This window comes from Ambystoma mexicanum, chromosome 5q (assembly GCF_040938575.1).
Source record: "Ambystoma mexicanum isolate Mex_15411 chromosome 5q, UKY_AmexF1_1, whole genome shotgun sequence".
Classification (NCBI taxonomy): Eukaryota; Metazoa; Chordata; class Amphibia; order Caudata; family Ambystomatidae; genus Ambystoma; species Ambystoma mexicanum.
In genome coordinates, this window is record NC_090933.1 from 251,131,241 (window position 1) to 251,203,329 (window position 72,089).

Consider the following 72,089-nt stretch of genomic DNA (forward strand, 5'->3'; position numbering starts at 1 on the left):
TTGTGTCACCCAATTTTAATGGCCAAATCTGCAGTCCCCTTGACAGGAATTTCCTTACCGTCGAAGTTCTGAAGTTGTCCAGGAAGAGGGGTGAGAGGAATTTGGTATTTCTCCCCTCCTCCGGAATTCGTTTGATCGAAGGCCCTTTTTGACAGAAGGGTAGCTTGGGATCCAGTGTCCACCAGTGCCAAAATTGTACATTGCCCCTATATTTGGACCGGGGCATAAAATCTTCCTGCCTTTTCCTCAAGGGGGCAAAGATAATGCACATTTTTGGTCAACTGGTGGGTTAATTTCCTTGCTGGATACTGATAGAGAGGTGATTTGGGCAGGATTTTGTTTGGGATCTTGGAAAACTGTAAGAAAAAGGTGACAGCTAGATATGGGGGAGTGTTGGCTTTCCCTGGTTCTAATTCTGGGCTGCCCCTCCCCCCTTTTTTTGAGGCAGTCACCAGGATGGGTCTGAACCAGGGGATTTTCGTGCTGGTCATTCTGGGTACTGATGATGGGTGGTTCTAACTCGGTCCCCACATCTACTGAGTCTGGATTTAGATCTTTTGGGACCCATTTTTCTTTGGGAGGAGTTCCCCCATCCCTGAAGGAGAATATCCTTTTCCCAGGATCCTCTGAGGACCCCTCTCCTTCAAACTGGAAGATTTGTACCGCCTCCTCAAAATGGGTCTTTTTGGGCTCTTTATTTCTCCTACCCGCTCTCTGCTCCTTGGGTTGCAGACTTTCAGGGGCAGGAGATTTTGGTTCTGGTTCGTGGGTTTCCAGGGGCTTTTCACAAGTGGAGAAGGAAGCTTCCTCCAAGGCTTTACACCCCCCTACCCCTTGTGCCTCCTCCCTGGGAACCGGTGGTTTGTCTGGGTTCTTCCCCCGTCATTGTTCTGGAGCACCAGACCCTGGATTTGAGGAGTTCTGAGCCGCCATGCTCATCTGAGGGTTCTGTTGAGCCCTCAGCATGTGACCCAGATCCTGTGCCATGTTCTGGACCTGGCGCTCTAGTTGGGACACCCACTCTGGCTGGTACGGGGTCCTAATGTCTCCCCTGGGTTGATCCCGGGAAGTGTAACTATCCCTTCTCGCAAAATACCCCAGGATTGGAAAGTTTGGGTACCCCTCCACCCTTGGTCTCCCCTCTCCCGGATTGAACTGTCTGGGCTCAGGATAGTGGGGAAAGAAGGATGGGTTGTTTTGGGGGTTCAAATTTGGCGGGTACCTTGGAAAGAAATTTTGTCTGGCATTTGGGGAATTACTGTCCTCCTGGGGAAAGTGAGGAGGAAGTTCCCTGGGTTTCCTGCTGTCTGGTTGGGTCCCCCCCCTTGGGCTGGAGGAGTACACATATAGCCCAGGATGGGTCTACTTCCCTTGTAGCGTGGGCTGATGTAGTCAGGGGAGTTAAGGGTCCCATTGGTGGGTTAACTCCCTGGCTCCCTGTTTGTGATTGGCGCAAGGGCCTTCTGGGTTTGGGGTTGTTTGGATTCTGTGCGGGAAGGCTTTTAGGCCCCCCCATCTCTAGATCTAAAATGGGGTCATCCTTCACCTCTGCCACCTTAGCAGCAGCAGGGGTGTTGGTTGTTTTGGGGCTTTTGCTACTATTTTTATTTTCCAACCGCTTCTGCACCTCATAGATGTGCGTTGCTTGTTCAATGACCCAGTCTAGTGATCTTTTCTCATGAATGTCCCTCAGTAGCTGGGTCATAATATACTTAGGGAGAACATGAAAGAAGGTGTTCACAAATACTTTACTGTCAGTGCGCACCCTTCTAGTTGTCTGCGCAAAGGCGCGTTTCAACTCCTGAACAAATTCTTGTGGGGCGTGGTCTTCCCCACATTGTAAGTTGTAGGCTGCCTTGCGAGCCTCTTGAGGGTCCCTATGAATGGAAAAATGTTTTAGGATGGCCACCCTATAGGTGGACCATCTGGAGTGGTTCTGATCCTCCAGCCCCGCAAAGAAGCTGGAGTACTCAGGAGAACATGTCCACTTTACAAACTGAATTCAGCTTTGGTTGTCCTTCAGCTGGAAAGTCTGCATCATTTGTTCAAATAACTCAAGGTGCTCCCAAACCGAATATTTAGCATTCTTGTGGTAGGGCGTTATGACACTCCTAATAGCTTTTATTTGTTTCAGGGGATCCTTGAGTACAGCCCTCTTGACTTTGTTGGCTTTTGTAGTTCGGGTCACCCTGGTCCACTCAGCCTCTGACTCAGAGGCACTGCTACCGAGACAGAGGTGGCTGTCTGGTCTTTTAGGCTCTCCCGGAGTTTGCGAGCTTGGGAATGGCTGGCAGAATGTGGGGGCCTAGTTTCTAGGGGCCTGTGGCACTCAGAAGAGTCTTCTGACACCTCCTGGCTCCCAGGATTGGCTGAGTACCCCCCCACTGTCCTAGCTGGGAAGAGGTTTTTAGTATGCTCTTAGTGGGCCTACTCTCATGGAATTCCCCACTAAATTTTACCGTCTGATCTCTGGGTAATTTATATTTCTGAGGATCCATTTCTCTGATTCTCCCCTCACTGGAGTCTCCCTGATCAGAGAAGATGGCCCTAGCACATGGGAACCCAAACACAGATGTCCGCCCATCCATTTCTGAGAGGCGCTGACCTATGAGCCCCATATTCCTCATTGGGTTGAAGTCTACCATCCCCATGGCCCTTGGCTCATGTGAGCCAGTGGACATGGGTGTGGCAGAGTCCATTGAATTGAAGAGATTGAAGTTTCTGGTGCTAGGGTTCCTGAGGTTATGCTCAGGGGTTTCCCTCTCCCATCTGACCTCATCTCTCTCTCAGCCCCTACTCCCTGTTGCCATGCAAGAACCTGAACCTTTTGTTCTTCTATTAAGGCCTTACTGGTCTCTATTAGTTGTTCCTGCATGGCTACCTGTCTATGGAGCCTCTCATTTTTCTCACAGAGAGCCTCATTGTCTCTCTGTGCTTCCTGCCTAATTTTGGAGCATTGGGCCAATTTTTGCTGCAGGAGGGTATATTGCTCTCCCCAGAGTGCACGGAAAAACATAAATCACCAATGCAATTACAGAGCAAATACTTTGAACGCAGACAGACGCAATAACTCACAACCACACACTCTTAGAAGATAATCAGCTCTTATACGTCTATTTATTCAAAGCTTAGAGGCAACCAATAATAACATAGAAATAACTCACATAAGTAATATAGACATAAATCACAAAAGAAGCAAAGAATTCAAAAGGAAATACATCACCGTGAGCGTAACAGGATTCCTCATCTCGCCCAGAAGCGGCTGGAAGACCCTGGGAACAGGCAGGCCAAGAGCACCACAGCTCACAGGAGTGTCGGACGTAAGTGTCCTTCTCCGGCTGAAGTCTCACCTGACCACCTCCGGGTTTCCGCATATATACACACTCCACAAAGGGAAGTCAATTCTCGAACCTTATGGAAATTGCACTTGCGCAGTTGATGAGCAGCCGTCGGTTGCCAGCTGGGTCAATCGAGAGCTACCCTCAAGGAGCAGAGTGCCTCCCTTCTCTAAAAACACGCTCCGCGGAGAACAGTACCAAACCATAACAACGTTAGCTTTCCCAGCAGAAATGTCCTTGACCGCATACCAGGTTTGGAAAGCATGTTTTTCTCAGCACACTGAATCTAACACTCAGCAAAATGTGTGCAGCTTTTCACTGCGGCATGAAATAAATATCCATCATGGCTCTGAGCGCTCCCAGAATGCATTGCGCACCAGCGCCATTTTAGTTCAAGCATAACAATTCCACCCTTGGATATTTACCTTCCATAGCCCGGTGGCAAAGGAGCCGGTCTCTGAAACCTACGAAACATTAACACTAAATTGGGAATACATTGATTACAACAACAACAAGCTATTATGATAGAAAATATAATAAAAATGCAAGCAAAAGCGTAACGTAGTGTACCCCCAATATCAGGTATCCATGAAAATAACCAATCCCACCAATTCCCAGTACGATCTTGAGACACTTGAGAAATGAGATCCCTCAAACCTCGAATATGACTTTCAATAGATCGTGAATGGTCACTTAAATTGAAACAACACATACCTTCAAATGCGTTACACCCTAAATTATGCTTTAGCAATAGATAATCAACAGCAGCTCTGTTCTGCAAAGTTGCTTTTCTAATAACTTGACTATCAAGGAGTAATTCTTCTAATGCCTGAGAAGTATGATTAAGGCTTTTGACTACTAGACATGCTAATTTCATCAAAGATTTGTAACCTCCAGCAGATAAACTCCAAACTCCCACTAATAAAAGGGTTAATGCTAGAACCTCAGCTTCTGATAACAAGTGTACATGTGAATCACAATCAGGAGATAGACCCACAGATTCGAAAGTTGACCTTTTACCTCAAATTATTCCCGGAGTGTAATGGAAACATCATTAGTCCTAATCGAGTCAAAGCACATGGACCTCCGGAAATGTTAGCTGGAATATAAGTATATGTGATGTTACCACATGAAAAGAGTCATCCTGTTGGAAGTTTCACATGATTCAAATGACTGGCAGCTATCACTGTATGATTACAAGACATAGTATTATTTACACTGGTGCATTTGCGTAGCACCCGCAAACATAGTCGTCTCTCAAACATTGTATGATTGTGCTGGTTGGTCAAATCGATCTGTCAGCATTTGCCAATTTCTTGTGCATTGCAGGTCATAAAATAACATACATCACCTTGGGTTATATTATAAGTAATAACACATGTCAAATTTCTCCATTTACGATCGGTCTCTTGGCATAACCTACAATATTCATAAACGGAAAAAGATTGCCTAATATCCGAGTCTTGAACCAAAGAATCATTGTGTGTGATGCCGAAGATATGCTTTAAAACTGGAACAGGCATCGGCACTGCTACTAAACATGTAGTCAATAAAGTTTCAGCATTGGGCACATCAGTAAGACAAAAGTGTGATATGTTGAGTACTTGCTGTGCCAGATATATCCACATATTCTCTGCCTGGGTGATCATAGGAGAATGTTTTTGCCTTCCTGAAAACACGTCTTGCATCACTGGCATCAAGGTTGTTTTCACTTGCTCCTGATGTGTTCGCCGCATTTCACGAATCCATGTCTTCGGTCTAGCTGGCTTTTCGGCATCGGCATAAGGCTGCTTGGGGACAACATAATTCATCACTATCAGTATCCCCTTGATCACTGGCACAGATGTGACATTTTTCGTTGGTAACAGCAGACTGTTTAACTCTCCCAAATGGAGTCCATTTAGTACCACAATTACACCAGCCAGACACAATATCTACAAGGCAAACCCAGAAAAGAGATATCAGTGTTGCACATCACTCTCTCAGGTAACATTTGTCTGCGGGTACATATTGCCATTTCTTTCTACCAGGCTCCATAACTAAAACTACTTGATCTTTGCCTGATGCAATGACATATGCGGGTACTGGTGGGCCACTTGGCTTTTCCACCACACCTTTGCACTCGGTACCATACTGCCTGAAGAGCCAAAACCGCGGTCCCCACGGGTAGTTAACACTGTAGGAGGCTCCCCTTTCTTAATCATGGACAATTTAATGGGAATAATGATCAATTGGGACACTCGATCACCCTTGTGGATTGATAACAATTGGTCCCCACTATTCATTAGGATGACTTTAATCTCGCCTTGGTAATAAGCATCAATTACCCCTCCCAACACTTGAACTCCCTTCAATGCTAGGCCAGATCTAGGGGCAATCCATCCCATATGCTCTGGGGGAATTTGTACTCCAATCCCTGTTTCAATTACAACTATCCCTCTTGGGTCTAATCTGATTTCTTCAAGGAATGCAAGTCTACCCCTGGTGACTGTGGAGTTGCTCGATAGGGAGCTAAAGAACCTGGAGTAATTTCCCAGTACAATAGTGTTTCTCTGACTGAATTGGGTTGAACCTGTAAAGTAGGAGTCATTAATCGCATCAAAGGAGGTTGATGTTCATACACAGGGCTATTGTTTAATACTTGCACTGCATCAAACACACGATCACGCCAGCCTGCCAAACTGCCGTCTCCAGATTTGTGCAACTGTTCTTTCAATAACCCATTCATTCAATTAACCCTGAAGCAGCTGGGTAATAGGGCACGTGGTACAGCCACTCACTGCTCTTTTCCTGACAAAACTCCTGGATGAATTTGCCTTTGAAATGTGACCCATTGTCACTTTGAATCTGAAAAGGCACTCCATAATGTAGTATGATCTGATCTAACAACTTGATGGTGTTCAGTTGTGTTGCACGTTTGCACGGCAAAACCATTAAATATCCTGAGTATGTATCCACAATAGTGCATGCATACTGACAACCTCTGCGGATTGGCATGGGACCAATATAATCAATCTGCCAAATCTGACCTGGTAATTTTCCTCTTCTCAATGTGCCTCGAACAATTTGAGGGATAGGTCTATGCAGTTGGTGTTGGCACACTGGACATTGCAAAATGATTGTTTTCACTATTTCTAAAGGAAGACTGATTCCTCGAGCTTGTGCCCACCTGATAGTAGCCTTTTCTCCAAGGTGCCCACATTTCTGATGGGCCCATTTGGCCAAACCCTCCAAATTGTCTTCCTGAGCCTCTGCATACACAGATGAAATCTTGGTGTGCTCGCAGACGAGCCAGAATTAAACCAATGTTCTAATGAGTCTGTGGCACAATGTACGTCCACATGATGTACAATGACTTCACTTTGTAATAACATTTCCACAATATCTTGCCACAGTTCTTTTCCCCACAACTCTTTTGAATGAATCTTCCATCCATTCTTTTGCCAAGTTGGCAACCACACTGCCAATCCATTCGCCACTGACCATGAGTCTGTGTACACATAACATTGACTAGGGGTCTCCTGTTTCAATGCTTGGTAACCTGCGTAAAGCTCTGCAAACTGACTGCTCTTCCCTTTCCCTGTCGTTGTCAACATCTTTTTTGTTTTGGGATTGTATGACACTGCTTTCCAGTACCGCTCAGTTCCCACATATCGAGCTGAACCATCCGTGAACCAAGCATGCTCTGTTTGCTCCACGGTCAAATCGCTGTAAGGTACTCCCCATTTCACGGGAGATTCACGTTTTTCAGGCACTTCCGGTGGTATGTAATCTGAGGGCGGTATGTTGGCTACTTGCTCATGTAATTTTGCCACTCCACCCTTTCCTGATTTGGCTCTGTCTTGAATATGCCATTTCCACTTAATTATGCTGGCTTCTTGTGCATGGCCTATTCTATGCGTTTTAGGAGAGCTCAGTACTAATTGCATGATTGGTATTTCTGGTCTCATGATTACATCATCGCCCACCGTCATCTGCTCGGTATCAACAAGGGCCCAATAACACGCCAGCAATTGCTTCTCAAACGGAGTGTATGAGTTACCAACGTTGGGTAACTTACGACTCCAAAACCCCAATGGAACACGTTTCCTGTATTGTTTCTGCCACACACTCCAGTTAGCATAATTGTCTTGTACAGACACATTTAATTCCGCTTCGCCTTCCTTCAAGGGCCATAAATCAAGCACCTGCTGCACTTTGTCTTTCGCCATCTCAAAGGCTTTCTGCTGTTCCTCTCCCCACTGAAACTCATATTTCTTTCGTGTCAGCTTGTAGACGGGGGCCTATATCTGCCCTAAATGGGGAATGTGCTGTCTCCAAAACCCAAACAGCCCTATAAACTGCTGAGCTTGCTTTTTGTTCATTGGAGTGGTGAATTCAAGTATTTTCTGTCGGGCTTTTGGCAGCATTTCTCGAGGCCCATGATGCCACTGAATCACTAGGAATATCACTGTTTCAGCTGGACCTTGAATTTTACACGGGTTAATCTCCCACCCTTCCTTCTTCAATCCTTCCATAATGACATCTAACTGGCTTTGCACACTGTGCTCATCCTTGCCCTGGATCAAAATATCATCAATGTAATGAGAGATTTGTATGTTAGGTTTACACGGTATCTTGTCTAAGTGCTCTGCCACCAGCCGGTGACAGATAGTCGGGCTGTGTATGTACCCCATAGGTAGCCTCGTGAAAGTGTACTGACGTCCACTCCATGAAAATGCACACTGCTCTTGACACTCTTCAGCAATTGGCACAGAGAAAAATGCATTGGCTAAATCGATCACGGCATACCAAGTCCGCTCAAACTTTTGGACATTCTCAATCAAGGTAATGGCATCTGGGACTGCAGGCACTAAGGGAGGAGTGTGTTTATTCAACTCCCTGTAATCCACCATCATCCTCCACGACCCATCTCCCTTTTTAATAGGCCAGAGAGGATTGATCCATGCAGTGATAATAGGGCGTAATACACCCGCCTCCACATACTCTTTGATGGTGTCTGAAATTTCCTTGTGCCCCCCAGGAATACGGTATTGTTTCATTTTTACCCGCTTGGTTGCCACAGGCACTTGCACTGGGTGCATCTTCAATTTGCCTACGGTAATGGGTGTACAGATCAATGCACTTACCCCAAACTGGTACGTTTTACCGCCAAGTCCCAAGGTTAACCCTTCCAAAATGTCAAAGCCAATTATATATTCAGGTATCGGGACAATCAACACTTGGTATTTTTGCCTATTTTCATCTCCACTTTCGTTTGTACTGTGGGGGTCTCCTTTCCCCTTAGACCTGTAATAGTAAACTGTTTGCCTTTAAATCGTGTTGGATCACCATGAATCAAAGAGGCCTCCGCCCCGGTGTCTATCAATGCTTGCACCCCTTGTGTATTTCCTGGCCCCCAAAAAATCTTAACATCAACATGAGGCCGCCTATCCACTTTTATGCGGGCAGACGCTGCCGGAGCTTGGCCGAAGCCCTAGTCAAACTTCGAATGAGTGTGACTCGACTCTGCCTCTAACATCGCACTCACCACCTTTCTCAAATCAGCGTATATTGGCTGGTACGGGGAAGATGTCCCCATAGACCCTTCATCTTGTTCTTCCGCAGGGGGAGCAGAAGGTGAGGGGTCCCCCTGTGGCCTGGTGACTACTTGTTTCTTAACCTGTTTATAATGCTCTTTGGCTGCAAGTCCTCGTTTTTTGTATAATTCATACATTACTCTGGTTTCAATGCCATCAATTTTTTCGTGTGGCACACCATCTTTTAACAAAGCCAAAAACATGTCTTTTCGGGACACTCGGGAATCTCTACTATCTTGCCGCCTGCCTTTGGTTCTTCTCTCACTACGCCCCTCTCTCTCCCATGGCTTGTTATCACTCTTATCCCACTCCCCCAAATCTGCAAGTTGCCGAATGGCATCTGCTACCTCATCAGTCTCTTTGCCCGTTCATACCTATGAGAAAAGTCATAATGACACTTTTGTATGCGGGTGGCGCAGTTCTAATCACCATGTTTCGAGTTGAAACTGAGAGCGGCACGGCTCCCATGTGATCAGGAGCATCTATGTAAATAGCCTCTTTCATAGCATGCTCTCTGACTTTCTGAATTGCTTCTCTCAACGTATACCACTTCGTTTCTTCACTAGGCCAATCTGTGGTAATAGGGTACTTACGGTTACATGCTTGGGCTACCAGGTGCAACAAAGACACCTGAGTATCTTGACCATTTGCATCAGGGGGCGGTCCTGCCCTTAAGACCTCCTGTACATTGATGTCAATTTACAGTGCTAAAAAATGCGGTGAATCTGTAGAATCTACAACAACCCAGCAGCACCCCCATCGATTAATCTCACCATCCATGTCAATAAAGCTTCCCCTGATTTTAACCTCAAACGGGTAATAATTTCCTCAACCTCCTGTTGTGTGTAATCCTCCAGCGTGTTAAATCCACCATTCCGCCAGCGGGATTCTGCGGGCGGGGCCCGGCTCGCCGTTTTCTAACTGGCTTAGCCGCCACTGTTTTCTGTTTCACTTCCATTTTGGGGTCAGACTCATCGGCGGAACTACTTTCTAGACTGGTTGAATCAAAAATATCACCATCCCACTTATCCGGATCCCAGTCCACACCAGCTGTAACGATTACAGTTGCCCCCTTTCTTTTGTTGACCCCTCCCCGTCTTTTCCTATACTTATACCGGGCACTCTGACTGCTGCCCTCTCGGCCACCGCCTGATATGTGTCAGCCTTATCTTTAAACAGTTTCATTTGAATCTGCTGCATTCACACAGTCTGCCGTTCTGCAGCTAGCTCTCTTTCTAATCGCAAAACCTAATTTTTCATTTCCACCTTTATTTGATGTATTTTCCTATAAGCATGCAAAAGAACCCAACCTCGCCTACCTAATGCCGCACATTCTTTGCCACGTTCTACTAGGACTTGTTGCAAGCTTGCCATTACATCAGCTGGATCGGCATCTCCCAATCCTTGATCCCATGTTTCACTTAGACCTGCACCACATGCCCACACCTGGGCAAACTTATCATATGGACTCTTAGTCCAGCCTGGAATAACAACATCAGAACAGTCACCGCCAGCGGTAACGCTCTTCTTCCTGAACAAACTACTCATTATCGCAAACAAAACAAAACCTCGTTGTATCTATATATTTTTTCTCTCCACGCTGCAATCACTCCCACAGGCACTCACACACTGACAAAGGAAAAAACTTCACTACTCAAAAACTTCACTTGCAAGACAACCAAATCCTATCTACGTTCCAACAGATTCTTTTTTTTTTTTTTTTTTAACTTTTATTTTTGGCGGCAGAGGTAGCATGGTACACACATCAAGGCAACAATCACAATTTAGACAGTATAAGGTGAAGCAATACATGAAGCATAGTACATTGGTGGTAATAGCGTCAGACAACAGACATAAGGGAATCATGTAGGTATGGGTTCATGTAGTAAGGATGGTCACTGAAGGAGTGGGGGACGAAACAAAGCTGGAGGTGCCCTCCCCTTGACAGTTCAGGTATGAGTTGAACTCCGTCCAGATGTTTCTGGGGCGAGAGGTGACAGGGAGCATAGATATAAATTCCTCCTCACAGTTGCGCGACCAAGTTAGCATGTGAAGCCATTTCTGGTGGGTCGGGGGGAAGGGACTTTTCCAGCTCTGAAGAATGCATTTCTTGGCTATCATACAACCAATATTAAGGAATCTAGCCGAGCCCCTGGTGTCATCTGTTTTCCAGGCACCAAATAGGACAGCCAGCGGGTCGGGGTCAATTACAGTGTCAGTGATGGCCGTGAGTGTTTCTAGAATACTTTCCCAAAATCTAAGCAATTTGTCACAGGACCAGAACATGTGCAAGTGATCAGCCTCTATGGCCCCGCAGCGGGGGCAGGGGTGCACCGCAGCCCGGGCGAATCTCGAGGTCCTGTGCGGAGTGTAGTATAGTCTATTTAGGAGTTTGTACTGCATGGCGCGGAAACGGAAATTGAGGGAGACTTTTTGGGTGTGTAGGCACATAGCCCACCAGGTCCCGTCTGATATCTCCAGGCCTAGTTCGCCGGCCCATTCAACTCGTGCCTTGAGGGTGGGTGTAGGGGTAGTGGCCTGAAGAATCTTGTAAAGTGCTGAGACTATTCCACGGGCACCACCAGAGTTAGCGATGTATGCAATGGCCGAGTTGTCAGGGGGCTCTTCAGGAAATGAGGGCCATTTGGTACGGAACGCAGCCCTTAATCTAAAGTATTGAAGGGTCTCCAAGGCGGACCCTGTGTGGCCCGATTTCCAAGTTTGGGGGTCAATAAACCTGCCATTGGGGTAGAAGTCCGTCAGTGCCCGGTATCCCAGCTCCCCCCAGTGTCGAGCCAATGACGCATCATGAGTGGGTTCTAGGCCGGGAAAGTCCCAAACTGGAAGCCATTTGTAGTACGGGGAGGCCTCCGGTGTCTGAAACAGAAGGCGAGCCCAGGCTAATAGGGTCGTGTTGAGTGGGTCAATGGGAGAGTCGGGTGTGTATTGCCGATTTAGTATGATGGACATTAGATCAGTGCCAGTCGCCGCCAGCCGTTCCAGTTTGACATGGGGACGCACTGGGGTACCGGGGTACCAGTGAGTGGCAAACTGTGCCTGGGCCGCGTACCAGTAGAGTGATAGCTCCGGAGCCGTGAGTCCCCCTAGTCTATATGGGAGTGTCATGTCCGTCCACTTTTTGCGCACTGCGCCAGAGTGCCAGAGGAACTGTGCACAAATTGTGTGTAGTCTAGCAAAGTAGCCCTTCCCGGGCCACACAGGTATATTGCCAAAAGTGTAAAGAAGTTTGGGGAGAAGGATCATTTTAATAAGGGAAAGCCGACCCGCGATGGATAACGGAAGGGCGCGCCACCGTTGGACTTTAGTCTCGACTATCTGTGCTACCGCAGAGTAATTATCAGCAAGGAGGGTGGATTTAGTTAAGGATATTTGCACACCCAGATATCTAACGCCCTTCGGTGACCAACGGAGGGGGTATTCAGTGGTGGGTTGTTGGGTGGATTGAGTGAGCGGAAAGATCTCAGATTTTGAGTAGTTGATGGTGAAGCCGGAGTGGGTGCCAATACGGGTGATATCTCTCAATATTGGGTCGAGATGTAACGTGGGGTCTCGGATGTATAGCAAAACATCATCCGCATATAGAGATATAATCTCGGGGCTGTCTTTCAGTCTTATCCCCTTGCGGGCATGATGAGCACGGACATAGTCCGCCATCGGTTCAATTGCTAGAGCGAACAGTATTGGGGAAAAGGGGCAACCCTGTCGGGTACCCCTAAAGAGTGTGAAAAGGTCGGACGTCAACGCATTGGTCCTCACCCTCGCCACGGGAGAGGTGTATAGTAATTTAATGAACCTGATCATGTTTGGGCCAATGCCCATAGTCTCCAGAACAAGCCATGTGTATTTCCAGGAGACCATGTCGAAGGCCTTCTGGGCGTCCAGTGTGACCGCCACCGCTTGCGTATTCTGATCGATGCGGGACATCACATTAAAGAGTCTCCTAATATTATGGGAGGTAGACCTACCAGGTACAAAGCCGGCCTGATCTTCATGGACCAAATACGTCATAATGGGCAAAAAACGATTCGCAATGATTTTCGCAAAGATCTTCGTGTCTATATTCATAAGGGAGAGGGGTCGGTAGGACCCGCACTCATCCTCCGGTTTACCGGGCTTGAGCAGCACAGTGATAGCTGCCTCGCGCATGGAGGGAGGGAGGATAGATAATCGGAGCGATTCATTCCAGACCTCAAGAAGCCTGGGGGCTACTATGGCGACGTGTTCTTGGTAGAAGGCGGCAGTTAGGCCGTCAGGTCCCGGGGCTTTGCCTTTGGGCAAGTCGGAAATGGCTGTCACTATCTCATCAAGTGTAATAGGGGAGTCTAACCCGTCCCGAGTAGTGGAGGAAATCTCTGTGGTGGGGATCTGGTTGAGAAGTTCTCGCATATATTGTTCAGTGTGTTCAGCGGGTTGGGAGTAGAGGGACCTATAGAAATCAGTGAATGTGTCCAGGATTTGTTGGTCAGCCCATTGAGCATTGCCCAGATTGTCTTTAATGGAGGTGATTTGCTTTCGGCCAGATTCCCATTTAATCAGTGACGCCAACGTTCTCCCGGGCCTGTCCCCCTCCCCATATTTCCTGGCTGCTTGAGGGCGGCCAAGGTATTGTATTTCGCTGACGGCAAGCGTGTTGAACACCCGGAGTTCATCGGAGACTTGGGTAAGCGTGACAGGGTCAGCCCTGGTGGCACACTGCAGTTCCAGCTGTTTCAGTTTGGCTTCAGATCGACCCAGTGCGGTTCTGATCGTTTTCAGCACTCCAGCCTCACGGGAGATGGACATACCCCTAATATACACTTTGAAGGCGTCCCATCTGACTGCAGCCGAGGTATCTCGGAGAGTGTTGTGTTCAAAGAAGGACTGGATATCAGCAAGTATTTCAGCCTTAAACACCACGTCCCTAAGGGCATCCGATTTGAAACGCCAGGTGCTAAATGTCGGGGCAGGCACACCCAGCCTCACCGAGAGTGTAATAGGGGAATGATCAGACAGTGTGCGGGGTAGGATCTGGGAGTCCACCACTCCACCCATGATACCCCTTGACACAAGAAATAGGTCTATCCTGGAGGAGCTATCATGCACTGATGAGTAGTAAGTGTAGTCCCTAGATTGGGGGTGTAGCGATCTCCAGGCGTCACAGATGTCTAGATTCTTGGTGTGGGAGTTCAGTCTGCGTGCGGCACTAGAGAGGGGACGGGGGGCAGCACCAGTTCTGTCCAGGACCGTATCCAGAATAAGATTCAAGTCCCCACCCCAGAGGATCGGTATACCCACATATCCCAACAGGATGGAGGCAATAGTATCGAAAAATCCAGGAGAGTCCACATTGGGGCAATAGGTGTTGACAAGTAAATATTCTCTGTTAACTAGAGTGCAGTGCAGTATAACATAGCGTCCCTCAGGGTCAATGTAACTTTTGTGCAGTGTAAACTTAATGGACTTATGAATCATAGTTAGAGCCCCCCTGGATTGAGTGGAATAGGAGGTGAAGAATCTTGCCGGCCCCCAGGTCGGAGCCATGGATCTAGGGATGTGGCCATCGGAGTGGGTCTCCTGTAGGAACACCACTCCACACCCATGCCTGTTGGCATAGGCCATTATTTTACGGGCCTTAGTATGGTTACTTAACCCCCGGACATTCCATGACATTATGACGGTAGACATTGCGGTGACGGATATTCCATTACATGACATATATTCTCAATGGACATCACGGACCCACCAATAGTGCGTTCTCCAAAATTCGGAATCAATCTTGCAGTCGTGGCCTTTTAGTGCGCGCCTCATGCAACCTCGTGTGCCTTTTGTAAATAACACCCCGTTCCCTCCCCCCACCCTCACCACCAACCCAAGTTTAGCAGTGTGAACCCAACCCATCCCAACCAGTGCACAGTCGGGTCGACCCCAACATGATCCAATCTGTGCAAGAGCCCAACAGGGGCTAACCCAAAACAAAATTATGAAGAACAGTGCAATCGCAGTGGGGTACGCCATTGCCGTGTGCCAGCGTGCTTGGAACCAAAGGAATTCGAGAGAAAACAAGCAGTGTGTGCGGTTTGGTAATGTAGGATGCTGCAACTATAGGTGGCCGTGTCGAGCCTGCATGCGAATCCAAGAAGCATGCCACTCAGCAATAATTGGAAGTCAACATGGGCAGAATGAGTAGTTCAGCATATCAACTTACAGGAGCTTATTTGAGAAAGTAGGTGCAGCGAGTGTAGCCCAGAACATGTGAAAAACATAAACGTAACAGCAGAATAGTTGTGAAAAAAGGCCAATGTGCAGTGGAACCATCTAAAGGCCAGAGGCCGATCAACAGGGGCAGGCCACAAGCAAAATCTAGACGTTCCCCATCATGTCAGCGGGCGGAAGAGGGGGAATATGTGCTTCTATGAATTTCACTGCTTCCGAGGGCACGGTGAAGAAGTAAAGTTTATTGTTAAATGTGAACTTTAGACGCGCAGGGAATAGGATGGCATAGGGAACACTTCTTTCCCTGAGCAGCTTTTTAACGCCAATGAATTGGCGACGCTCCTGCTGAACTCCGATCGAGAAATCAGGGAAAATTCGAATCACTTGTGAGTCCAATCTGAGCTCGCCTTTTTCACGTGCAAGGCGGAGGATCTGGTCACGGTCTCTGAAGCTCAGAATTTTCGCAATAATGGGCCTCGGGAAGTCCCCAGGCTTGGGGCGCGGAGCCAGTGCTCTATGAGCCCTTTCAACAGTGAAGAAGGGGGACAAATCAGGATTGTCTAAAAGTTCCTTCAAGAGGATCTCAACAGCCAGTTCAAGTCGACCCTTCAGTGCATTTTCCGGGACACCAATAATGCGTATATTGTTCCTACGAGATCTGGATTCGAGGTCATCACATTTGGCCTTTACCGACTTCATGTCTGCGACAAGGGTAGATACCGTACTCTGCAGTGTGACTATATTGTCCTCATTAGAGCTGATCCTGTGTTCAGTTTCGGTGATTCGCACCCCCTGCTGATCTAGTTTAGCCTTCAGGGACGCCACATTTGCATTAATGTCGTCCAGTTTTTCATGAAAGGCTGCAAAATTTCTAGCCATTGACTCCATCATGATCGTCAGGTCTGCAGGGGGCCCTTCCGCAGGGGGTGGTGATTCGTCCTGGACGCGTGATGCATGGGGCGATTCAGACCTCGGGGTGGCTTTTGCGAATTTGTCCATGGCCCCGGTCTTGCTGGTGTTTCTGGACCTGCTGGACATCGTGTGGCGCGAAGCCTGAGGGCTCAAGTGCCGTGGTAGGACTAGTGTGGGTGCAGTAGCTCCGCGCGGTCACAGGGACGTGGTGGAGGCCGCCATCTTGTCGGCGGGCAGAGCAATCGGGGGAGGGTCACCCCGAGCCGGGATTGACCAGGCAGTCGGCTCCTGTGGGTCTCAGGAGGTGTAGTGGGCATACGCCGGGCCGCGGGGCCCAGTCCTAGCGAGGAAACGGGGGCCAGCAGCCGGGTCGGGCCAGGGAATCGTAACTCCTCACCTCATGAGCGGCCGCCCGGCTGCGCGCAGGAACAGGATTGCGGATGGCGAGTCCCAGCGAGACCACGCAGGGCCCCCGCGGCCGTCACATGCGGCCAACGACCCAGCTCCAGCGACGTCCAGCGAGGTCTCCGGGCTGCCGGGTGATATCCTCCAGGTGGGCCGCGGCGCCCCAGCGGCCGCGGCGTAGAGCGAGGCGAGGCAGAGGCACTGCAAGAGCGTAAGGCGGCGGGCAGGGAGATCCAGGCAGCAGGCGCCGGTACCCCACGTCGGATCAGCGCGGCCGGCGTGGGTCACACATACAGCCCCCTCGCATCAGCCCAGGACAGCCGGCCGCGGCGGTCCTGATAGAGGGCCAGTCAGGCAAACGAGCCGCGGAGCCGCCAGTAACAGCAGGGGTATCTCGGCGCCGTCGGAAGTGCGAGGGCCCAGAGCGGCCCAGCGCGGGGGGCAGAGCCCGCGGCCGAATCCAGAGTCAGAAGGTCCGAATCAGGGCCAAATTTCACAGGCAGGTGGCTCAGGGTATCAGCAGGGTGGGAGCCAGGTCTCAGATCGGGGGAGAACAGCAAACCGCAGATGGAGCCAGATTCGTAGCAGCGGCACACGGAGCTGAAAGGCTAGGCAGCCATTTTGTCGGCTGCTCAACAGCGCCCCCCCGTTCCAACAGATTCTTGAATACTCGGAACAACTCATCACAAGTATCCTGTTCGTGACGCCAAAAATGTATTTCTCTCCCCAGAGTGCACGGAAAAACATAAATCACCAATGCAATTACAGAGCAAATACTTTGAACGCAGACAGACGCAATAACTCACAACCACACACTCTTAGAAGATAATCCGCTCTTATACGGCTTTTTATTCAACGCTTAGAAGCAAACAATATTAACATAGAAATAACTCACATAAGTAATATAGACATAAATCACAAAAGAAGCAAAGAATTCAAAAGGAAATACATTGCTGTGAGCGTAACAGGATTCCTCATCTCGCCCAGAAGCGGCTGGAAGACCCAGGGAACAGCCAGGCCAAGAGCACCACAGCTCACAGGAGTGCCGGACGTAAGCGTCCTTCTCCGGCTGAAGTCTCACCTGACCACCTCCGGGTTTCCGCATATATACACACTCCACAAAGGGGAGTCAATTCTCGAACCTTCTGGAAATTGCACTTGTGCAGTTGATTAGCAGCCGTCGGTTGCCAGCTGGGTCAATCGAGAGCTACCCTCAAGGAGCAGAGTGCCTCCCTTCTCTTAAAACACGCTCGGCGGAGAACAGTACCAAACCATAACAACGTTAGCTTTCCCAGCAGAAATGTCCTTCACCGCATACCAGGTTTGGAAAGCATGTTTTTCTCAGCACCCTGAATCTAACACTCAGCAAAATGTGTGCAGCTTTTCACTGCGGAATGAAGGAAATATCCATCATGGCTCCGAGCACTCCCAAAATGCATTGCGCACCAGCGCCATTTCAGTTCAAGCATAACAGACGGTCACCTCCTCAGTCCTGTCCTTACTGGCTTGGTCATTCTTTGCCAGAGCATCTTCCATCCTCCTGGTGTGCTCTAACAGCTTTTCATATTCCATTTTGAGTTCACCCAGTCCCTGAAGGGCCAGGTGATTTTCTTCCTCCTTGGTTTTCAAATAGTTGACTTCCTGGCCTAAGGCGTCCCTTTCCTGAATTAGAGTACCCCTCTGTGCAGCCAGGTCGTACCTTTGTTTTTTGAATCCACCAGCTTTCTGGCGCTCTTCATCCAATTCTGTTTGGGATTCAAGGTCTTTAAGAATTAAATTATTATTTTCTTTTTTTACTTGGTCTATCTGGTCTTGTAAAATGACCATCTGTTCTGCGCAAACTCTATTAAAAGTTAATTGTTGCGCCAGTTTTTGTTGGCTCTGTTGTATAGAGTCCAATCTTTCCTGACACTCGTTTTGCAGTGTCAGTAATTTGGTGTCTTGCTCTACCATCTCTTGCTGCAGCAGATCCAAATCTTCTTTTACTTTTGTCAGGTACTGTCTGGTTTCACTCTCTGACTCCTGGCTCTTTTGTAGCCTTTGCTCTGCAGAGTCTAGATCAGTTTGGGCCTTCTCTAGGGATTGTACTTGCCTTTTTGCCAGGTCTAGGTTTTCGGCATATTTTTCCTGTAATACTCCAATGTGGATGTACAGGTACGCCGCTATTTTGGCAATTTTTATTTTGCTCTTCTTTTACCCTTGGGGCCATTTACAGTTCACTAAGTGCTTGGTGTAATGGACGCTGGTCCTGCCGTGTATCTAATTCTATGGCAGTGATTTGTTGTTTGATTCCCTGCAGCCAAAGATTCTCATCCTGCTCAATCCATTCACCCCTGACAAACAATTTGTGCAGTAGGTGTTCTTTTGCCATATTAATTTCCACTGGGGTCGCCATTCCGGAAATATTAATTTCCTTCTGACTTATATCAGGATTATTTTTACCTTTGCAAACAGGCTCAACTACTTTGAGTATTTCTATTGAAGGGTGTTTTTACAGTGTAGCACAGTGTGGTAACCCAACAAGGTGTCTGTACCCCGTCAGATTGCACGCTGTGTTATACTGTCACAAGTGGTATGTCTAATTCAGGATCTCGTGACAAGCCCCCTATCTGTAAGTGACTTCAAACCGGCACTTCACCGAAGTCAACACCCAGCGTGTAATGCAAAACTGAAATCCTTATTTATTTGTTTCTAAAAGTTATTTTATTCTGAACGATGTACCACTCATATCACGCCCCTCTCCTGGAACCCTCCCCCCGGTCACGCTGAACCAGGAATCAGGCTGGTTTGCAAAGTTAAAATATTTTTTATGTAGTTACAAATTAATCACACTATGTTTAATGGGTATACAATAATCACCAATGGGGTGATGTAACACTAAGCAATCTCTTTAATCACAAGGAGCAATAGTGAGCAAAACAGTTCAGCGCAGAACTTTTGTGTGTGTGTTCAAATCAAATAGCAGTGTGGTTACTATTTCACCCTGCACACCACTCAACCCCCCAATGGACAATGCAAAGAGATAGGAGGAGAGAACAGGTTTCAGGAATGGCAAAATTCAAACAAAATATCAATCCCACTTTCCCCCCAGCAACGCAAGAGAAAAACAGATTTGATTGGCAAGCTGTCAAAATGGTTTCAAAATTATCTGAAGAATGGATTGGGTGAAAACACTAAATATGGTCTAAATTGCTGAAATTGTTTAAATTCTTATGGGAGCCGCTTTAGATAGTTACACACCAACACTAGCAATGATTTAATACTAAGCAGCAATGTGAAATCTTAAAACTGAGGTCGGAAGCAATCAAAAGCTGTTTTTACACATCTCAGAATTTCCTTAAAACGAAATTTGCGGCAAATTTTTCTGTGCGCGATAATCAAGATTACGGGAGAACTATATGGATCTAGTGGAGGTAGTTTTTCTGAGATAGGCGCAAGAATGGGAAAACAGGAATGCACTTTTAAAAGACAATTAAAAATACTCCTAACACTACCGGTTCTGAATAGAAAAGAGGATGGGTTTAAGATAATTATTAACTATGGACAGTACATATGCTAGTGACACAGTCCTATCTATAGATACTCACTAGTCATGTTTCAAACGGAACCGTCAGGATTGTGGTCCGTCAAGATTTCTGGTCAGGGAAGGGAACCTGGTTCTGGGATAGACAGCTGGGGACACCGGACTGGACTGGGTCTGTTCACAGCATGGCACAGGACTGGATCGGGTCTGCAATGGCTCTGGTCACAGCTCGGCACAGGATTGGATCGGGTCTCTTGGTTCTGATGATAATTATTTCAGCAGGCAGCAGTTTGTTTGATGTTCCCCTTAGTTTGGGGGATTCAGGTTCTGGAATTTAAGGCCTAGCTGAAAATGGTTCAGCTAATGGAATGGGCCTTTCTGCTTTGCCAAGTTTCTGGAGTCTGGAGCAAGAGAGATGGATGGTTCTCTAGCAGGGTGCCCCGCCAGCAATCGGTTAGTGGGTGAATCTGTGTGTCCTTTTCTAGTGCTGAGCTGTCTCTATTTATGCTTATGATAAAAGGGTGTGGGTGCTGGTTCAGCCTAAGCTCGCCCCTTGGGAAGGCGATTGGCCAGAGTCTCCTCTCTACCTTGATAGGAGGAGAGAAACAGGGTGTCACCTTAATGGTGTGAGTTTATGAGGCCTAGAGTCCACCCCTAGCCTCTTGAACACAAAATCTACTTTTGACACAATACATATTTACACATATGCAACCTCTATTACAATCACCTATATAGATCACATATTTTGAGTAGAAGCTACTCCACAAAACCCCGTCGCTGTAGGATCTTGTGTCTGCTTTCCACCGAATTTCACCCTTTTTATCAGGAACACAATATCCAGTTTATCAAAAAATGTGTACAAATGTGCACGTTGAACATGGGCATAAGTGTATGAAGTTTCATGCTTCTATCAAAAATACATTTTGTGTAATATCAAATTTTCCGCTGTTTCTTCCTAGAACATGTCACAGAGTTCTGGCGCCTTTTTAAAATGTGCAGCCAATATTTACATTAACAATGCTGTTGTTTTTGTGTTTTTAACAATTTTACACAGTAAGTTATCAGTCTTGTTAAAATGTGTCTTTTGTTCTTGTTAAGCAACAAATGGTTGTTTGTCTCTGCTTCCTTCTGTCTCTCTGCAGTTCAGAAGCAGTCTCCTCCCAGTTCCTCCTAGGCCCAGGCCATTTACGACCCTTCACACTTGGCACTCCTTTGAGCTGGAGGAAGTCCATTGTCTCCTTCCCCCTGCATAATCATCACTTAGGTGTGATTTCCTGGTGGAGAGAAGCAGAAGGGAGAGGTCTACCCTCTCTGGGGGAAGCTGCTATACTGGTTTGGGTGGCTTTACTCAGGCCTAAATTAAATGTTATTTCTGTTGCATTTTTCTTAGTTTAAAAACAACTTGTGATTTCAAACTAGCAGCTAGAACACTTATTTCCGATTCTAAACCATGGGATTAACAATTATAACATAGGTTACTCTCAGTAACAGGCCATTTACACTGCAAACATTTGCTTTCAGCTCATACATTTTTAAGGTTAATCAGGCAGGCTTCTGACAGCTGTCTATCAGGCAGCCAAGGGTACAGCGCCCAGATTTTGACAGATTCCGCAGGCAGGCAACTTTTGCTGACAAATTCAGCTTTCCAGGACATTGTAATATCACAATGATTTCCTGGACAAAATGAATCGTAGCACCCAGCATGAATATTGGATGTTTGAGGGTGTCTTGTACCGGCATTCGGCAGTTTCAGCAACCAAGAAAAAAAGGATTTAAAAGCAAGATTTTGGCTTTCTTTCAGAAAAGCACTGCTTTTCCCTCTGTGCTCCATTTGTACTCATTGTGAAGCCCAGTGACATGTTTCAGGAGTGAGATCTCTGTTCCACCACTGACAACATGCATGGCAGATTGGGCCACCATCTTTTTGTGTTGCAAAGTGTGATTTTCAGCAATTTTGGCGCACACAAGGGTTTTGCTGCTATTTTAGGATTTCTGGCACCATCAGAACACAGGGATGGGCATGGCAGAGAAAAAGTGGGTTAAGACATGCCACAAGATTATATCAAGCACTTTCGAGGTGTATAATTGTCAAGCAATGTCTGACCCTGTGTATGGTTAGGTATTGTGGGGCATTTTTGTATAAGAACATTGGAACAAAGAGAAATCAAAATCCTAACATGCGTTACTCATGAGGCTCTGAAATTGAGGGGAACATCCAGAGATGGGTACCGGGTGGCACTGTGGCATGTGTGGCTTGGCTCAAATTTCAGGTGAAAGGTTTTTTTCCAAGGCTTTTTCAAGCCTTCACAACAGATATATATATTACAAAGCCTGCAGTAGCAGGCGTGTAGTTATGGTTAAGTTGCTCAACCCATAGGAAGAGCACATTTTGGAAGGATTATAACGTTGCCCGTCCCTGGACGACTGCTCACAACACTTTACAGTAAAAGTATATGGCCCTGTCAGATTGTTTTTCCTAAATTCTGTATTGTTTCGTGGAGGAGCGGCAAAGTGTGTGTTTTGTCCCACAGACGCAATGGAAAACAAATGGTGCTCATGCCTTCAGCCCAAACCGCTGGACAGATTTTTTGTAAATTTGGAGTAAATTCGTCCAGTAGTTTCTTTTTAGATGGCCAAAATATAGGCAAAAAATTAGTTTTATCTGGGTTTGGTCCGCACACTCACTTTCTGTTCTGTCCATGGGCGGGCCCCTAATTTGCTTAGAGGGTGACATGATGTCCGCAGACATCGGAAGCACCCGCTGATTGGATGGTGAAAAGCGTGAGGTGCGTCAGATATTTGGAAAAGCCTGCCATGTTGGATTCATGGACAGCGCTCGCTGTCCACGAACATTGTGATGAAAACATATTAGAAAACACAACATTTCACTTGTCAACCTAATTAAACAATCTCTGGGGAGGTGAGGGGGATGGTCATGGGATATGGTTTTACAAAGCTAAAAAAATTGGTGTTTTTTCAACTCTGACGTCCGTGAATAGTCTGGATGTCCGAGGCAGTCCTTTGATGGTCGCGAACATCTATGCCCATTTCTGCATTACAGGGTTGGTGACAAGTCGTTTTTTTATTGCTGATAACCTTGGCACCACTCAATGAAACTGCATGAAATTTGGGAATTCCATTATGGACCTGACTCTGAATGGTTCTGCAAAGGTTGGTGTTGCTTTGCCAAGGGGGAACAAAATTAGAGGGAGGGTCTCAAAATATTTTAAAGGCTTATACATATGGTGCCATTGATTGTTTGCCTGAATGGATTTTGTCAAGCGGGGGCTAAGTTATATGACTATTATATGAACATTCGTTTTGTCAAGGACCTGAAAGCATGGTTTTGCAAATGTGTCCATGTTTTATTTTTTGAAAAGTGTCATAATGTAGGTCCAAAGAATAGTGATACACCTTTGGTGAATGAGGTATAGCCTGTGGCCATGGGCAGTGGCCAGATTGTCCGGCGCCAAAGGCCATGACACGGACAATCTGGCTACTGGCCATGACCACGAGGGACCAGCAATGGGGTTAAAGTGGGCATGGCCACCAGGGACCGGCTATGTGCTCATGGGTACAGGTTGAAGTGCTGGATGGGATTGCAGCAAATATGCATGAGGAGGGTCATCAAGAACTTGAAAGCATGACTTTGCAAATATGTCCTGTGTTTTATTTATTTGAAAATATGAAACTGTAAGTACACAACACAATGATATAACATAGGTGTCGGGTCAATGGGCCTTGCCGTCAGCAAGGATAGATGTGTACTGTAATTTGCTTATTGTGGTAAGCAGCATGGCGGAAGCGGTAGGCTTCAATGGGAACAAATATTCTGCTTGCGATTACAGCCTGAAGTGGTGGACTAGATCACAACACACTTGCCCGACGAGCATTAGCAAGGACCTGAAAGCATGTTTTTGGAAATATGTCTTGTGTTTCATTTTTCAAAAGTGTAAGCATGTAAGTAGAAAAACTGGCCATTGGTTTCATTATTAGGGTATAGTGGACACTGAGCTAGGATGCTGGGTAGGAGCAGTGAATAATAGGGGGGTTTGGTTCAGCTGGGGTCATGCTTGAGCCTTATGTCGAAAGCAATTGAACGTTGATTTGCATCCCCAGCATGCACTGCTGATAACAACAGACATAAGTATGTGTTGCAAAAAATATGTTTTTTATAGTTCTTTCATATATATGAAAAAAGGAATTATTAATAACGTATATACAGTGATGTTACAGCATGAAACATTTCCGCTTATAAAAACCTATTAAATTGACAGAAAAAGCTATGTTAAAGGGATGTTACGGTTAGATGCATCCCGCCTTTCGGACTCCGCTGCTCCAGTGGTTAGACAGTGGCATCTCACCTTGGCATCCCTTGGCATTTCCCTCCTGGGTTCTCATGAGCACTTGCCCATCCATATGGCCCCTTCTATTTATGCACTTTTCTCACTTGACAATGCATATGTGTATTTATAGGAGCACTGTGTACAATGTTTTTGTATAAGTAAAGGAAATGCAGATGCAAAATATGTGTAGAAGATTGTTGGTGTGTGGAAGCTTAATATGGTCATAGTGTTATATGTACAGTTTTTGGAAGTGATTGGTGCATGGATGTGTGACTGTTTGAAAGCAGGCATTGATGAAGTGTTACAAATATAAAATTAAAAAGGGTAGAAGGGCTGCCTATTTTATCGCTTGCAAAGTAGCTGGTGGGATTTTGTGTCCCACAGAAGTAGGCTGTCTGGTTACTGCATTGGTTGAGGAAGATGAGGTGGAGGAAGACAGCCCACTACTTGTTAAGAAAGGAACAACATTTCTGAGACCATTGCAGTGGTTGGATTTATGTGGTGACCTATGGAGGTGGTCGCATAGAAGTACTGTCCAGGTAGTCCGCGACTGAATACAACATTGCACTCAGTGCATTTCACTTTGGTAGCTTTAGCATTTGGTACATTCCCAACAGTGGTAAAGAACTGCCACACCCGTGATTTTCTCTGGGTGCCAGAGGCAGGCACCTCCTCTACCTCATCTTCTTGGTCCTCTTCATTGTCTTTTGAAGTACTGCACTTTTTTGTTGTGTAGGTCTTCCAACTGGTGGTGGCTCTTGGATGGAGGGATGGCAATAGCTGATGGCATTTTTAAGATAAAAAGCAGTTTTGCTAGTATTCTTCCAAGTATGTGCTGTGTGTAAGATTGTTAATGGATAATGAGTCAGAACAGGTGTAGGAGCTGTGCATGCGTACATTTTGAGCTTTAAAGTTCCTAGATCAGCTGCAAATGCAGTTCCGAACTGTTCGCAGAGCACAGGCCCATTTCTGGAAGTGCAGATGCGTTCGCGGACACGTCTTTATGCTGCAGGCGTGGTCATATGACACTGCCTGAAAAGTGTGTGATGACATCAGACATTCGCGAACGACGACAAACACAAAAACTGTTTCAAAAAGTGAATAGAAGTGTTAAAAATTATGCTAGAAGGTGGGAAATGGCATAGTTTTAAGGTGAAACTTTTGTAAATTGGACAGAAATGTTGCTATATTGGGGTATGTATGATATTAGTAAGCTGTAGGAAATTAGCATGCACTGGTAAAAAACACATGAAATCCACTGAAAAATCGTTGTTAAAGGGACGTTATAGTTAAGTTGCACTAATAAAAACCAATGAAATTCAATGAAAAAATCTTGTTAAAGGGACGTTATGTTTACAATTAAAACCGGAAAAACTGCAGAAATTCACCAGTTATGGTAAGCTAAGCAATCATAACTCGCACCACCACTGTGCACTGCTAAGACTAACACCCGGGACATGAAAGATGACATCAGAAATGTCATTGAAGATATCACTGATGACATCACATATTACATTAATAAACAGTCCCTACAAGGGGTTGAGTTCATAATATTGGAATCAAGATGTTAAGGGTGATTGGAAGAACTATCATGAACTACTTAATGTATTAAAGAATGTTCCTATGTAAACAAATCATTATATTCTAGTGTTGTTGTTAGTAGAGGAACCTAATCATACATACATATAGTCAATGGTTGCAGCATGCACCATAGAAGTACAATATTTTTAATCTCGTAATTTCTAATAGTAAAATAATAAATGCTACCTTATGAGAGTTTTGAGTAGTAATGTAAGTAATGAGATGTAAATTGCTTATATGAACAAAATGTAAACTGTATAGCTCAAACGGAATATGCTCATATGTTGATACACTCACATGGCAACTACTCATACTACATACAGGTATATGGCATTTACTCATATGCTATACAGCATAATCCCTGCAAAAAATCCGGCTGGAATTATATGTAAAAAACATTTTTAAACAAGAGTTGAGGGTCATCTAACAAAAGTCTACAGAGAGTGAAAATAGCAATGTTAAGGTACGCCACTCATTGTATATGACTGCATATTTAACCATGAAACCCTAAATATAAACACTCACTTCATACTACTACAAATCCAACTTCATCACTCACTTGAAGTATTAAGTAGGTCACATCCATAGTTGAAGTGAGTGTTGAGGTTGGATATGTAGTGGTATGCAGTGGGTGTTTGTATGTTTGTCCTTAAAATTTTTATTCTCAAGCTTTCTAGACTCTATTTTGTTAGATTAACCTTAACACTTTAAAAAAAACTTGTTTTACATAAAATATACATATGTGTAAAATTATCTAACAATGTCTGTGGTTTGGGTACTTAGTGTGTGCACAGCGCTATACTCACTGACATCCCTACTCTGAGGTCCAGCCCATCAAGTTCTGACCTTCTTCAAGGTTCCCACACCCAGTTGAGCTCTCCTCGTATGGGAGTGAAAACATTGGAAAGTAGGACTGTCATGGGACTTCATTGGAGCCATGGTTTTGCAGACATTTTACCCTCCTATCGAAATCCTGCCTTCATTCGAATGAGTATAAATGGTTCATGGTTACAAACACTTCAAAGTTAGAAAAAGTGTTGTCAAAAATGAAATGAGGGCCAATTCCAGTGTGCTTTATGTACTTAGTGATTGAAGCATGCAGCCCTTTTATCACAGACAGGTTTATCAAATGTGAACACCTGCTGTCATTCTTTTGTTTACTAAATGCTGTTCAATTTTATGACAAAAAGCCAGGAACCCGGATGGTAATATTTGTCCTCTTCCCCATTGCAATAGGCGTATTTTGAAAGAATTCAATAGAAGTGCCCCTGCCTGTCAATCTTGGAATTAAAACCTTTAGCAAAGGATACTTCATATGACTTATCTAGGTTGTGAGGATGTGCTTTGCTCGTTAAAGCAAGTGTAACTTGCTTTCTTATCATGACACAATATATACTGAGAGTGTTCATCAGAAATGAACATTGAACAGTTTAAAGAAAGCCAGTTTACAATATTTGTACAGAGTGGGCAGAGTGTCTGGTATGGTGCAGAGCATACGTGTGCAGCGACTTGGTTTTTTGCTTCACTGAGGCTGCCTGCAGGATATTCTTGGAACTTTACTCAGCAGCTAACTTTGCCGTTGGAAATTGGAAAATGGAACTTAGTCCACTGTTACTTTCTACCACCAGTTCACCAGTGCCCCGCCTCCAGCTACGCTCGCTTGGCTACAAGATCTGCCCTCCTAGCGAAGCGAAGCACAGTGTGGCAGAGTGTCTGGTGTGCTGCAGAGGACACGTGTGCAGCAACCTGCTTTTTTGCTTCACTGTGGCTGCCTGCGGGATATTCTTGGAACTTTACTCAGCAGCGGCCCTTGCCATTGGAAATTGGAAACTGGAACTTAGTCCAATGTTACTTTCTACCACCAGTGCACCAGTGCCCCTCCTCCAGCTACGCTCGCTTGGCTCCAAGATCTACCCCCTAGCGAAGCGTAGCAGAGTGTGGGCAGAGTGTCTTGTGTCCGGTGGATGGTCAAAATGGTGAAAGATCTCACTAACTCAAGACCTGTGTGATAAGAAGGTAAGTGAGAGTGAACAATCACTAATCATTAACAACACCGAGAAATACTGCAGTAAGGGGACAATGCCGGGCCCAACAAGCCCAATAAATCATATGGACCCGATGGGTGAAATTCTGCCACTGGAACTACAAGCCCTAAAGGATGAGCAGATAGGGGGGTGCTCAACCCCACTGGAGCTTCAGTTAGATGCTAACACGGAAACAACAAAGAGGGTGAACGTGCCTAAATCAGAGCTGGAAACCAACAATACTGCCTTCCCCTTCAACTTGGAGGTAAGAATCGGCACAAGCACTGCCTCGTATATCAACAGTATGGCCCTCATTACGACCCTGGCGGAAAGCGACTGACCGGAGCGCCACAGCGTAAATAGCGTTTCCGCCATTGCACGAAGGAGCAAAGTGCGGCCCATTCCGACCCATCGGGCACGAGCACCACGGCATGGCGGAAGTGCAAAGTCCGCGATGGCGGAAATGACCCCAAAACGGCCCACACCGCCGCCGTACGGCGCCCCAGGTGCAATACCGCCACCCCTCTTAGCGGTCACCGCAGTGTGCGCCTACCGGAAAGTACGGTGCCCGGAAATATACGGAAACGGAAGTTAAAACATGGGCCCGGAACGGGAAACATCCCGGCGTACACCTATAAATACACTAAAACCACACAACCACTAAAATCACTACCCTGAAACACACCCCAACCCGTCAACCACCCTAGCGAAACCAAGAATAATGGGAAAAGCAGCGAAGAAAGCGTGCGACCGCAAGCGGCAGGTCCACTTCTCCCGTGAGGAACTCACCGTGCTAACAGAGACCCTCCAGGAGAATGCTGCCGTCGTCTTCTGCACGCAAATGACCAGGACGGCACTTGCAAACAAGAAGGCCATATGGGCTCTGGTGGCACAGCGGGTAAGTGCGGTGGGGACCGCACCCCGCACCCCACAGCAATGCCGCAAGCGATGGGACGACCTGCGGATACGCGTCCGCAGCATACTCTCGGCCAACCGCAACATTGCCACAGCCACCGGGGGAGGTCCTGAATCACCCATCAAGTTGACCCCCTGGGAAGAAATCTGTGCCTCCACCATCGGAATGGAGAGCATAGAGGGAGTCGGAGGGATGGAGAAAGGAGTGCAGACATCCGAAGATACAGGTAGGTGGGCCAGAAAAAACAATGCCAAATCCACACAGTCCATCCATGTGAAGTACCATGCGTCCACATAGTGCAACAGAAACACATGTCCAGGAGAACGTCCACACACATCGGCCTGATAGCGCACGTTAAAACCCACAATAAATACATAAATAATTAAAAACCCCTAATACACGCACTACACGTGCAGCAGGCACACCCTAACTGCAGGCTGCCAAACAACTGCACCCTCACTCCACACACAAATCAAAGCACCTCCAAGGCCCCGGCCCAAATCACCCTCAGGTACCACCCCAATGCATGTGATACAATGCCATTCCAATTCCCACAGACCCACCAATAACCCTCGCCCTCCTCTACTCCACCACAGGGTCCGATCCAAACGACGAGCTACAGGACACCCCTACCAGCACACCTGCAAAGAGGGCCAAGACCAACGGCCAGAGACCCTCCACCTCAGCTGCACGCATCAAGACACGGCAGCAGCACAAATCAGGTGGCAGCACAGAGGAGGGAACATCAACAGGCACCCCAGCAGCCAGCATGCCCACAACACCACCACCACAGGTCCCCCCAATGGATGCCACAGAAGGCACTGCCTCCGGTGGCAGCAGCACCATAGGTGACACCCCATTGATGGCAGCATGCTCCGACACAGAAAACGGGGATGCCGAAGTCAGATCCATCCATGACCTGTCCCAATCCCCCTGTCTGTCCCATCCCGTACAACATGAGGATACCACGCAGGGGCACCCACAAGACGACGACTGGCCATCCCCCACAAGCCCTGTGGCAAGGCAACATGAGGACAACAGCCCCTCTGTGACACCCCCGCAAATGGCCTTGGCCCAGCAGAGGCAACAGTCCCTCGACCAGTTGATCGAACAACAGCAGCAACTGGCCACGCTCCTCAAGGACCATGCTGATGAATGTGGGGGCATTAAGGCAGACATAGAAACATCAACTGAGACACTTAGGGCACAAATCGAGAGTAGCACCGAGAGCCTGAGAGTCCAAATGGAGAGAAGCACCGAGAGCCTGAGAGTCCAAATGGAGAGAAGCACCGAGAGCCTCAGGGGGGAACTGCATGCGACGGCCAAGGACGTATGTGCCGAACTTGCCGCAGTGCGCCGTGTGCTCACTGAGCTCTCGCAAACCCTTAGGGACATGCATGGACGTGAGCAGGCAGACACATCATCCGTTGCAAGCTCCGTCCAGGGCAGCCCCCAACGTAGATCTGGAAGGAACCTGCGCTCCACAGGCAGGGGTGCTCCTGATACCCGCAGAGGGGGCTTGCAATAGCGACAGCCCACTGACAATGAGCATCTTTGGACACTGGTGTTCGGGGGGGAGGTAGGGGGGTGGAGGGGGTGTGTTGGGCTCACTTGGGTGGCGGGTCGATAGGGTGTTCAACATGACATCACATATGCCATAAAAAGTGCACGATCAACCAATGAGATGTGTGGACATTGATCTTTGTGTACTAGGCCATCATAGGCGTACAGTCCATATTGTGCATGTCCCAGACACACGCAGTGCCACGAGTCCCGTGTCCATGTATCAGCCACCAGGCGTGAGTGCTAGAAGCATACATCAATGAGATGCTGACGAATGTCACGGGCCTCCGGTGCCTCGCAGACTCCATGAGGTGCTGCCACATCCCCACCCTCATCATGACCATCTTCAGGTGCTTGCAGTTCTGCGTCAGGGGGCATGGGCACATTTCTACGTACGCACATGTTGTGGAGCATGACACATGCCATCACCATCTTTGCAACCTTCTCATGGCGGTACAGGAGTGCCCCGCCAGACCTGCTGAGGCAGCGGAAACGGCCCTTCAGTAGGCCGAATGCCTGTTCTATGACTACACGGGTACGTGAGTGGGCATGGTTGTAGTCCTCCTCATGCTGGTCCCGTGGGTTCCGGACTGGTGTGAGGAGCCATCTCTTCAGTGGATATCCAGCATCACCTGTATGTGGACGAGAAACGTATGATGTGGAATGCCATTGATACGTACGCACACCCCCCCCCTTCCTGCCAGGTCATTGCCAATTCACATACCCCACATCATCATGCATGTAATGAGACTCACCGAGTAGCCAGGATCTGTTCCCTGCGTGTCGCTCCATGTAGCGTGGTATTGTAGAGTTCCTCAAGACCATAGAATCATGGGTTGATCCAGGGAATCGGGCGCAACAATGTGTAATGATCCTGTTGGAGTCACACACCATTTGTACATTCAGGGAATGGAATTGTTTTCGGTTGCGGTACTGGGCCTCCATGGCATGTGGGACGACCAATTCCACATGGGTGCAGTCGATGGCACCAATGCAACCCGGTATGCCGGCAAGTGCATGGAATCCCACTTTCGTGTTTGTAATTTCCTGCTCCGAGCGTGGTAGGGAGATGTAGTCGTCTGCGTGCTGCAGGAGGGCATCGAGCACTTGCAATAGTGTCCGTGAGAACAGTGGCTGAGAAATGCCATGCAACTGTCCGACTGTGTGCTGGTAGGTGCCTGTGGCCAGGAAGTGGAGTACAGACACCACCTTCAGTAGGGGTGGGATGGCGGTTGGGCTATCTATCATGCTGACAAGGTCAGCCTGTGTCATGTCCACAATGGCGGCTATGGTGTCCCGGTCCAAACGGTAGAGGGTGTGGATCTGCTCATCAGTGAGGTTGAACGGATGTGCTCGGAGGCGTGGGATTGCGGGCTGCCTGCGTGGTGGTAGTGGCTGTGCTGGTGGGCCTTGCTGGCCCTGCCTTGCCCTCCTCCTCCTCCTGCGTCTCCTCCGTGCGGCCGGTTGTAGTTGGTGTTCGTCTTCCTCTTGGAGTTGGAGCACTTGCAGTGCTATCAGGTCCCCCAGGGCCAACATCGCGAGTCCTGCCGGTAGCATTTCGGTGTGGTTGTGGGAGGAGACTGGCTGTGCAATTTATGTGTTTTCAGGCTGTATGGCCTCCACCTGTGGTGATTCATTCCACCTGTGCAAACTGCCCTCCCCTTTGGCCGAGCACGTCACGCGCACAACGCTGCAATTCGGGGAATGGTAGCTTGCTATTGCTATCATGTATTTGTACCCGATGGCCGTGTTGGATTGGTTGTTATGTTCATTCGGCTATGGTCCCATTGTTTCCCATTCTATCTGTGCAGTCGCGAACAGACTTGTGAAGAAGGGTCAGTGGAACGTAGTACTCGAGTAACGGTGGGCCCTCATGCATCACTGTACCGAGTTGCAACGACGGGCGGGGCGTCCCATTCGTGGGTGAAGGCAGTTGCCTTTTTCACACACAGCCGCACTCGATGGAATAATTAGTGATTTCAAACGGCCACAGATGCCTTTCCGACGTGGTGTTGCAAATGAGGAATTCGAAGGGCGGCGCTTTCGGTCTTCAGCTGGCGGCGAGGAGATGCCCACAGGTCTGACTGCAAATATAACGTTCTATTGTTCAATGTCCTTGAGACAGGGCCCATGGCGAGGGAGCAATGGTTGATATGAATAGTTTGGGATGCGCATTAGCTACGTGGGCGATGAGGCCGGCCGTTCCCAAATACATGTTACTTCACAACACTGGAATTACGGGCTGGGGCACTGTGGATTTTGCAGGCTGCATAACGCACAGACTCAATGGATGTTTCTAATGTCATGTGAGTAATTATTCAGGCGTTTTGATCCCGGGATGAGGGAATGATGAATGGATGCATGGGCAGGTGATTTGATACAGAGTTTGCCATGTACAGGGCTTCTTGGGATCTATCCGCCTCCCCTACGCTATGTGATGCAGGGCTGCCATAGTGGGACCATCGTCTATCTGGCCTTGTTGAGCCCTCCCTGTCTCGAGGCGCCCTCAGACACTTGTGTCCATGCACGTTGACATTCCCATCTGATGGATTCTGTTTTGACAGACGCATGCACAGGTACACTCGTTTGTGATGGTGTTTGCACCTCGATATAGATGGTTATGAGTCGCAAGTGGTTTTGGGGTGGTGATGATCCTTTTGAGTGGGCTAGCATGCATATGGCTGTGGATTTCGTGTGATCATTGAAGTGAGTTGTTCGAATGTAGTTCTGATGGCCATTCTGTTCTTTTTCTTTTCTTTTGGTTGACAGGTATCTCCTCCCCTTTTGCCACTGCCATCTGTATGCCACTCCTGCAGATGGATTTTACTCCCGACACCTGCTGCTTCGTGTTAATCGGTGGAGCAGCATTACGATCTTATGGGACGATCGCCAATGGCCCACATGCCCTTACGCAGTACTGGTGTCTCGGAGCAACATTTCGGCCTTTCAGCTGGACTAGTGCCTCCCCATTGGGACAGCCCTGCGGTTCTGTGCGCTTCCATGTTGCCTTTTCGTACGTGAATGTGGCTCTGTGTACCATGGGGGTACAGGGCGACACACAAGTAGTGGCTGGTCATTTCTTGCGGATGCAGCCCACAATGGTGATTAGTGTTTTGGAGTTCATGGCCTGATGGCTGTATGGGCTTGGTGTCTTTGATGTGCATAAATTGCTATTCTGATTTGGCCCGTGTAGCGTTTTTCTTTGCAAGTGATGTGGCATATGCCTATTTGGGGGGCGATGTATTGTGAGGAGATCTGCATTGGGTTCCAGCTTCGGGGTTTAGTTGCGTGGTACTGTACTGGGCGCGTTTGCCTACTGAGCCCGTGAGGTCAGGGATGGGGGCTGCCTATATGACAGTTTGAATGTTGTCATGCTCAGGGGCGGGGGATTGGGTTTTGTGTAACAGATGCCGGTCAGCCAGGTGGACTGGTGGAATGATGTGATTTTCGGAATATTGCTGGGCACAGGTGCCTGTGTTTGCGTGCGTTTCTTGGTGGGGGACTGTGGTCATGTCCATTGGGATGGCTTCTGTATTCGTGCCTTCTGTGACCTGCAGCTCCCATTGGCCCCTCTTGTGTTGCTTTTGTTCGTTGGCATGCTTGGGTGCTTTGTACATTTCAATGGTTGCATTGTGACTTCATTGAACCTACCGGGAGTTGTACTTTGTGGGCAGGGAGCGGTGTACAGGCACTCAGTGGGGCCGTTTACGGTTGATTCGCGATGCCGTACTTCTCGCCATGGCGGAATGGTACATTCCGCCATGCCTGATGGCGTTAGGTACATGTCCGCTAGGGTCGGAATTGGCGTACCGTTGCACCATGGTGGTGTTTGCGGTTTGGCATGGCGCGCGCGCGCGTGCTTGGTGCAGTTAGCGTTGGCGTTCACTACGGTGTCGCTAATGGCTTCGTACTTTGCGGTGACGGGTCATAGTCGCACCGAGCGCTATTCGATGGCGGTATTGCATTTCCGCCATCGTTTTTCGATTTCCGCCAGGGTCGTAATGAGGGCCTATGTCTATTGTCAAACCTCTGGAAGGGAATGAGAGGGAGGTATGCATGACTAATGCGGTTGAGATGAAGATCACCAGTAACAATGGTGACAGGTTGCTGCAGAATATAAAAAAGGATATGACAAAAAAGAAAGATAAACTGCCACCAAATGGGAATCCGAATGACAGCGGTTTAAAAATAAGGGATGAGGATGAGATAATGGAGACAAAGGGCGTCTCTGAACAACAACTTGCGAGTATCCCCAAAAACCAAGTTGGACAAGCCGGGATGGAGAACCGAACGTTGCCAACTCATGGAAAAATGACAACAGATGAAAAAAATTGGTCGGAGCAATTTAACAAAAGAAAGAAGATTACTGAAGACGTGGAAGTTGGTGAAGAAGACCAGACAGAAGAAGGTGATAATAACAGTGGGGCTAGGCCTTTGGAATAGAAGAATCTAAAATGAACGAATCAATGATCTCACAGACGGGCCACACCAAAAAAAGAATAAAGCTGGGGGCTGAAAAAGACTAAGTTGTCAGACAGAGAGAAAAGATCAGCCGTACCTGGGATTTGCGGAGCCTAGTCGAAGTAAACATGAATAACAGAAGAGCAGGGCGAGGCCCAGCAAAATTGAACACAAACAAAAATAATTGGGCAACGCAAGACAAAAATATCTGGAAGCCTCCAAGATTAACCCTGGGGGGGGGGAATGAAGGGGCAAAGATTCTTCTTCAAATGTACCAGGCCCTCAGGGCGAGAAATCCCCAATCAAGACCCACTGAATAAAAAAATGGATAAAAGGAACAACGAGATGGAACTGGACATAACAGACCAAATCCTTCTGAATAGCTCATTATGTACAGAAAAGAAAGACCTAGAAACATCCATAACGAAAGTGGATAACCGAAGAAACCTTAACCACCCAAGAAAAGACTCTTTTGACAAAACGAAAATAACACAAGCCTCTCAAACTGCACCGGAAGAACAGGGAAGGGGTGAGGACGGAGGGTTTCCTCCAACAACGAAAGATAGTGCAACAATGATCAAAGCGCCTAGACTTGGGGAGAATGGCATCCAGAAAGAACTGTACGCACAGCAGCAAACTAAAGAAAATTACTTTCTACTTGTATCAATGTTGGCAGCCACATTAGCACTGTTTATGAAGCTGTACGAGGCTATGGGAGAAACACTACGAGATCATACTACTATGTTAGCAATGATCCACACAAAAGTGGTATTTGTAGAAGGCTTCATCAGCGCTATTGTGGATAATATAGAAAACGGTTCTGCAAGAGTTTTGCAACTATTGCATAATATATTGGAGCCTATTATCCAAGAAAAAAGAGACAGGAGAACGGCGAGAAGGTCTGAAGGTCTTTGACGCCGCATCAACCAGCAGTGATTAGGACACAGTTTCAAATAACTACATCACTGAACGACAGCAGCGAAACTATGAACGGAAAAGACTCTGTGGGAGCTATGGCAGTGCTGACAGCAAAATCTGCATTGAATTGCAGAATGGAGAAGGACAAAAGGCCTCCTCAAACAACTCATAAGACATTGACATTACAAGACGCACAGCAGGAGCAAGATACAGCAAAAAACGAGGGTTCACAAATTAACACCACAGTGGGGGTTAACAGTTCAGAAACTGGCCCGGAAGCCGAAGTGGTAGACTTGATCGACAACAAAGAATCTGATCATCCAACAGAAAAAACAAAAAAGAACTGGAAAAAGATTTACCAGATCAAAAAATGTCAAATTTTTTCTAAAAAATCAAATAGTAAGGACAAGATCAGAGTTGGGCCTTCAATAACTCTAGATAAAATAGAATCAATTCAAGTGAAGACATCAAGAACTAAGACTAAGCCACAAAAAAATCAAAGAATCAATTAAACTGCCCAAAGCAGAAGTCAAATGTGAGTCGCACCTTAATTAGAAATTTGGAACTTTCACAGTCTGCGGGGAGGATAAACACTGGAGAGAAGAACTCAACTTCAAGCCCTAAACCTCAGATAGTAGACAAGAAGAAAGATCCTGAGGAAAAAGATATTGATGAATACATAGAAGACGAGGCTGCAGAGGTCGACTTGATGGATTTATCAACTTACATGGTCTCGGAAGAAGAGAAAACGGAAATGGAGGACAGTCAAGTAGCAAACGAAACAACCATATACAAACAACCAGATGAGGAAGACCTGGAGACGGGTAATCAAAGTCTGGTTGAACCATTCCAGAACAGACAACCCGACAAAACAGACCCCAAGCGAAGCACTAGAGTACAATGGAAAGAAGAAAGGAAGCAAAATCAAAAACTGAGAGAAGACTTGGTGCACGAGGAAATGTAGGCAATATCTACAAAGAGCGTGATAGACACTTTTGTTACAAACAACCAAAATAAAGAAAAAAGGGGGGAAGATACTACAGTCAGGAATAATGATCAAAATCTAAACAGCCATCCGTAAGAACGTCGAGTGACAAAAGTTAGCCTAAATCTTCCAGACAAACAAAGACAAAGGACCTCTACCGCACAGGAAAGAAAGCACCAGCGACCTATAAACGACAGTTCAAAGCCTACGAGATTAAACCAGGGGCTAAATTTAGAAAGAATATTGTACCATGACAATGGCCTGATTCTAAATAGATCAAACGTGGTGCGTTGAATACATCATGTGTCGACACTAAGACTAGTTACATTTGATGACTTTGCTATCATTGAGTGCCCTGACGCGAATCGAACAGGTAAAGTAATCATTCATACCGTATCAAAGCTGGTCAAACAACTATTGATGGCGGAGGCCCACCATCTAAGACCAATGTGCTTCGATCTAGAAGACGCAAGCTTAGACAGCGGTAGGGACAACCACAAGAAGAAGCAAGCCTGATTCAGTCCAGAAGTAATAGGAAGCAGTAATAAAGAAAGCAAAGTCACGACGAAAGGTGCTGAAAGCATACTGAAATCCAGATTCAGATAAGGATAAGGAGAACTGGAAATGGCCAGCGGGGGTGATGGAGAACAAAATTCCCAACCAATAACGCCAAAAAGAAAGTGAAAAAAGTGACGGGTCCCTGGCAAGCCTGAATACCAGAGGCTTACTGAAGCTGCTCGGAAACATGGAACTGAAAATAGACAGGTTTGAAGTTATCTGCCTACAGGAAACCTGGATGTGCACAGCACCACTATTAGATGATTACTGTGTTCTCCTGAATCCAGCAATTTAAGGGTCAAAGGGTAGACAGATGTCAGGTCTCTTGGTAGCCTTCAAAAACAAGCTAAACTTGAAGTTGCGACATAAACGGAACCCTACTCATCATATACAAATGGTGGTAGTAGAACTACCAAAATATAACCTGACAAATCAGCGGATACTATTATTAAACATATATTGGAACCCAACAACTCAAAGAAATAACAACCTACCGGAAGACATTGTGACCCTAATTGACGAACTAAGAGCAGTGTGGAAAGACCCGCTATTTATAATCTTAGGTGATTTAAACTGCACCTGTCTGGACAAAACAAAACGGAAAATTGAATCTGAGACTTTATCATCAAGTAAGAAAGAAAAGAGAGGAGTATTGTGGAGGGCAATGATGCAACCCAGAAACATCACCATTCTGAACAGATTTACTCAGGGCGACATCCCGGGTAGAATAAGTTAAAAAGGAACACATAGGGCCTCATTACACGGAAGGCAGTAAGGGTTAACGGTCACCGGTAATGGTACCGGTAATGGTACGAGGGCTTCGAGGAGAACTCAAGGATGTTTTGGCTCAAGTCGTGAACCCACCTCAAGACTGCGCTGAATATATAGACTTAGTGGTCCAGTTTGATCACAGACTTCAGAACAGAAAGGCTGATCGAGCCAAGTTTGAGAATCGGGTGTTGGTCAAAACCCACGCTAACCCCAAAGGAGCAGATGCTTCAGAACCCATGCAAATCGGAGGGGTTAAAGGATCCTTAACCCAGAAGGAAAGAGAAAGGAGACGGCAAATGCAATTGTGTCTATATTGTGGAACTTCTGGGCATTTTTTACGGGACTGCCCTGTAAGACCACCCAAGAAGGTGGTAGGAGCTGCTGATAGAAGCCATATGGAGTCAGACTTGGGAAACGACCACGCCCGACAAGCGTAGAGGTCCGCTTGCCGAGCTTGAAGAAGGATACTCAGACCTTGCATTTTATCATACCAATGGTCCTCGTAGATCCAGGGCAGCCATCGCGTATGCACGCAGTAAGGGCATACATTGATAGCGGGGCCATAGGAAACTATGTGGACTATGAATTGGCTTCCGAGATCAATCTACTTCTCTGCCGAAAAAACCATCTCAGATGTCATCACCACAGTCGATGGAACTGAAATTGCCTCTGGGCCTGTAACTCATTCCACCGCAGAGATGACACTATTGGGTCAGGATGGGCATCGAGAGACTATTGTGTTTGATCTAATCAAAGCCCCACAGTTCCAAATAATACTGGGGATACCTTGGTTGGAAACACATAATCCTTGTATTGATTGGCGCGAGAAGAGAATAAACTTCCCGGATTGTGCACAAACCTGTTACCCAAAGAAAAGTCAGAACGCAAGCCTGGCCACAGTAACCACAGCAGTCATGCAACTACCTCCAGAATACCAAGAATTCCAGGATGTCTTCCAAAAAGAACAGGCAAACACCTTAATTCCTCACAGATCGTACGATTGTCAAATCGATCTCATACCCAGTGCACAACCCCCTTGTAGCAGGATCTAAGCCCTTACGGAACCTGAGAACCTTCACCTACGACAATACTTAGACCAGTACCTTGCCAATGGCTTTATTCACCCATCCAAGTCCCCTGCATCTTCAGCTTTGTTCTTCGTGCCCAAAAAGGAAGGTGACCTCAGAATGTGCATAGACTACCGCGCATTGAACCAGATAACTGTTAAGAACCGATACCCATTGCCTCTGATCCCTGAACTACTACACCAACTGAAAGACGCGTGTATATACACTAAATTAGATCTTCGGGGTGCATACCATCTGGTACGTGTAAAAGAAGGCGACGAATGGAAGACGGTTTTCCGCACTAAGTATGGATTATTCGAATACCAGGTGATGCCTTTCGGGTTGTGCAATGCACCAGCAGCCTTCCAATACTTCATGAACGATGTCCTTCGTGAACTCATTGACGTTTGTGTTGTCGTATATATCGATGATATTCTAGTATACTCCTCTTCAGAATCTGACCATGTGAAGCACGTCCGAGCAGTCCTTGAAAAATTGCGCCAGCACAAACTATATGCAAAACTGGAAAAATGCGTTTTTCATGCCACAGAAGTTGAATTCCTTGGGTTTATCCTGACCCCAAAGGGAGTCCGAAATGACTCACGAAAGGTGGACGCAATTCTTAAGTGGCCATCACCAAGTTCAGTTAAAGGAGTACAAAGCATGCTCGGCTTTGGCAATTTCTACCGCAGATTCATCCCGGATTTTTCACATGTTGTACATCCCATCACAGCACTCTTGTGAAAAAATAAACGCTTTATGTGGACTGGAGAAGCTGAAAATGCCTTCCAAGAGCTGAAAGCGAAATTCACGTCTGCACCTGTATTAAAGCACCCGCGCCCTGAAATTCCATACATAGTGGAAACTGATGCATCCAGTCTAGCCATGGGAGCTGTCCTGTCTCAAAAGGACCCTGAAACTGGCCAGCTTCATCCAGTAGAATTTTGGTCCAGAAAGTTCTCGGCACCCGAGTTAAACTATGCGTTTACCGACAAGGCTTGGCGGCACTATCTTCTCGGTGCCAGGCATACCATTACTGTGATCACCGATCACTGGAACTTACAGTATTTAAAGACAGCCAAGGCCCAATCGTCACGTCAACTCTGATGGGCATTGTTCTTTGCTGAGTTCGATTTCGTAATAACCTATCGACCAGGTTGTAAGAATGGTAAAGCAGGCGCCTTATCCCGAATAGGGATGGGAGAGGCAGAAGTGAACCCAGAACCAGTACCTATAATTTCCGAACAAAGAATTCTTGGCATGACTACTCTACAGACACTAGAGGACATTCAGGTAAAGATCCAGCAACTCTTTGATCCTACAGCACTGCAGGACTGGGTAAAAAAAGGCCCGGACTACTCTGTTACCAATGATCTGCCTTATTACCAAGGGTGGCTATTTCTTCCACACAAGGAACTACAAGAGCTAGTCATTTCCCGTTATCATGATACCCTAAAGGAGGGGCACCGAGGTATTGCAAAAACTGAAGCTAAAATTAAAAGACAATTCTGGTGGCCCACCTGGCGAAAGGTGCATTTGCGCCCAAAACAAAAGTCAAAAGAAAAAACCAGCTGGACTCTAACAACATTTAGACATTCCGCCTACACCATGGCACACCTAATCGTTAGACTTTATTACTGATCTACCCCCATGCAATGGATTTAACACCATTCTAGTTATTGTGGATCTTTTTTCCAAGATGGCCCACTTTATTCCTTTAGCTTCAATCCTGGCCAAGGAGTTCCTCGAAAACATTGTTCGCATACACGGATTTCCGTCCATATTGGTCTCTGACCGGGGCAGTCAATTCATTTCACATTTTTGGAAAAAATGCTGTCAATTGGCGCAAATCGATGTGAGGTTATCGACCAGTCACCACCCCCAGACCGATGGTCAAATGGAGAGCACCAACCAGACTCTCGAACAATACCTGCGTTGTATGTTACATCAGACTGAGAATAATTGGAAAGACATTCTTTGGATCGCCGAATATGCATACAATAATTCAGTACACTCTGGAACTGGACAAAGCCCCTTTTATACCTTATATGGGCACCATCCTTGAACCTCAGACCTTGACTCACCCCAACACTTAGAAATGCCCGCAGTGGACCATCTGCACGCTACGATTACACAAGCCTTTAAGGAAGCAACTACACATTTAAAACAGGCAAAAGAAAAATACAAGAAAGATGCTGATCGGCATAGAAGTGATACTCCACAATACCAGATAGGGGACCAAGTATGGTTAGCCACAAAACATATACCTCTAAAGGGAACACGGACCTTTAACCCCAGATATTTGGGACCTTATTCTATTAAGGCCATTATCAACCCGGTGGCTGTCAAGTTGGATTTACCTGCTAATATGCGAATTCACCCCGTCTTTCATGTGTCACTGTTGAAGCCAGTGCAACCAGGGACAAGACTAACCAAGCCACCAGACCCTATCCTTGTAGACGGAGAACCCCAATTTGAAGTTAAGAACATCCTGGACTCCAAGCTGATAAAGTCTAAACTCTTTTATTTAATCGACTGGAAAGGTTACGGACCACAGGAAAGGTCATGGGAACCTAGTGACTATGTTCATGCACCCCGATTGGTGAAAAAATTCCACCGAAATTTCCCAGACAAACCGAAACCACAGGGAAGAACGACTTTAGGAGGGGCCTTGGGGGGGAGTGCTGTCATGATGCTGACCCCCGGGGACCCAGACCACGTCCAGCAACCCCGGAAGCAGGCATCAAGTTATCCTAAGCAAGACCAACAACCCCTGCTAGGGGCTATTTGGGTCCAGTTCTGGCGCCTATGGTGCCAGGCTCATATGGAGAGTCAGTCCTGGCGCCATAGGCGCCAGGCTCATAGATTAAAACTTACCTGATGCAGACCATGCTGCAAACCAACCCGCAAAGGGACCAGGGTGCTCATTACGGTACCGCAATTTGCAGCACCGTAATTAGCGCCTTCCCCATTCCCATAGAGCCCTATGGGGCAAAAATGGGAATGGGGAAGGGCAATGGGGGAAGGGGGAATTACTGCCCCGCCAACCTTGGAATAGGGCGGTAATTCCCCTTTCCACCAAGGCGGTGCCGGTATTTTACCGGCATGGACCAAGGTGCTATTAGCACCTTGGTCCTCTAGCACCTTGGTCCTCCGCCTACCGTGTAATGAGGCCCAGAGTCAAAAAATACTAGATTACATATGTGTTTCTGAAAACTTGACGGGAACAGTAAAACATATGGAAGTGCAAATAATTTCAACAAGTGATCATAATCTAATAAAACTCACCTGTAGTGGCTTGATGAAAAATAAGGAAATTAACTATGGGTACAACATCACCCTAAACTCTGGTAGAAATAGATTGAAAATCCAAAGCGACAACATGCCAGCATTTAACGAGAGGCTATCAGGGTTAATAACAAATTTAAAAAGGCAAGACAACACCCACATAATAAACTATGTGTCCCTATTTGAGGATTACGTGATAAAAACCAAAATAGGGAACACTAAAACTACAGTGACACACCACCATGTATATAATGCAGAAATTGCTGAAAAGAAAACAGATTTGAAGAAAAGTATTAGATAACTAAAAAACAATGAGAAGTTGGAAAAACGAATAAAGATCCACAAACTCAAGCAAAAATGTCATAATTGGATATATTTACACAAAAAAAAATGTTGAATCAAGATTCAGAGCACATGTTGAATAAGATAAGATCTAGGAACTGTGAAACCCAAATGTGCCACAGTCAACAAGATGACCGCCCCATATCAGCTGAATGATGGGTCAATCACTATGCCAAATTTCAGGACACTGCATTCACCAGTGGTCCGAGAGAGAACACCACAACTAAATCAGATGAACAACTGGATTTGAATATACTAACCATCAAAGAAATCATCATTAAAGCTAAGAACTTGACTAATGAAATGATGAAACACAATCCAGAGGCATGGGCAATGTTTCTCCACCACCTGTTTAAATATATCATCGACTCGCAAAAAGTGCTGAAGACATGGAAATCGCAGCTAGTTGTGCCAATCTTTGAAAAGGGATCAAGAATGGACCCGGACAACTACCGCCGATAGTGTTACGCTCACCTGGCTCCCACAGAGGCGTCGATCGGAACTGGACAACTGCGGTCTACACCAATGTGATGCATAAGGCCGAGATGACGGACTGGACTGGCCCACCTAGCTTCGTTTGCTTGGCCCGTAGGAATATTCTTCTGCAAATGGAGAAAGGGAATTAACCACCCATGGAGTTGAGCGTAAATCCCCCGACCCCCGCTGTTCTCCCCACAGATCACCTTTGATGTCCCCTCTTATAGTCTCACCTGATGGTTTGAAAAGATGAGCTCTCCATCCTGCATTGAGTGCAGGGGCGCGTTGATAACCATTTGCTTCACTGGCTCGAAGGAATTGGTGAGTTCCGGAACAATATTGACTCCGAGATTCCCGGCACGACGCCGTAAGTATAAAGTTCTTAAGAGTTCAAATGCCTGACTTTCACTCTTGTCCGATTCCTTGCAGGTTGCAGCTTGACCCTAATGAAGAGTTCCTCGTGGCAACCGGTAGTACTCTGGTAAGGATTTGTATTTTCCAACACAGTTCGATAAAATAATGTCAATATGTAACCTGTTGCTTTCTCCCTTATTCAGGCGCTGAGAGAAAGTATGAAGTCTTGGGGAATAATACCTCCGGCGGTAAAATCAGGTAAGTCTATTGTGGTGAGGAGGGTTCCCCTTGTTAGTTCCTTTGTTTCACCTTGCTGTCCTTTTGTTTCCCCTTAGGGGCCGGGGTTCGGCGAAGATGCAGTGGAAGCTGCGCCGACCCGTGAGGAGGAATAGTACCCCCGGTGGTAAAATCAGGTAAGTCTATGGGAGGGTAACTAATATTCCTCTGTGTATTCCCTTGACTCACCTTGCTGTTCTCGTCTTCTCCTTAGGTGCCGGAGTGCAGCGGGAACATACAGGAGGATGCGGTGGAATGTGAAGATGCTGCGAAGGCCGGTGAGTTCAGCGTGGTGCTGCAGCAGGCGAGGTGATGCGCATAAAATAACTTCTTTCTTCCAGCTCGAAGGCGCGATGGATCGGGAATTCAGGTAAGGATTAAAGGTATTGCTCTTGTTCTAAACTTTTCTCCTTCTTTCTCCCTTTTTCTAGGAGCTCCAAACTCGAGGCGGGCGTGGCAGAAGGCTGGATGCAGACTTGCTGGCACGGTGAGCGTTACGTTGCTGGATGCAGAATAACGCAAAGCGTGTGTGGCTCTTCGGGCGTGGTTTAAATAGCCGATCCAAAGTAGTCCCAGGTAAGTATACCTCCCCAGCCCCGCCCGAGTAAAAAATAGTCCCTAAGTAAAGTAGTCCGTTCCAAGCCTCTTTTGGCTTGGAGCTCTTGCAGCATGGTCTGCATCAGGTAAGTTTGCAGCATGGTCTGCATCAGGTAAGTTTTAATCTATGATCCTGGCGCCTATGGTGCCAGGACTGACTCTCCATATGAGCCTGGCGCCACAGGCGCCAGGACTGGACCCAAATAGCCCCTATCAGGGGTTGTTGGGCGTGCTTAGGATAACTTGATGCCTGCTTCCGGGGTTGTTGGACGTGGTCTGGGTCCCCGGGGGTAGGCATCATGACAGATAGCATGCAAGACTTGGCGGGCAAGGTGTTCACCATGATACTACTGAATGCGCTAGAAAAATGGAGTATAAACATCGATTGCAGAGATATGTGGCAAGCCGGCTTTGTTAAGGGGATTGGGACCCCCTTAATAATTTTCCGAATCAATTTACTGAAAGTAAAGGCTAAAAGAAAGAAGGGTCAAAATATATTTGTAGCATTCATTGACCTGTCTAAAGCCTTCGGGACCATCAAAAGACCAAGGCTGTGGGGGAAACATGCAGCCTGTAAGTGTTCAGCTTCAATATTAGATAACATCAAATACCTTTACTCGTACATATCAATACGAATTTAGTTAGATAAATCAGGCCATTTGACAGACCTGAAACCAACAAACATAGGACTAAAGCAAGGCTGTCTGTTAGCCCCAGAACTTTTTAATCTGTTTGTGTTGGACGTAGAAGAGGCATTTCACCAAATAAGGATATCCCCGCACAAATTTGCTGGCATAGCTATCAACAGATTACTATATGCGGAAGATATTGTGCGGGTAGACCATGTTAGGAAAGATTTCATGATTGTAGGTAATTTACCTTCCATGTGGCAACCCCCAAACTTTTTGCTGTTGTTTTACACCCTGATGTAGACTTTGCTGGAGAAGCGCAGCCTTCCGCCGCACTCCTCTGGGCTTTAGCTCCATTCTTACGGGGAAACTGACATGCCCTTAAGACAGTCAGTACCAGGAGACTTTGTTTCCCTTAGTCCTTTCCTCATGTTGCAGCTTTTGAGCAACATGAAACAAGAGGGCACCGTAACTTACATTACCGTGCTCTTGGGTCTCTAGTCATTCCAATGGCCCTAGAAACTCTTGTGTGTTACGGACGGGACTGGTGGCAGCTATCGTTTCTTTGTGTTTTGAACCCCTTTTTGCCATGTTAACCGAATTCCCGCGTTTGGCCCAAATGGGTGGCCTGGCCTCCAAAATGGCCATGCCACGAGGTTCTTTGTCCTGTCCGCTGACCGTCTTGTCCCTTCACCTTCCCCCAGGTCGAGCCGACCAGGGGCAGTCCTTATTTGGTCATGCAGTTTCCCGTGAAACACAACGCTTTCGCAGGCTTCTGCATGCCTTGTGTGTGCCTCCAGGATGTGGGCTGGGATGTCTGTTCCCAATACACATCCTGGCTGCCAGAGAGTCTAGAGTGTCTTGAATGCCTGGGACCACCGTGGTCCGTGATAGGTCCACATATGGTGTGAGTGTTTTGTGAGCAGATCTCCCATTGGGTTCACTCCGTTTTGGCGCAAAGGGAACTCTGGATAAGAGGAGGCTGGAAACACCACTACCATGTCGATCTCCTGAGTTCTCACAAACAAAGGATAAGGAGCCAAGTATCCTGCAACTAAGAAGCTGAGTCGAGGAATCGCTGGTGACCCGCTGAAGGTTTGGCACCCTGCACTGCTGTCGTCCTGTGAGACCCCTCTGCCTCAGATCGAACGGGAAGGCCTGTACTGGAGCTTCGACCATTTAGAATAGTGGGAACAACTATTCTCGGCATCTTCACCAAATCCTGTACATAAGCCTTCGGAAGCGTCCCTGGGCCATCCAGTGGACTGACCAGCCTACACAGGAACCCTGCTCTGTCACCGCCGTCTGGCTTACTGCTAATCCTGTGTCCTCGGCACTCTCACACGACTCGTACACTTGGCATTCCCAGGTCTGAAGTGGGACGTGTGCTTTGGGAATGGAATACCTGCGGTTGCCGAGTTGCCCTGCTGTGATAACAAACCTGTGCGTGTTCGCTGCATTTGGGACACCCTCGACCCTGACTCCTGCTGTCGCGGAATCTACACGCGTCGAGACATCCTGCTGATCACATCTGAACCTGCCAGTACCGAAATGGAACCGGAGAAGCCTGGGTCTGCCTGCATCGGGGACCGGTGAGTAGTCAATACCCTAAGCGGTCGCCCTCCCGCAGGAGCCTGTGGTTCTCCACTGCTGTCGTAAACAGGAACCCTTTTCCGCACTCGCGCCCTGCTTCTGCCCACAAGTGGAGGCCGTGCTTGAGTAGCGGGGAACTGTTCATCATCGTTTTGTTCACCTCTCTGAACTGCCTGATCTCCCTGAAGAGACTCACCTTTGCCCGTTGGCACCCGCGTGTGCAGGTACTTTTGAGCACAAGGCTCCACTCTTTGTAGGGCTCGGACTTCCTTCTAATTAGGTGGCCTCTGATGTCGAACTGGGTTTAACGATTACTTGCACTGCCTGTTTTCCCCCCCATCTAGGTGGTCTGCATATTTCGTGCTTCTAACTCTTTAGACAACTTGGTCTTGTATATATATTGTATTGCTTGTGATGTGTTGGTTTATTGGAGTTTTACCGTGATTCTTTACTATGGTCGATGTTACAAAGGCCTTGTAATAAATGTGTCTATATTTTTAATATAACACCTGTCTGGAGTAATTTGTAAGCGTCCTTGCTTTGTGTGCTTATTGCAGGCTTTCAGTCACCCTCACCCCTCTTGAGACCTAGTCTTGACCGCCGCCATTGCTACCCTGATTGGTCTGGCTTGTCCAGAGGTTACCCTGTTCCAAGAAACTAGGCTGGCCTTCTGAACCTCTGCCCCTCCAGGACAGAGTTCAGAAATCCATTTTAACAAATTGGTGTACAGCGTTGAGATACGACTGAGGGTATCTAGTGTTGCACACAAGCGAGGGCATTTCAAGTTATTCCTAACAGGACACGCAGTGAATTGTCGTAGTATAACTCTTTAAAGGCCATAGTCCTATCAAACAGTATGGAAACAGGTACCTTGTCAACTTTAAATGCTTCTAAATCAGAAACATTGAAAAAGATGTGTGCTGAAAGAGGTGTCTCCTCGCAAGGCACAAAAATGGAAATGATCCAAAGAATCATGGCGTGGCAAGAAGCTCAGCTTGACGCTATAGCTTCAGAGGACAGTGCAGAAGGAGGTGAGGCTGCTCTCACTGGTAGAACTGACAGTTCTGCCGCTGCACTGGTCCACCGCGACCATGAGGACACGGAGGATGAAATGTCCAATGCTTCCTCTGCCAGTGCTGATGGGGAGGCCATACTTGAATTCAAGAAGCAAGAACTGCTGTTCAGGCAGAAGGAGCTTGATTTCAATATGGCCGAACTAAAAATTGAACAGGCAGAAAAACAGAAAGACAGGGATCACCAGTTGGAACTGGCCAAGCTTCAAATTGCCAATGGATCCAAGGGTCCTAGACATGGGTCTGGGGCCTCCTCTCATCAACGGTTTCCAAAAGATCTGCTCAGTGTGTATGAGGAAAAGAATGACATTATGGACTGGCTGAATACATTTGAGTATGCATGTGAAGTTCAACAAGTTGACAATGCTGATAAAATTGCCTGGTTACTCAGCAGACTGCCCCATTCTGGCTGCAGTGCCATTATGGAAATGTCGAAGGCTGAGCGAGCAGATTTTGCAATGTTGAAGCAAACTCTCATTTTAAAGTTTGGAAAGACTCCTGCCCAATATTTAAAATGATTCCGAGAGTATAAGTGTTGAGACTTGAGTGTCGTGCAGGCAGAAGAGGCCTCCGTCCCCAAATGCCGCACAGAGAGAACCCAAAGTCACTCTCTGTGCAACCGTTGAGGCACCAGGCGGAGATGTTCAAATCCGGGACCGCGAACCTCTGGGACCCTAAACTGCTGCAAGAAAACAAGGGTTAAGTACCAAGCAACTAACAGTAACCACAGTGCCAGAAACAATGCAAAAGGTCTTACCAAGGGGGGTCAAGGAGGAGGTAATGAACCTAAGAGAGAGACCCGGGACCCACGTGGACCGTTGTACTCCAGAGGGAGTGGTAGTCCACTTTCCACCTGATGATGGTAGCGTGGTAGTCAGCTATGGAGCTATGAAACAGGAAGTCCAAAAGGAACCAGATGCAAGATGGAGAATCCGGGAGGCAATCCAAATAACAGTCCGCGATCAAAAGCCAAAACACGTCCAAGGTAACAAAGCCAGAGGGTTAATCCAAGAGGAGTCCGTAGAACAGGCAGGGTCGATTCCAAGAGTAGCCAGAAGTCCAAAGAGATATGTGACGCCAAACAGGATGCAAAGCACAGCTGTGAAGTGGCGAGTACCCGGGCTTCCTGTGTTTAAATACTCGGGCTTCTGGTCACGTGGTGCGCTACTGGATCACGTGAGTGGACAAGCGCGTCACGTGACCTTACAGTCCCGCGATGCGGAAGCCCGATGTTAGTCCTTCGCGATCCCAGGTGCCAAGGTAGCTGCCAGTGCACAAATGGCCGTAGTCTGGCAGGAGCTCTGTTACGGACAAGGAGCGCCCGTGCACGCGAGCTGCCAGTGAGTCCACGTGAGTCCCGGAGTGGGAAGGGAGAAAGGGATGGGGGCGGGGGCGTGCCATAGGGACAGCAAGGTTCCGGGCCAGTACAGGTGTGCGTGTGCGTGTGACAGGGTTCGTGACAGAGCCCCCCCCAAAGGCCCACGACCCCGTGGGCAGGAAGGGTGATCCCGGTGAAAACGAGCCACCAACCGAGGAGCGTGAACATCAAAAGCAGGGACCCAAGACCGCTCCTCCGGACCATAACCAACCCAATCCACCAGGTACTGCAAGCACCCCCTGCAGACCCGGGAGTCCAGAATGGCCTAGACCTCATAAACATCCGGGGACACCAAGGACACCGGGGCAGCAGGGGCGCGCAAACGGGAAGGGGCCGGACACGTCTTGAGCAGGGAGACGTGGAACACGGGATGGATCCTGCAAGACCCTGGGAGGACAAGACGGTAAGTGACAGGATTGATCACCCGGGACACTACATAAGGACCAACAAAACGGGGCAAGAGCTTCCTGCAACCCACCAACTTCAAATGACGTGTAGAAAGCCAAACACGAGAACCCACTGTACCGAGGTCTGGGTGTGGATAGAGGACAGGTCCCTAAGGCAGGCACTAGCAGCCGGATTGGCGTAGGCCGCGAGGTCAGGTATTGGCAATGTACGGGGGTGCTGGCCATAGAGGACATAGAAGGGGGAGAACCCAGTGGAAGCATGGACTGCATTGTTGTAGGCAAATTCAGCGTGCCGGAGGGCACGCAACCAGGTGTACTGTTGATGCAGGATCAGACAGCGTAGGTACTGCTCCATGGTTTGGTTCGTCCTTTCGGTCTGACCATCCGTCTCCGGGTGGTAGGCTGAAGAGAACCGGACATCAATTCCCATCAACTTGGTCAGGGCACGCCAGAAGCGAGACGTAAATTGAGATCCCCTGTCGGAGATCAGGACAGAAGGCAACCCAAACAAACAAAAAACGGAATCAAAGAACAAGGTGGCCAAGGCAGAAGCGGAGGGAATACCCTTACAGGGGATGAAACGTGCCATTTTTGAGAAGGAGTCGACAACAACCCAAATGGTTTCATAACCCTGCACCCGAGGCAGTTCCGTAACAAAGTCCATGGTCAATGTATGCCAGGGTCTCGGGGGCACGGGCAAAGGGAGAAGCAGACCCAAAGGGCGTCCCCTACGGGTTTTACATTGTGTACATATAGTGCAGGTGTTGACGTAACAGTCCACATCTCTCTTCATGCCTGGCCACCAACACCAACGCTTCAAGAGAGATAACGTACGGCGTTGACCAGGGTGACCGTTCACAGGGGCATCGTGAGACCATTCAAGGGCCATGTTACGTGTGTCAGCAATGGGTAGGAACAAGCGGTTCAACACAAACAGGAGTCCATCATGGAACACCAGATCCCACTCCGACAGCTGATCGGGATGCATTGACACCCACTTGCGTACAGCGTCCAATAATGGTATTGAGGGAGTGCAGAGGCAGATTACCTTGGTGTTGTCTAAGAATGTGTCAGGAAACTCCGGCAGAGAAACCCCCCCGGGAGAGCGTGACAGTGCATCGGCCTTTCCGTGTGCAGACCCAGAACAAAGCCGTATTTGAAAATCAAATGCTGCGAAGAAAAGATGCCACCTCACCTGCCTGCTGTTGAGGCATTTCAGTGATGCCAAATCCTGCAGATTCTGGTGATCTGGGAACACCGTGACCCGATGTTTGGCGCCCAAGAGGTGGTGTCGCCACACGCGGAATGCGTCCATGACTGCTAATAGTTCCTTCTCGGTCGCGGTATAGTGGGACTCGGGGATAGTGAACTTACGAGAATGAAACGCAACCGGGTGCAAGCGGCCCGTGGACTGACATGTTTGGGACAAGACGCACCAAGAGCAAAGGAGGAGGTGTCTGCCTTTACAATAAAAGGGAGGTCTGGGTCAGGATGCTAGAGAACAGGTGTTGTAACAGAAGGGGGGAGCCCTGCAGGCGGAACCTTAAGCTGGGTACAAATGTGTATAACTGGAGGGGTGGTAACCGCAGATAAAGTTAAAGCATTCTCAAATTTCGGAATGTTTTATTTCAAGGGAACTGTAATGGTGTTAAGAGTAATCACCCTTTTCCCAACTTGTAAGTGCTAAAAAATGAACTCACATTTTTAACAAAAAGCAAAAGGTATTTGATTAAATCATAACAATTATTATACCGCCCTAATTCAGGGGACATGTATTTATTTACATGTAATATTGATGAAAGTCAAATAAACATCTTTAAACAAGACAAAAAATTCAATGCCATAGTATGTAATCAAAGAAAGTAAATATTGTTGAAAACCAGATTCGACCACATTTAAAATCAGACATAAGTTCTGGATTAGAGAATGAAGACCACAGAGTTACAGTAGTAAAGAGGATCTTTCCTTTACAGAAATCTGTCTGGAAAACAATTAGTTCTTAATTTTTGAACCGAGTAATGCACAAGTAATTATAAGTAATTATGATGCTAGAGAACAGGGGCTGTGGTGAATGCGGTTTTTAGTGCTTCCAAGGCCTTTTGATGTGCATCCGACCAAAGAAAGGGGACATGAGGACTGGTTAAAGCGGTGAGGGGAGACACAATGGAAGAGAAGCCAGAGATCAACCTCCTGTAGAAGTTTGCGAAATCCAAAAAGGACTGAAGGGCTTTCAGATTTACAGGAACAGGCCAGTCCAGAACCGCTCTCACCTTTGAGTGGTTCATGGACAACCCGTCAGGAGTGATACAGAACCCAAGGAAGTCGACGTTATTGACGTGGAACTGGCATTTCTCCGGTTTGGCGTACAGAGAGTGCTTTTGTAACCGTGACAGAACTTCACGGACATGGCACACATGTTCGTCTAAAGTCTTAGAAAATATTAGGATGTCGTTGAGGTAAACCACGACGTATACATCCAGAATATCACTCAGGACGTCGTTCATGAACCTCTGGAAAGTTGCCGGGGCATTACACAGCCCAAAGGGCATGACCGCGCATTCGTATAAGCCGTACCGGGTGCAAAAAGCGGTCTTCCGTTCATCCCCGGAACGGACGCGGATCAGATTGTAGGCCCCACGGAGGTCCAGTTTGGTGAAGATGGTTGCATGGGCAAACCGGTCAAGCAAGGGCGTGATGAGGGGAATGGGGTACAGGTCCTTTCTCGTGACAGCATTCAGATGTCTGTAGTCGACACAAGGGCGCAAGTCGCCTTCTTTTTTGGGCACAAAAAATATAGGACTAGCTGCAGGTGAGGTGGATGGACGTATGTGCCCCAGGCTCAAAGCCTTTTGGATGTACTCCTTCAGAGCCAGTTCCTCCGATGGTGAGAGGGAATAGATTGGTCCTGAGGGTATCGTGGCGTCGGGAAGTAGGTCGATGGGGCAATCGTAGGGGCGATGTGGTGGAAGGGCCTCGGAGGAACCACGATCAAACACAGCCGTGAAATCCTGGTATACTAGGGGGACATTCGCAGCCACTAACCCAACTATGTGTTCTGATAGTGATTCCTGTGAGTCATTCACCGTTAACTGGGCTATAGCCTGAGCAGGATTGTCGCTGGTGGTATCTGTGGGTAGACAGAAATGCTGGCAAATGTCCGACTCGAAGTGAACCAAACCCAACTTCCAGTCGATGAGGGGGTTGTGTTCCTGAAGCCAAGGGATTCCCAGTATGAGCCCAAACTGTGGCATGGTAATGAGATCAAAGCTTATGGTCTCCCTGTGTTTGGATTGAATCGTCAATAACAAAGGGGCTGTTTGTTGTTTCACCGGACCGGATATCAAGGAAGAGCCATCTACAGCGTCTACTGGTTCGGGCCTGGTCTTGGTCAAGAGAGGCAGATTCAGTGAACGGGCCAGGGATATGTCGATATAGTTACCCGTCGCCCCTGAGTCAATTATAAGGGTAACTGGATGCTTGATTGATGCTGTGGGCTATAGAGTGGCTTGTACATGGATGGGCCGGATGCACCCAAAAGCGGGCATCAGGTTCGGGGTGTGACTGGTATAGCTCGATCCCGTCCCCGGTACTACGATCGAGCTATCCGAAAATCCTGTGGTTTGAGTTTTGGGCGACGTGGACATTCCTTAACGAAGTGACCCACTATGCCACAATAGTAGCAGGCATTATCCACCCTCCTACGTTCCCTTTCTAGGGGAGTTATTGGGCCCCTGATACTCCCGATTTGCATGGGTTCTTGGAAAGAGTCAGGAGAAGGATGTGCCGTGTGGGGTGTAGGAGACTGGGCGAAGCCTGCTTCTGCTCTCCTTTCGGACCTCCGTGCGTCCACCTGAAGGGACAGGTCGACCAGATCCTGAAATGCAGTGGGTAATGAGGGGACTACCGATAATGCGTCTTTCATGGGATTACTGAGGCCCCTATAGAATACCACCGCCTTTTTGCTCTCAGGGCATGATGTTTCAGCGGAGAGCTGGTTAAACCGGGTTATGAACTCAATAAGGGAACCCCTACCCTGATTCAAGTCCAGGAGTTCCAGGTCCCGATACTGGACTTTATGCCTGGTATCAAAGACCCAGGACATTTCAGTGACAAGAAGATCGAAATTGTATAGGGCCGGGTTATCATTCTCCAACAAGGGGTTGGCCCATGTGGCGGCTGTGCCAGCTAGATGGGAAAGGGTGAATGCAGCTTTAGTAGTGGAATCCGGGAAGGCCTGAGGTCGGCACAGGAAATGCAGCTTACAATGGTTTAGGAAGGTCCTGAATTTCTTGGGATCCCCATGGTATCTTTCGGGGGCTGCCAACGGGAAAGGGGTGGGTAGTATCACGGGAATAGGATTCTGAGGTGGAGGAGCAGGAGGCGGAACAGGTTGAGAAACAGGGGGTGTATCCCTACTTTCTGTGTCTGGGGGCAAAGGGTGTCTAACACTCTGTATGTTGTCAAGGCATTGATGGATAGCAGTGTTGGCGGCCGCCATGTCTGCCTGTAACACTGTGATGGCTTGGACCATAGCAGTCATGGGGTCTTCAGTGTTTCCCTCCATTGCCTACACGACAATAGGCTTCACAGTCTGTTGAGACTTGAGTGTCGTGTAGGCAGAAGAGGCCTCCGTCCCCAATGCCGCACAGAGAGAACCCAAAGTCACTCTCTGTGCAACCGTTGAGGCCACAGGCGGAGATGTTCAAATCCGGAACCGCGAACCTCTAGGACCCCAAGCTGCTGCAAGAAAACACGGGTTAAGTACCAAGCAACTAACAGTAACCACAGTGCCAGAAACAATGCAAAAGGTCTTACCAAGGGGGGTCAAGGAGGAGGTAATGAACCTAAGAGAGAGATCCGGGACCCACGTGGACCGTTGTACTCCAGAGGGAGTGGTAGTCCACTTTCCACCTGATGATGGTAGTGTGGTAGTAAGCTATGGAGCTATGAAACAGGAAGTCCAAAAGGAACCAGATGCAAGATGGAGAATCCGGGAGGCAATCCAAATAACAGTCCGCGATCAAAAGCCAAAACACGTCCAAGGTAACAAAGCCAGAGGGTTGATCCAAGAGGAGTCCGTAGAACAGACAGGGTCGATTCCCAGAGTAGCCAGAAGTCCAAAGAGAAACGTGACGCCAAACAGGATGCAAAGCACAGCTGTGAAGCTGCGAGTACCCGGGCTTCCTGTGTTTAAATATTTGCGCTTCTGGTCACGTGGTGCGCTACTGGATCACGTGAGTGGACAAGCGCGTCACGTGACTTTACAGTCCCGCAACGCGGAAGCCCGATGTTAGACCTTCGCGATCCCAGTCGCCAAGGAAGCTGCCAGTGCAGAAATGGCTGTAGTCTGGCAGGAGCTCTGTTACGGACAAGGAGCGCCCGTGCACGCGAGCTGCCAGTGAGTGCATGTGAGTCCCGGAGTGGGAAGGGAGAAAGGGATGGGGGGCGGGGGCGTGCCATAGGGACAGCAAGGTTCCGGGCCAGTACAGGTGTGCGTGTGACAGGGATCGTGACAATAAGAAAAAAGAAGGTGGTACTTGGGTATCTTATGTAATCAAATCCGTAAAAAACTTGACTGGCTGGGTCGAAGGTTATAAGGTTTCTACCTTTAAAGGTATGATAAGTCTTGTCATGCTGGAACATATTTTTGCATCTTCTTCCCCTGAGCTTAAGCAGCATTTGGCGGATTCTAAGGAGATAGATCCAAAGAAACTTGCCATTGCAGCAGATTTATGGGTGTCACATCGAGTGTCCCATAAGGACAAAACTCATCCTGTTAAGCAGGAGGAAGGGAAAAGGTCCATAGATAAGGAGGGTGGAGAATCTGATAAATCTTCTTCTCAAAAAGGCCACAAAAAGAAAAATAAGGGTAAGACACAAGAGAACTCACAGGGTAGTGGAGGTCAGCCTCCGAAACAGAACTCTGGTTATAATAAGCCTCCCTTTGTAAACAGACCCAATAGATTGTGCTTTGCTTGTGGAGCAACTGACCACATGAAGGGGGATCCCCGGTGTAAGATTAAACCTTTGGGAGTCCACTCTGCTAATCTGGCCTTCTCCTCCTATGAGGACGAAGAGATTACAGGATCATCCTTCTACTCAGACTCCTTCCCCAGTGGGATAGAAGCTGAGGTAGTTTTAGTTTCCCTGGGTTCCTGGGAGCCTTAAGTCGCAGAGGCTTATGCTAGGATTCCAGATAATAACAAGCACTACTTTAAAGACAATGTGCTGATCAATGGAGTAGATACTCCAGCTCTTAGGGATGGTGGGTGCAGTCGAACTGTAGTGGATTCTACCTTGGTAGACTCAGAGGAAGTTGCCAGAGCTACTCTGATGCCCACTAAGTTGGCTGACGGCCCACCTCGCATGTTTCCAGTAATACCTGTAAATCTTACTATCAATGGTACAGCAGTCAGGATTCCAGTGAGCATTCAGAGGAACGTCCCAGGAAAGGTCTTGTTGGGCAACGATCTCCGAGCGTTAGGGCTCGTGGGAGACACTGCCGACAGACCCTGCACAAGGTCTTAAACCAGGGCAGCACTGACCAAGCTCAGTGAGCTGCCCCACCCAAAGGGGACACCCAAGGCTAAAGGAGTCAGAAAACCAAAACGAGGGAAAGAAAATATTCCCCCAAACTCACCTACCACTGCGGTGGAGGAAGTTGGTCAATCACCCGTACCTGACGAGGAGGCGGCGATACCTGAAGTATTTGACCCTAATGACCATCCTGAACTAAACGACTTGTTAGTAGAAGGTGGTCCTGACAGGGAAGAGTTCAGTAAAGGCCAACGTGAGTGCCCATCTCTGGAAGGTCTAAGAAGACAGGCCTGCTCCCAGCTTGAGGGTGAATCTCCTGGGAAGCATCGGATTTATTGGGAAGGTGGACCCCTGTATAGTGAGCCCACAGAGTCTACAGATGGAGACCATAGGAGGTTGGTGGTTCCCCTTGCTGTAAGACCCTTCCTCCTGCAGCTGGCGCATGAAGTGCCCCTTGCTGGTCACCTTGGTATTAAGAGGACCAAGCAAAGGTTATCCATGCACTTCTACTGGCCCAAGATGGGGGTGCAAGTAGAAAGTCACTGCAGGAGTTGTGCCTCCTGCCAGTTATCTGGTAAGAGTGGCTCAACAATCCAAGCTCCATTGGTACCACTCCCAGTTGTGGGAATACCATTCAAAAGGGTAGGGATCAACATTGTTGGTCCCCTTGACCCGCAAACATCCTCAGGCAATAGGTTTATCCTGGTGCTGGTCGACCATGCTACCAGGTATCCTGAGGCCATCCCATCAAAAAGTGTAACTGACAAGTCAGTTGCAAAAGCGTTACTTGGCATCTTTACTAGGGTTGGCTTCCCTAAAGAAGTTGTGTCTGATCGAGGCAGCAACTTTATGTCGAAGTACATGCAGGCTATGTGGAAAGAATGTGGGGTCACCTACAAGTTCTCTTCTGCATACCACCCCCAGACCAATGGTCTGGTGGAACGGTTTAAAAGAACGTTAAAGAGTATGATTGGGGCTCTGGAAGAACCCCAAAGAAGAAAATGGGATCTTCTTTTACCATGCTTACAGTTTGCCTACCGAGAGGTACCACAGGAGGGTGTTGGCTTCAGCCCCTTTGAACTTCTGTTTGGTCACACTGTACAGGGACCCTTAGCCATAGTCAAGGAGGGATCGGAGATGCCCACTCCCCCTATTACTACCAATGTAGTAGACTATGTGTTAGGGTTCAGAAAACCGATGGTACTCCTTATGGGTCTGGCTAGTGACAAGTTGAAGGCAGGACAAGCCCTGGTGAAACATTGGTATGACCAGAAAGCTTCCCTCATCAACTTCATACCTGGTCAGCAAGTCCTGATCATGAATCCCATAAGGCCTAGAGCTTTACAGGATAAATGGTCAGGCCCTTACACAGTGGTGGAGCCCCTGGGTGAGGTCAACTATTTAGTGGACCTTGGAAGGCCTGGACAGGCTCCAAAAGTGTTCCATGTAAATAGGCTGAAGGCTTTCATCCCAAGAGTCGAAATCGCAGCACTGCTACTGGCTTCAGATGTTGAGGAAGAGGAGTCTGAACCTCTCCCCGACCTGTTCCAAAGTGGTCCTTCAGATAGCTGCTTTGAGGGTGCCCGAGTGGCCCCTCACCTGACTTCTGATCAGCAGGCTGAGGTGAAAAGTTTGCTTAGGCAATTTTCCCCCCTGTTTTCGCAGTCCCCTAGTTTGACACCTTGGTGCAAACATAACATAGACACAGGAGACAGCGTACCTACCAAAAGTAGAGGATACAGAATGTCAGACAAAGTACGGTCTTACATTAAGACAGAGGTCAACAACATGTTAGATCTTGGGGTGATTGAACCCTCTAGTAGTCCTTGGTCCAGCCCTGTGGTTTTGGTTCCAAAGGCAGGTACTTCTGAATTGAGGTTCTGCATGGATTAAAGGGCTCTGAATGCTGTCACCAAGACAGATGCACACCCCTTGCCTCGAACAGATGAGCTGGTAGATACCTTGGGTTCCTCCAAGTATCTCAGCACGTTCAACCTCACTGTAGGCTATTGGCAAATAGCCCTAGCAAAGCATGCCAAGGAGAAGACAGCGTTCTCAACTCCCGACGGTCTTTACCAGTTCAGGGTAATGCCGTTTGGGTTGAAGAATGCACCTGCCACTTTTCAGAGGCTTGTGAATCATGTGTTAAACGGGTTGGATGAATTCTGCCTTGCATATCTAGATGATATAGCAGTTTTCAGCGCCACCTGGGAAGACCATGTGAAACACCTTGGAATTGTGCTACACGCTCTTCAGTAAGCACACTTGACCATAAAGGCTAGTAAATGCCAGATTGGACAAGGCTCCGTGGTTTACCTTGGACATGAAGTAGGTGGAGGGAGGATACAGCCTCTACCCAGTAAAGTACAAGCAGTACAACACTGGCCTACCCCCACTACACAGACCCAAGTGAGAGCCTTCTTAGGATTTACGGGGTATTACCGCAACTTCATGGCAGACTATGGTACCATAGCTGCCCCTCTGACTGCTCTCACCACTCCGAAGAAACCCAAGAAGGTAACTTGGACCGACGAGTGTGAGAATGCCTTCAACGGCTTAAAAGACTCCTTGTGCCAGGCCCCTGTTCTCAGGGCCCCTGATTACCAAAGACCTTTTATTGTGCAGACAGATGCCTCTGACACTGGGATAGGAGCTGTACTATCGCAAGTAGATGAGAAGGGTAAGGAACACCCTATTGGTTTCATTAGTCGCCAGTTTAAGGACAGAGAGCTCAGATGGTCCACAGTAGAGAAAGAATGTTTCTCTGTTGTGTGGGCCCTACGGAAGCTCAGGCCCTACCTCTATGGGACCCACTTCACTGTGCAAACTGACCATAAACCCTTAAAGTGGCTAATGAACATGAAGGGAGAGTATCCAAAGTTGCTTAGGTGGTCCATAAGTCTGCAAGGCTTTGACTTCACTATTGAGCATAGGCCAGGTGTCCAACATAGCAATGCTGATGGGTTGTCCAGAATGTTTCACCGACCTGAACAAGAAACTCATCCAGGGTTGAATTAGTTCCCCCTCTCCTTAGTCTGGGAGTGGTGAGTATTAGGAAAGATTTCATGATTGTAGGTAATTTTCCTTCCATGTGGCAACCCCCAAACTTTTTGCTGTTGTTTTACACCCTGATCTAGTCTTTGCCGGAGAAGCGCAGCCTTCCGCCGCACTCCTCTGGGTTTTCGCTCCATTCTTATGGGGAAACTGACATGCCCTTAAGACAGTCAGTACCGGGAGACTTTGTTTCCCTTAGTCCTTTCCTCATGTTGCAGCTTTTGAGCAACATGAAACAAGAGTGCACCGTAACTTACATTACCGCGCTCTTGGGTCTCTAGTCATTCCAATGGCCCTAGAAACTCTCGCTGGACTTATCATGAAATGTGCAAGTGTGTCACGGACGGGACTGGTAGCAGCTATCGTTTCTTTGTGTTTTGAACACCTTTTTGCCATGTTAAACGCGCTTCCCGCGTTTGGCCCAAATGGGTGGCCTGGCCTCCAAAATGACCATGCCACGAGGTTCTTTGTCCTGTCCGCTGACCATCTTGCCCCTTCACCTTCCCCCAGGTCGAGCCGACCCGGGCAGTCCTTATTTGGTCATGCACTTTCCCGCGAAACACAACGCTTTCGCGGGCTTCTGCATGCCTTGTGCATGCCTCCAGGATGTGGGCTAGGATGTCTGTCCCCAATACACATCTTGGGTGCCAGAGAGTCTAGAGTGTCTTGAATGCCTGGGACCACCGTGGTCCGTGATAGGTCCACGTATGGTGTGAGTGTTTTGTGAGCAGATCTCCCATTGGGTCCTCTCCGTTTTGGTGCGAAGGGAACTCTGGATAAGAGGAGGCTGGAAACACCACTGCCATGTCGATCTCCTGAGTTCTCACGAACAAAGGATAAGGAGCCAAGTATCCTGCAACTAAGAAGCTGAGTCGAGGAATCGCTGGTGACCCGCTGAAGGTTTGGAACCCTGCACTGCTGTTTTCCTGTCAGACCCCTCGCCTCTGATCGAACAAGAAGACCTGTACTGGAGCTTCGACCCTTTAGAATAGTGGGAACAACTATTCTCGGCATCTTCACCAAATCCTGTACGTAAGCCTTCGGAAGCGTCCCTGAGCCATCCAGTGGACTGACCAGCCTACACAGGAACCTTGCTCTGTCACCGCCGTCTGGCTTACTGCTAATCCCGTGTCCTCGGCACTCTCACACAATTCGTAGACTTGGCATTCCCAGGTCTGAAGTGGGACGTGTGCTTTGGGACCGGAATACCTGCGGTTGCCGAGTTGCCCTGCTGTGGTAACACACCTGTGCGTGCTCGCTGCATTTGGGACACCCTCGACCCTGACTCCTGCTGTCGCGGAATCTACACGGCGTCGAGACATCCTGCTGATCGCATCTTAACCTGCCAGTACCGAAACGGAACTGGAGAAGCCTGGGTCTGTCTGCATCGGGGACCGGTGAGTAGTCAATACCCTAACCGATCGCCCTTCTGCAGGAGCCTGTGGCTCTCCACCGCTGTCGTAAACAGCAACCCTTTTCCGCACTCGCGCCCTGCTTCGGCCCACAAGTGGAGGCCGCGCTTGAGTAGCGGGGAACTGTTCATCATCGTTTTGTTCACCTCTCTGAACTGCCTGATCTCCCTGAAGAGACTCTCCTTCGCCCATTGGCACCCGCGTGTGCAGGTACTTTTGAGCACAAGGCTCCACTCTTCGTAGGGCTCGGAATTCCTTCTAGTTAGATGGCCTCTGATGTCGAACTGGGTCTAACGATTACTTGCACTGCCTGTTTACCTCCCCATCTAGGTGGTCTGCATATTTCATGCTTCTAACTCTTTAGACCCCTTGGTCTTGTATATATATTGTATTGCTTGTGATGTGTTGGTTTATTGGAGTTTTACCATGATTCTTTACTATGGTCGATGTTACAAAGGCCTTGTAATAAATGTGTCTATATTTTTAATATAACACCTGTCTGGAGTAATTTGTAAGCATCCTTGCTTTGTGTGCTCATTGCGGGCTTTCAGTCACCCTCACCCCTCTTGAGACCTAGTCTTGACCGCCGCCATTGCTACCCTGATTGGTCTGGCTTGTCCAGAGGTTACCCTGTTCCAAGAAACTATGCTGGCCTTCTGAACCTCTGCCCCTCCAGGACAGAGTTCAGAAATCCATCGTAACAGACCAGACTCCAATAGGTCTCCAGCACCAGTTGGATGTGCTGAAAGCCTATGTTACGATCAATGATCTAAGCATAAATTCAGCAAAATCACGCATCATGTCATTCGGAACAAGCTATAACAGAAACGCAAAGAAAAAACATTTGTAGTGGCTGAACGGTGAGAATATCCTGGAAGTTGGCTTGTTTTGTTACCTCGGGGTATGTATAAACACCAGCAAGACAGATGCACAGAGAGTTGACCTGTTGAGAAGGAAAGCTATCAATCTAGCTGCTCTGTTCTGATGAAGAGATACTGCCATTTTACGTTGACACCACTGATCACGTTCTACAGCTCAAATGTAGTCCCTATTTTACTGTATGGTGCAGAGACATCATTCTCACTACCAGAAGACACTTGGTCCATAATAGAAGGTATCTTTTGGAAAACAGTGCTTCACGTACCAAAATGCATTCCGATTCAGATTATCCGAAGAGAACTAGCCCTAACATCACTAAAGGCAATAGCGAGGTGGAAAATCTATTTGCTATCGTTATATCGGAAGTGCATTGAAGATAACCCGAGAGGAGGCTTCCAAGTTCTGTATATGGTGGTAGAAGATGAAAAAGAAACCACTTTGAGAGAATGGAGGAAGATCTGTCAGGCCATCATGTATGACCTGAATGAATCAGACGATGTACTGATCCGAGATCCAAGTAAAATCAAACAAAAATTATACATGAAAGACTGGATTGAGGCTCAGGAGGACATCACAGGATATAAATACTATTAAGAATTCTGGTCAGGAGCAAGAAGACTGAATATACAGCCCAGCTACCTGAGAATCTTTCAGCACTGGTTTTACAGATCACAGTACATGTGTTTTCGATTGAACATATGGCCTACAAGAGAAGTATTGAACCAAAGAAACCAGCAGATCCCAGCCTCCCCATGCTGACTATGTCGGAAGTTACTGTAATTGAATGATTAATAGACTTGACGCTGACCTGTCTAGCCTTGAGAGGCAAGAGAACTGCTCAATTTGAAGAGATGATAAATAAGAATCTGACACGGTCAGCAGAAGATTGGTGCCTTAGATTCGTCGAAGGAGAAAAAAACGTATATCATTCTAGCATTGGTAAAATTATTTAAGAAAATAGAAGATGTTGGAAAAGCAGAAGAATGAGAAAGACGAAGCATAGGACAAAGAGTAGCTGTTCAAAGACAAACGACTTAAGAACAGACTTTGAAGTTCAAATGTTGCTTTGTTTTATTCCTTTTAATGTCAGAGGAAACGTATAGCCAAAGGTTTTCTATGTTGTAAACCATTGTGAGCCTAAATAAAAAATAAATATATATATATGTATATATATATATATATATATATTCACTACAAAAAAAACTTTGTTAAAGGGACGTTATGGTTAAGTTGCCCTTTTAAAAACCTATGCCATTCAGTACAAAAACTTTGTTAAAAGGACGTTATGATTACAAGTAAAATCTAAAAACCCCCAAAATTCGGCAGTTATGGTAGGCTAAGCACCCATTTTTCCCATCAGCACTCTCCACTGCTACCACTACCACCCCGGACATGAAAGATGCCATCACGCATGTCATTGCTGCCATCACTGACGCCATCACATGTTTTGCCCCTTTGTTTTATGTCAGCTAAGCAACCATAACTCGCGCCGCCACCGTGCACTGCTAAGACTAACACCCAGGATATCAAAGAGGACATGACAAACCAAAATGTGCAAAAAAATTCAGAGTGGCCCATATACTTTTTTTGCAAACTTTGGTAAGGATTAGTCCAGGGGGAGCAAAGTTATAAGCCGCCCAAAAAGTGCTCTTCCTATGGAAACAGCAACTTAACCATAACTATATATATATATATATATTTGTACAATTAAATAATTTCCATTTTTTTAAAATAACTTCTTTTGCTGATCATACACACCATTGTGTTTCTTCCTTCTTGGGGAGGGTCACACTCAGATTATAACCAATGATCTATTTCTTCTGTGAGTAACTAATAATTAACAAAAAATGTAAACTATCAAACACAATTGTAGACCCTGCAGCCTGCTCCTCTGGTCCCTTACAAGGACTTTTAGAGCCCCAGTACCACCTCTACAGAGCCTATCACGCTCACCTATGCCTCAAAGGAAAATGTGCCTTTGGTGCAATGGCAACATTTCTACAGAGCACACAGGATAACAAATCTATGCCTCCAAGTACCAAGCTAGTCCCACTTCAGCGGATGCCTCTTTTGCTGCTGCTCTCATACTACTTTTTACCCTAGAAGAACACAGCACCCTCCTTCAAGATATCTGTGTGTAAAATCCTCTTTCCCTGTATGCATGAGTGAATGAGGTTACCAAGAGGATGTTGATTGTGTGGTTGGAATGTATACTTGTGAAGCTGGTTCCACTCCAGGCAGTTGGAGAATGTAAGCCTGGGTGACGGGTACCAGTGCATCCCCTTCGGGGCTCAGCACTGTTCCCTGTTCCTGATTCTCTACCTTGTAACATCTTAATGAAAGGAACTTGTACTGACCTACCTGATGTCTGGAAGATTAATCTTTACAACAATGGCGACGAGCTGGTCAGAATCTGGACCCAAGGCGTGCAAGAGCTGAAAGAGGTGTAAAGAAGATGTTACCTGCTACGGTGGGGGGAGGGCGGATGTAGGGAGAAGTTTGGATACCCACTACCCCTGTCAACTGGAAACCCAGGGCTGATAAAGCAAGTCTTTGAAATGGCTCTGCAGCTCCAGAGCCGCCTGGCAGAGAGCACTTGGAGGCGCTGTAGTGGTTCTCGGTTCTCCCAAGGCCGCTGGAAAAAGGGTCTGGCTGCAGCTGCCAGAGACCACACAGCGCGTAGAAAGGGCTACCAGAGTATTCCCAGAGAAGCTGCCAACAGCACCCTGGGCTGACAAGAAAGGTCCTGTCTCCTGCTTCAGACCACCCAAGGCAGTTTAGATGGGTGCTGGCAGGTTAAGTGCCAGGGAGCAAGCAGATCGCCTGCTCTGCTGTTGGGCCGGCAGGCGAAATTGTAGCTGCCACTCTGAGCAGATTATAAGAGTGCAAGAAGGGCCGGTGGAAATGGTTGCGGTTGGTGCCTTTACTCAACCAACCGCCAGGAGGGCACCTGAAGCTGCAAACCGACAAGCCCACATCATGCACTGTTGTGGGTGCGAGGTTCTTGGGGAGTTCCTGAACTCACCCAGGGCCTCCACCAAGAGCTGCTGGCAAAGATGGGCCAAAAGTCAGAAGCCAGAAGAGGGCACTCAGGGCCAGGAACCGGGTCGCTGTACACTATGGATGAGCTTGGTGGTGCTCGGGGATAGCTATGACGCACTGTGCGTGCTGGACACGTGGGGCAAGTTTGGAGAGCTGTCCTGCTGGGGGAGCTGGCGAACATCAGACTGCTGTAGGCCTTTCAGTTTGGAGTAAATACAAGGAAGTCGCTGAAATAAAGGACCTCCTCACGGCAGTCTGCGTGATGATGTCAGCTTTGTTTGGTTACTCTCCAGAAATTCAGGGGAGAGAGCAGCGCTGACATTTTGGACTACTGCTCTATCTTGCGGAGTGGCACCAATTTCTATTAAGGAACTGTGCCCAAAGAGATGCTGAGACGCAAAGCAGCTTTACGTTTTCAAATAAAGGTTATTCTTTTATTATTTGTTTTGGCAGCGTCGTTATTTTTCTGTATGCAATCTGCTGTGTCGCTCTCTTCTGCTGCCGCAGCTTTGGTTTTTATAATGTGGAGAGTTGCGAGGGACTAGGTTGGGTTTAAAGGTGCCAGTGACTGCTCTGTTCACAAACAAAAAGGGAAATTGGCTTTTCAGCCTGGATCTGTGTTTTTCTTTCTTTCTCTTTAGACAAAATGAAACATTGTGATTTGCTAATGGAGATATCTGTATTTAAATGTGTAACGATGGTTTTGGCAGCGTTTTTCTTCAAGCAATGTATTGCAAATGCTAGCGCTGTGTTATTTGATCCAACGTATATGTATTTAGTAGACGTTACTTTATGGCTGTGTCTAAGGTGGAGTTTTTTTAAATTTATTTAGGCATAATTGGCAGTTTTGGAAAATGTTTGCTTTCATTTGAATTGTATCTTTTTTTGGATGAATGCTTAAGGGATGGTTTGAATGGAAGTTTGCAGTGTTAGCTCAGTGAGCAAGAATGCACTCCCACATGCTTTGAACCCAACGAGTGCGGCTACCCAGAGTCGCCTGGTAGTATAACTTATTGAATGAATATGCGTCTTCAAAGCACATTGCTCAAATCTAACTCTTTGATGGTTTTCAGGAATATGAAATCAAACACTACCAGGACTTTTAGCAATTGCTCTACTTTTTTAGCGAAAAGTTATTGTGTACTACTAAATGCTATATGTGTTTATCGCTTAACTAGATCAGCACACATGCCTGTTGTATGCATGCCTGTTAGATGCTTGGAGGATAGTGTTGTGTGTTTTGGCTAAGTGGATTGAGTGAATGTTTTGCCGGCGTGAGTGGTAAGGTTTATTTCCCTTTGTTATTTGACTAGTCGATTTTGGTTATTGGGATCCTTGTGTTAAGTTGTTGTTTAGTGTGGCTTGGGACGCCTCTCACACTCGTAGCTGTTTTGTTATGTCCATTTTGCAACATGTATTTTCCGTTTGGAAAATGCAGAAGGTTTTTGTGCATTTTATGCAGGTAGTGCAGACATGGATCCTCATTCAGACCCTGCCGGTCCAGAAACAAGGGTGCACGGCACCGTTGTTTCTGGACCGGCATATTATAGGTCTGCCTGCCGGAGCCACCATGCCTGACATGTCTGACCCTGCCGGGCACAATGGCCCCGGTAGGCAGACCCATCACGGAAGCACCAGCACCGTTAACAACAGTTAACAACAGTGCTGGTGCTTCCGTATCCCCATTCCCATAATGGGGAACATTTTACTGGTGCCTGACTTTCCGGGCCACCAGGGTTGTAATCCCCCCGTGGCACCGGGACGTCAGGCACCAGTAAATATTCACTGGTCTGGTGGCACCCACCAGTAGCACCAGCACGGTTACCGCCTGACCCATAATAAGTCCAATGGTTTTTGTCCTGCGTGCAGGTTCGCCTTTGGTTTTTGTGAGCTGACCTGTAGTGGAGAAGACAGGGCTCCGTTTATTTTTTGTAAAATGATGGTTGCGTCAGCAGGACTGCGTGGTCTTTTGTATGATTGAATCACTGACAATTGCCTGGAGCTATACTTTGGTTTGAGCCCTGCTTGGAAAACATTTTCTTTATGTTTGCTTGTTCCCAACCAATCTACATCCCAGCAACACTGGGCCTCATCACGAGTTGGGTGCTAACCACAGCGTTATTACCGCTGAGGCCATTAGCCCCACCACCAAACCCCCCGGCGCTATTTGCGCCGGATCACGGGTTTGGCAGAACGATAAGTCCCATTCCCCATTGGGCCCATTTGTGAATTTCCCATTCCCCATTGGACCCAATGGGGAATGTTTGGCGCTATTACCGCCAGCGGTATTACTGCCGGCGGTAATAGCACCAAAAATTTGCAAAATCGCTGCAGATTTGCCCCCAGCTCAGAGCCGGGGGTAAATCCACGAAGCCTGTGATTTGATGGACCCTTAAATGCGGCGGTAATAGCTTTACTGCCGCATTTAAGGGTTACCGGCAAACTCGTAATGAGGCAGTGTGTGTTGAGTTAAAGGCCTGTTATTGTGGGTATTATTGAAACTTGGCATATTTGCCTCTTTCGGCGGTGTGTGTAGGTTCCTCTCCCGTGGAAAGAACGCTAAAAGGTTTGTGCTGAGGTTGTCCGGTTTGTGGGAGAGCATTTACAGTGTGCCCACTTAGAGAATTAGTATGTTGGGTGTTGTTGTCGTACACTTTTAGTGTGACTCTTGGATCCTAGGCTACATGGCTAGCAGTTTGCGATGGGGTTTGGAAGTTGGTGTTTCACCCGGAACATCTAGTGTGATTCTTTATGTGGAGTGGTACATATCACCTGTATGACTGAGCTTGACTCCGTTTTTCCATTCCTAGTATTTGTTTATCTTCTGATGCAATGAATAGGGGAGATGGGCGTGCAGTTGCTTGAGGTGTCCTTGTGGGTGAATGTTTCCCCTTCTGGGTATGTTGCAATTAAGAGGTTGGTTGAAATGAATTTCTGTTTCCATTCTTTGCAACTGTCAAGTTGGTTTTGTTTTTCAATTTCTGCTATTCCATTAGGGCTTGTTGTTAGGGTTTTTGCGCCCTGATGTGCGTTTATGTGCTCGAGAGTGGCAGTCTCGAGACCTGGGGTGGCGGAACAGGGAAAAGATGTTCTGCTCTGTTTGCATGGGTGGAGTGTGCGGTACCTGTAGTCAAATGATGGGATGGGTAGTGCTTGTGTGTGGCGGGCCTAAGGTCCGAGAGTGGCAGGCTCGGATGGGAGGAGTTTTGTTTCTCAGAGTTGGTGTAGGAAGTTGGTATGCCATTCGGGCATACTGATGTGGTCTGATTTTTGGTCATAAAATCGTCTTTGGTGCTTGCGTCATGTAGTTTGTTGTTTGGGAGATGTGTCATATCCTCTTTCCCTGTATGTATGAGTGAATGAGGTCACTGAGAGAATTTTGAGTAAGTGGTTGGAATGTATCCTTGTGAAGCTGGTTCCACACCAGGCAGTTGGAAAATGTAAACTGGGTGGTGGCTGCCAGTGGGTTCCCTTCGGGGCTAAGCCCTGTTCCTGCGTCTCTACCTTGTTACATCTTAATGAAAGGAAACTTGCACCAACCTACCTGATGTCTGGAAGATTCATCTTTACAACACTGTCTTTTTTTACTTCGTAATGCTTCTGTCAGCAACAACTCGTGTGGTTTTAGCAAACACGCGCCTAAAAAGGAGACCCTTACCCACAGAGAGTGAGACAGAGACATGGACTCAGAGAGAGACAATGAGAAAGAAACAGACAGAATGGGAAAGAGACAACAGAGACAGAGGGCCTCATTAGGACCCAGGCGGAGTGGGTTTCCGCCAGCGCTAATCGCGGCGGACCCGTCCGCCGTACTACGAGTTCCCTTAGCGCCATGGAGGTTTTCTCCGCCTGGTTTTACCAGGCGGAGAAAACCATGGCGCTACGGGACCTCGTTGTTAATTACGCCACCGTATTTTACGGTGGCGTAATTAACTCCTTCCCCACTCCCATTATACCCTATGGGGCAAGAATGGGAATGGGGAAGGGCAGAATGGGGATTGGGGATTTACCGCTCCGCCGAGGTCGGAATGGGGCGGTAAATCCGCCAACCCCCATGGCGCTATCGACGGCTTTCCGCCGTGCTTCGCGGTGCATTTAGCACCGCGAAATCCGCCTGGGTCCTAATGAGGCCCAGAGAGAGGGTTAGATCAGGTCAGTGTATGCTAAGATGGCTACAGATAGTCCATAATAAAGAGTCTCCAGGATGTCTAAACTATCCATGTTTCATGTTCTATGTTAATACAATATGGATCATTTAAAGTAATGACTACCTAATTCTACGGAAAGCTAAAGAAATATGATATGTATTCCTAACCTGCTATTGTCGACAGTGTATCATTCTGTTCAACTCCTCTATTTATTTGAAGTTTGGATTAGTCAATTTGCATGAAGTCTTTACTTAGGTGGTCTAGATTAACACAAAACTGGTACCTCATAGATGTGAAAGGTACCAATATTAAACAAATAATAGCAACATGGATGGTTGGAGAGAATTACAGAGGGTGTGGACTATGTCTAATATATCATTAGCCATACTTAGATACCTGGAAGCTGATATCTATCCACCTGCACTTTGTGCGTGTGCCGCATATGGCACCCAAGCGGCCCTACACTAAGTTGAATCCCTCCTTATATTTAGTCACTTGTCCATAGGTGTTTTAGGCACAGAATGTAGTTTTAGTCTAGATCAGTATTGATTCTGGCACTGTTATATTGAAAATGGGCACCATTGTGTTAAAGTAGAATGCCAAGGAGAATTTTAAGATGCCATTGCCTTTGTCACCAAGTCACCAAGTGTAGGGGAACAGAGGCTCATATGTGGTTAATATAGATTGTAATCGTAATTGTAATTGTTTATTTGTACAGCGCTTATACGCAAGTGAAGTGCTTCAAATCGCTTCAAGGTGTGAAGGGAGAAAGGGCACACAGTAGTCATTCTTAGGCCTTGAGGTTTCCTAATTATCTAACAAAAAAGTAACTATCGACTAGGCCTGACAGCATTTCTCCTAGTGCAAGTGCATGAAGTGTATCAAGCGCGACCAGATTAGGGGAGGGGGGACAAGGGGGGGGAACAAGACAGAACTTACTAGGTCTAGTAAGTTCAGGTCAAGCAAAAGTGGAAAGAGATTTCCCCTCTCAAGGAACGCATGCTGAAAGTGCAGTTGTGATGAGCATAGTGCAGAGGCCCGTAGGCAAGTGCAAACACCGGTGGGGGGGCCTGGGACTTGTGGGACTTTGGAGGTGAGCCAGGTGACCAATCAGCAAAAGCTGAACAGAGTTAGGGGAGAGAGGGAGGAGTGAGGCTGACGAGAAAGAGAGAGGTTGGCAAGGGAGAGCGAGAGTGAAACAGGAAGAGAAGAGGAAAGTCTTGAGGAGTTTCCGGAACGTAAGGAGCTCCGGCTCAAGGCGGAAAGAGGCAGGGATGCTGTTCCAGAGGGAGGCACCTGCAGAGGATAAAGATCTTCCCCCAAATCTCTGCTTGGAAAAATGGCTCACCCGCAAATAGTTGGAGCAGGCTGAGCAAAGGGCTCGAGAAGGAGAATATGTAGGATGAGAGCATTGTAGATAGTGCAGGTCCCAGCCCCAGAAAGCCTTGTGGACTATGCAGAAGGTCTTGAACTTGATCCTAGCAGCCACAGGGAGCCAGTGAAGGGATTTCAGCACCAGAGAGATGCGGTCCCTGGGCTTGAGGCCAAAGATACGTCCAGTGGTTCTATTCAGGATGAGTTGTAGCGGATGGAGAATAGAAGTAGGAAAACTGAGAAAGAGGCTATTGTAGTAGTCTAGCCTAGAGAGAACCAGGGCTCTGGAGACAGTGAGCCTTTGGGAGAAGGTGAGAAAAGGTAGAATACCTCTGAGGAGGTGCAGCTGGTAGTGGGACTTTTTAGAAAAGAGAAGGAGAGATTGGAGTCGAAAATGACCCCCAGATTATTTGCCTCACTAGCAGGTGAGGGCACAGGGCCAAGGGAGGCCGGCCAGTGGGAAATTGGGAAAGCGAGGGCAGGGGTCCCAATGAAGACGATCTCTGTCTTACTGGCATTAAGGCAGAGATCGTTATCAGCACACCAAGAATGAATTGCGGACAGAGGGAGGAGGAGGAGGAATAGGCTGATGGTATCCTGAAGGAGAGCTGTGTTTCATCCATATAAGACTGAAAGTTAGAGGTGAAGGTAGAGATCCTGTGGGTCAGAAGGGCCATGTAGACATCGAAGAACCAAGGGGATAGGTTAGATCCCTGGGGGACACCAAATGTAGAGAGAGTGATAGAGGAGAGAAAGGACACAAGGTTCCACCGGGGAGGGACGGTCAGAGAGAAAGGAGGCAAGCCACACCAGGGCCAGATATGTGATGCCCTGGGTATCACAGAGACGGGAGATCAGGAAGTTGTGGTTTACCGTGTGGAAGGCAGAGGAGAGATCAATAAGAATGAAGACAGAAGGAGATTTAGAGTTATGATTTGAGAGCAGGTCGTCACGGGTTTTCAGAAGAGCAGTTTTCGTGCCTCTGGATGCTCTAAACGAGAGACTGATTGTCATTGAGATAACCAACAGATTCAGTGTGGAGGGTAAGCTGAAAGATAGCTAATTTCTCCAGGAGTTTGCACAGGAAAGGAACTGATAGTGATCGGGTGATAGTTTGCTGGGATAGAAAGGTCAGAAGAGGGTTTTTTAAGCAGAGGGTGCACAAAAGAGTGCTTGAGGGAAGTGGGGGGAAACTCTAGTGGCGAAAGAGAGGCTGCAGAGTTTGCCCAAGGCTGGAGCAAGAGAATGCTTACTAAAGGTGCTCACCACTGAAAGTAAGTTTATGTCACAAATAATAATAAATGGCTGCCTATAAGTGTCTCATGAAATTCAATTAAAAGAGCAATGCTGGCCACTGGATGATTTTGTTGATCCCGAGTTTGTGAATTGTGGTGAAGGATCTATTCTTGCTCCCTTTTAAGTAGCACCTTCTCAACATAGGAGTTTTTGACTTTGTCTGTGATAATCTCCAAAATATACCAGGGACAAACAAGAGTTTCAAAGTGATATATTAAAAAGTGGAGCTAAATTAGAACAATAGGTTAAAAGATTAAAGCTTGAAAATATAGTCTGAAGACACAGAGTTTTGAAAGCCAAATGTAAGAAGTGAGACTAAGTCTGAACAAAAATAAATCATTTGAAATAATTTTGAGGAAGCGGTCTGGTGTTTGCAGATGAGACGTGGGTGTGACAGAAGAGCATATGCTTCCAGGAGATGGAGGCAGAAGGGTCAGCTGGGTGAAAGAATGGCAACTCAGGTGTCCCGCTGTTTTGATGTTAGGAATAATTGGGATCATTCTGAGTTTGCCGGTATCCTGGTGGTGTACTGGCAAATGGTACTACCATTACCGGCACGTGGTCCGCTGCAATGACTACCGTATTCCCAGTGCCGGTAACAGTGGTGAATCCCCATTCCATGGAGTCCACTAGGACTCCATGGGGGGATTGCCAGTATTACTGGATGTTTTTTGCCAGTAAGGTGGCGGAATGGTCTCCAGCTTTTAACTGAATGTCATTCCGACCATCTTACTGGCAAACTTGTACTTTGCTGGTGCGGGAACGTGCCGGTA